General features: G+C 43.7%; 1 long non-coding RNA gene, 5 other non-coding genes and 8 pseudogenes across 6 annotated transcripts; 2 read left to right on the forward strand and 12 right to left on the reverse strand.

The window, feature by feature from the left end:
* Positions 1–3242: 3242 nt before the first annotated feature.
* Positions 3243–3370, forward strand: LOC131708167 (U2 spliceosomal RNA; annotated as a pseudogene).
* A 7250-nt stretch (positions 3371–10620) lies between these two features.
* On the reverse strand, positions 10621–10802 carry LOC117414384 (U2 spliceosomal RNA). Its single transcript, XR_004546199.3, has one exon. It is a non-coding gene; the product is annotated as a U2 spliceosomal RNA (small nuclear RNA).
* Positions 10803–22990: 12188 nt separating this feature from the next.
* Positions 22991–23395, forward strand: LOC131708072 (uncharacterized). The gene is made up of 3 exons (XR_009311243.1): positions 22991–23025; positions 23164–23253; positions 23360–23395. It is a non-coding gene; the product is annotated as an uncharacterized LOC131708072 (long non-coding RNA).
* Positions 23396–43095: 19700 nt separating this feature from the next.
* LOC131708214 (U6 spliceosomal RNA) lies at positions 43096–43202 on the reverse strand. The gene has a single exon (XR_009311295.1). It is a non-coding gene; the product is annotated as a U6 spliceosomal RNA (small nuclear RNA).
* A 5450-nt stretch (positions 43203–48652) lies between these two features.
* On the reverse strand, positions 48653–48717 carry LOC131708157 (U6 spliceosomal RNA; annotated as a pseudogene).
* A 3560-nt stretch (positions 48718–52277) lies between these two features.
* Positions 52278–52384, reverse strand: LOC131708215 (U6 spliceosomal RNA). Its single transcript, XR_009311296.1, has one exon. It is a non-coding gene; the product is annotated as a U6 spliceosomal RNA (small nuclear RNA).
* Positions 52385–53377: 993 nt separating this feature from the next.
* LOC131708158 (U6 spliceosomal RNA) lies at positions 53378–53442 on the reverse strand (annotated as a pseudogene).
* A 3559-nt stretch (positions 53443–57001) lies between these two features.
* LOC131708216 (U6 spliceosomal RNA) lies at positions 57002–57108 on the reverse strand. Its single transcript, XR_009311297.1, has one exon. It is a non-coding gene; the product is annotated as a U6 spliceosomal RNA (small nuclear RNA).
* A 5450-nt stretch (positions 57109–62558) lies between these two features.
* On the reverse strand, positions 62559–62623 carry LOC131708159 (U6 spliceosomal RNA; annotated as a pseudogene).
* Positions 62624–66180: 3557 nt separating this feature from the next.
* On the reverse strand, positions 66181–66287 carry LOC131708217 (U6 spliceosomal RNA). Its single transcript, XR_009311298.1, has one exon. It is a non-coding gene; the product is annotated as a U6 spliceosomal RNA (small nuclear RNA).
* A 967-nt stretch (positions 66288–67254) lies between these two features.
* Positions 67255–67319, reverse strand: LOC131708160 (U6 spliceosomal RNA; annotated as a pseudogene).
* Positions 67320–68308: 989 nt separating this feature from the next.
* On the reverse strand, positions 68309–68371 carry LOC131708142 (U6 spliceosomal RNA; annotated as a pseudogene).
* A 993-nt stretch (positions 68372–69364) lies between these two features.
* Positions 69365–69429, reverse strand: LOC131708161 (U6 spliceosomal RNA; annotated as a pseudogene).
* Positions 69430–70418: 989 nt separating this feature from the next.
* On the reverse strand, positions 70419–70483 carry LOC131708162 (U6 spliceosomal RNA; annotated as a pseudogene).
* Positions 70484–72089: the final 1606 nt, after the last annotated feature.

A 72089-nucleotide genomic window follows, 5' to 3' on the forward strand; every position in this document is an offset into this window, starting at 1 on the left:
GATGTGCCACATTGACTAAAATGCTGATGCCGAATTTCATGCATTTCAACCATATCTCACTCTCACGTTTAGTAAGACCCCCCCAATGAACGAAAGGTTCACGCTCACCCTCCTTGTTGAATGGATGGCCAAATGGATTTGTATTTATCTTGGCTAATATATTAGTATTTTTAAATAAGCTAACTTTATATAATTTATTTTATGGCAACTATGTACACAATACAAATAATTACCATATCATAATAAACATTGTATATTTGTACTGCCAACAAAGCTTATTTTTATTTGACATCTTTGCCGTCGGCTGTCACCCCCCCCCATCACGCGCACTAAGTTACTACATTTGCGGAACCACAACTAATTTATTTATCTTGTTTTTTTTTTATAATAAAAAGGGACATTTCGACCGTCTCTCAAGTGAAAAGCTACTGTAAAATTCTACACTGAAACGTAGATGAGAAAAAATGTTTTGCTTACCAGGTACGTGAAGCCAATGCCTGTGGAGATGCTGAGATGCGGTGGAAAAACATGGCTGACTATCGAAGTAGATCGTGTTTAATCGGAGAATTTCGACAAAAGCTGCTGCGAAGCATTGTGGTTGAAAGTGAAAATGTTACCCACGGAACGTTTTTCCCCCGAGAAAGCAGAAATGCAGAAACGTTAACCTGTTAACATTCCTCTCGTGAGACTGGGTTGATTATATACCAAACTGTAGCAGATTAGTTTAGTCTTACTATCATAACACTTATTATAAATACGTACCTCCTTTTATTTGTTGGAAAACGGTCTGGAACTGAAGTAAAGTATTTTTTTTTTAATACAGTGCTCTTTAGTATTTAAAATATGGTTCTCTTCAAAATTAAAATGCCAGCAACGGTGTGTTAATTTAAGGAAGCGCCTCACGCCGCTCGGAACTTTTGCATTTTTAAATTCTAACGGTCTCTGCTCAGCTGAGTGGAATGTTCACGAGCCGGTTGCCTAGCAGCGCCTCCCCCTCCTTCTCTGCACCGCCCTCACGCCCTCTCTCATAGCAGCTGTAAGTTCAAATGTAGCTTCGTTATATTATCACAATTCTTTACTTTTACAAAATGAGCTTATTCGAGGCTTCATGTTTTTAAGATGGTTCAGGAGCAGTCTGGGCAGACTGACTGGAGCATCATTACAGTATACCGCACTGCGCTCAGTTTTGTGTGGCAGCTGATACACAAAATAATGAACGACTAATATAGTTTCCATAAGTTTACATATAATAGAAGTCAGTCTTATTGGCCTGTAGTTACCTGGTTCAGTTTTGTCTCCCTTTTTGTGGAACGGTATTACCAGTCTGTTGGTACAACCCCTGTGTCAAGAGACTGTTGCATGATCTTGGTTAGCTGTTTGTAAATAACTTATTTCATTTCTTTGAGTACTATAGGGAGGATCTCATCTGGCCCAGGGGATTAGTTTATTTTAAGAGCTCCTAGTCACTTTAACACTTCTGCCTCTGTTATGCTAAAGTTATTTAAAGCTGAATAGGAACAGGTCGACATGTGGGGCATGTTGCCCGTATCCTCCTTTGTAAAAACTTGTGAAAAGTAATCATTTAATACATTTGCTATTTTTTTCTATTCATCTATGATTTTGCCATTTGTATCTCTTAAACATTTTAACTCCTCTTTTGAATGTTCTCTTGCTGTAGAATAATGGATTTTTTAAATTGGTTTTAGCCCCCTTAGCAATGCTCATTTTTATCTCTCTCTTGGCCTTAACTTCCTTTTTGACTTGTGTTTGCAGTTCCAAGTTCTCTTTCTGTGTACTTTGTTCTTGGTCCCTTTTAAACATTCTGTAAAGTGCCTCTTTTCTCTGAATATTTTTTTTAATTGATCTATTAAACCATTTTGAAAATGTTCTTTTAGATTTAGATTTGTCTACTTTTGGGATGTAATTGTTTTGCACCTCTAGTACTACATTTAAAAACAGCCATCCTTTTTCTGTGGATGTTTTCTCTATTTTATTCCAATCTACTTCTGTTAGTCTCTGTTTCATTCCTTCATAGTTTGCCTTCCTAAAATTGTAAACCTTAGCTTTAGTCATTACTTTTGGGGTTTTAAAAAGCACTTCAAATGAGACCATGTTGTGGTCTGAGTTTGCCAGTGGTTTTCTGACCTGTTTTAGTTATTCTGTCTTCGTCATTTGAAAAGACTAAATCAAGGCATGCCTCCCCTCTAGTCGGTGCCTTGACAAATTGTGTTAGGAAGCAGTCATTTGTCATTTCCACCATTTCAATTTCATCCGTCGTGCTCCCAACCGGGTTTTCCCATTTTATGTGGGGGAAGTTGCAATCCCCTATTAGTATGGCTTCTCCTTTGCTGCACACATTTCGAATGTCATTGTATAACAGATTATTTTGCTCGCCGTCTGAATCTGGCGGTCTATAGCATGCTCCTATTATTATGCCCTTTGAATTTTTGTCCATTATTCTGACCCATATTGATTCTGTGTTGTTTTGTTCTTCCAGATTTAACCCTTTGCGGTCCATTTATTAATTGCGCGTCAGGCACGCCAGGTCTAATTAATTTTCACACGCGCTGTTAATTTTAGACGCGCTGTTTAAAAGTATTTTTTTTCACAGTCAAACGGGTTTAAATGGCCCTGCATATCAACAAAGCACACACTAGGCATCTCCAGCCCCGCCCCAGCCTTTTGTTTGCTATAGCTTTCAGCTATGTAAGAAATAAATAATAATAATAATAATAATAATAGTCGTACATACCGATCGATCATCTCCAGATCACTCGTTTTATCACCAAACTCCTCAATAATGCGATCCAAGTCATTATTTTATTACTATAACATCTGAAAAAAGCTCTGCAAATGTCCATGATAGTCTCAGTGCGCTGACGCACTTAGCCAGCTTGTTTACTATGGACGCCCATTATCTGATACCTGATACCATGTATGACTATTCATGAAATACGCCTTTTTTTTTTTTTCCGACTTGTCTCGGCTCCTGTCGCTCCCACTCGGCAATTGAATGGTTTTCTCTGCTTTTTCCAGAGAAAAAACGACTAAACACCCGTTTATTGCGTTGCTATAATGATGTCGGACCCAGTCCGACAAAGGACCTGTGAGGAATAATTGCAATGTCGGACCCAGTCCGACAATGGACCGCAAAGGGTTAACACCTGGGTTGTAAATAAAAAGGAGATGGGTGTAAAATATGATTGTATATTTTATAGGGTATGTGGGTGTTATAAGAAATGATACTCTAACGGAGGGTTGTGATGGGTATATGTATATTTTTGGAAGCGGGAGATGGAACCGGGGCTTGCTCTGTCCACTCCACTCTTCGACCCGGTATTGCAGTACCTCCGGGATTGGTGCACAACTTTCAGAAAGGTCAAAAGAAAAGACAGACAGAGACAGATAGTGCTAAACGGTATGTTTGTGTGTCGTACGCCTCTCCTCCCTCTTTCTTGTTTTTTTTGTAAGAAAGGAAGGCAGGCCTAACTAGATGATGAGGGAGAGTCTGTTCTACACACGCAGCAGGCCAGTGTACCCAGAAGGCCTTGCACTCGTGGGAGGAGGAGGTAAAGCAGAAATGGAGCTGTTTAGTGGGGCAAGGAGCCCTCACTTTCAAGGCAGAAGCAGCAGCAAAGCGTCCCTTTGCCGGGACTGAACAGTAGTTGCGATTTTGGAAGAGTTCCCCATTTTGCCACCGGGTAGAGAAGGCCTTTGGGCTGACCTGATGGGTTCGGCCACCAGCAAAGCCACGCTCTGGCTTCTCTTCAGTTCGAATAAATCTTTCTAAGGACTAAGGCTTAGAGGGTAGTGGCATTGCCCGCTCCCTCCGAGGGTCTGTGAGAGGTTTGTTCGAGGGAAGAGGAACAGACTTTTTTTTATTTTTGACTGGCTTTTCTTCAGCTCGGCAACTTTTTGGAAGACTAATGCTCAGTCTGGTTTTGCCCAATCCAGGCCGAGGGTCTTTAAAGATTTTGTTGACTGTTGAGAGCAGTTTTTCTTTTTCAGGCGGTTCCAGTTTTTTCTTTTTCAGGCGGTTCCGGCCTTTCCAGACATTCCTGGAGTTCGAGAGAAGGAAGACCTACCATCCAGATGACCTTTGAGGACCCTTTGATGACCTAGACGACCTCATCCCCAGCCCTTGATCATGATCGAGATCCAGACCGAGAGAGCAGCCGGTGCCCAGCAGAGGGCGCCATCTGGGAGGAGCAGAGGGCGGCCCCGGACCCCGAGGAGGCGTCACAGCCACGATTCTTCCTGTGTGGTCTCGGTGCCAAGCAGTGCCCCCTATTCCGCCAGGGAAGGACACCGTTCACCTGGGGAGGGGGTCCCTCTTGTGAGGCGACCATCTCCTCAGGGACTAAAGTAATAGTTCCTTCAACTGCCTAGACTTGCTGCTTACGTTGTCTCTTTTCCGCAGAGAGAGACAACCCGGACGTCCAGAGGCTTCTCCCACCCCAATCGGAGGAGCCAGCTGAAGGATGGCGTTCCGGCCAACTCAGGAGACCAGGAGGCACAATGCGGTGCGCTTCACAAGAGATAAGCAGGATGAAACGGAACCAGGATTGACCAAACTGGAGTTCAGCCGGACCATTCTTCAGAGGGGTATGGGTTTTTCTCCTTCTGACTTGAACTGTTTGGTGAAATTACCAGGGCTTAAGGAAGTGTTTGAGGTCAGTTTTAGGAACCCCCAAAAGAAATGTGGTCCTTTTGGGGGGAGAATAAATATCTCGCTCCATACAAAGAATTGGTATTCTACAATGGGATGCCAAAACTCTGCTGGAAATGTGGGGAATTAGGACACCTGGCAGCCGCATGTACTGTAGTCAAGTGCAGGAACTGCGGTGCCCCCCATGAGACCAGCCACTGCAGAGAAGAGAGGCAGTGCAATTTGTGTGGAAAGAAGGGGCACCTGTTTAAGGACTGCACCTCTTCCTATGCCAACATGGCCAGAGCCAGTAAGGCAAATACTAACAAGCCTAGGCCTGAGCAGGAAAAGGGAGCAAGTAACAAAGATCAGTCCACCACCAACAGCATCAAAAACCCAGACTCCAGCACCACCATCATCACCAGCCCCCCTCCCCCCTGCCCCGAGACATGTCCCGTTTTACGAGGACCCCTTCCTCCAGCCCAGAGAGAGAGTACAACAGCTACTCCACTAGCTCCTCCAGTAGCTCCTCTGATACAGAACACGAGGCAGGGAGGGAGCCCGGACCCAGCAGCGGCCCCCCCTGAGTAGGGCCCTCTCAGCGCCAGCACTCCCCCTTGGCTCTCGTTATGACGCCATAAGGATTGAGTCCGTGGGGGAGGAAAGTGAAAGCGACAGTGAAAGTGAGAGTGAGAAGGAGGGGAAGGGAGTGAAGAACCAGCAGAGGGTGGGGAAAAGAAAGGGTAGAGACGAGGGGGGGAAAAGAAAGAAGATCAAGATCAAAGACAGCAAGTTGCAGGTGCCCCCCATAGATCCAAAACCAGCTAATGTCCACACAAAGTTCCCAGTCTTGCCCTCGCAGGCAGAGACGGAGGCGAGTGGGACGGCTACACTGCTGCCTAGTGGGCAGGTAGCAGCCAGCCAGGGCATCCCCAGCCAGCCTTCCCAGTCGTTGACACAAACCCTAGCACACCTCGCAGAAGAGGTGTTCACTAATGCACCGAGGGAGAGGTCGGGGTCAACACCTTCCCTGACCAGCCGGTAGCAATGACCCTCTTCAAGCGAAGGGCCTCCCTTCAAAGCATCCTTGACCCCCTCCCTTGTATGGGCAAAACCAGGGGCCCCCTAGAGGTCCTCCTAGATACAACACTGGAGGACATGGGAATACCCCTGGACGCGGTAAGCCAGAAGTCTGCTAACAGCTCCAATTCAACAGACGGTAACAGCCAAAGAAGGCTGTCTGTCATAACCCCCCCCCCCCAGGACAAAGCTGACCCACACGTTCCGAGGGGCCCTGAGCAAGTTCCACCAGACTTACCTTGTGGGGAGTTGAATAGCCCAAACAGCTCCACGTACTGTGAATACAAATTCGGGGCCTTCTTGGACGAGGCAGCAGTGAGTACCTTCTCAGGGGTGATGGGAGTTGCAAATAAGCCCAAGCCCCCTCGAAGCAAGCTTAGAGCTAGGAGTAGGAAGAATGTCCCGACCTCCCAATCATAGTCGCTATGGGGTGGACGCAGTGACTCCTTTTCTTGTTAGCCACCCTGATGGCCCTGATATGTGTGTCTGGAGACACAAAAAAGATTTTATTATTATTATTATTATTTATTTCTTAGCAGACGCCCTTATCCAGGGCGACTTACAATCGCAAGCAAATACAAATACATTCAAGTGTTACAATATAAGTCATACATTTTATGTTCTAAACCATCTAACTAACTTGAAAGCAGATATCATCTTTCTGCAGGAGTGTGGTATTTCGTCGAGCCCTGATTATAGGGACCTGAAGGAGAGTTGGACCCTGGGGGACTCCTTCTGGTCGGGCTCCAACATAGCCAGAGCCAACGGAGTAGGTATCCTGTTTAAAAACCCATTTATTACCTCCCGCAGCAGCAGGAAGGTAGAACCTGGTAGAATTCTGAGCGTGGATGTGACATACAATAACACTCCCCTCAGACTGGTCAATGTCTACACACCCACTAACCAAAACGAAAGAGTTCAATTTTTTCCACAGCTGCGTCCACTCCTGCTGGGGAACCTACCCGTCATCGTGTCAGGTGACTTCAATTGTGCTCTAAGGGACGTAGACCGGAGCAGGCCACGCAACGACCACTCTAGTAGAGTTTTGTCCTCCATAATATCTGATTTCTCCCTGTGTGATGCAGGTAAGGACCTGGTGCCTCCCTTTACCTGGGTGAGCTCATCTGGGACCTCCTTCTCCTGTATAGATCTCGTCCTGCATACCAGCTCCCTTACGAAGACGGCAGTAGACACCCAGGCCGTCTTCTTCTCTGACCATAGGCTCCTGCAGGTAACATTGCAGGTCCCTCAGACCTCCCAGATGGGGTCAGGGGTCTGGAAATTAAACACTTTCTTACTCAACGACCCCTCCATAGCTGCAGCCTATAAGAGCAGGCTTGTTGAGTGGACCACTTTGTGTGACCTATTCAACTCCCCTATAGAGTGGTGGGAGATGGTCAAAATGAGAACTAATGGTTATTTTATAGCAGCAGGCAAGAGGAAAGCAAAAGAAAGGAGGGCCAAATATAAACACCTGAATGCTGCCCTCCAGCGTCTGAGCCTGCTACAGCTTCGGGGGTTCCCTGTAAGCGACGAGATAGCCCAGACCAAGCTAGATCTTTCAGTGCTTTGTAGGGAGGAACAACGAAAGGTCATGCACAATGCAAAAGTGCAAAAAATGGAGGAAGACGAAAAGTGTACCTGCTTCTTCTTCCAGAAAACAAGGGAGAAGCGGCACTTGATGTCCTCCATGCTCGACAGCAGTGGGAGGATAGTAGAGGATAGTGAGGGAGTTAAAAAAAGTGGTAGAGAAATTCTATAGGGACCTATATAACATCAAAGCTACAGATGACACTCTGATAGAGTGGTTCCTGAGTCAGTTGGAGCCTGACTCAATGCGGGACGAGGAGGAGGAGGAGGAGAAGGACCCAGAACTCACGCTGGAGGAGCTCACCCAGGCGACTAAGACCATGAACACCGGTAAGACGCCAGGTCCAGATGGCATCCCGGGTGAGTATTACCATCTTTTTTGGGACACGCTAAAAGTCCATTTAGCGGAGGTCTACAGAGCGGTTTACAGGGAGAAGCGGTTGGGCCCTTCTATGCAGGAGAGTGTAATTACTCTCCTTCATAAGAAAGGGGAAGTTAAAGATCTACGGAATTGGCGCCCAATCAGCCTCCTTTGCGTGGACTACAAGATACTAGCCAAAGCTCTGATGATCCAGCTACAAGTACACCTCCCTTTGGTCATTGGCCCCGACCAGGCTTGTGGTGTCCCAGGGAGGTCCATCACCGATATTTTAATGTTAACAAGGGACATTCTGGCTTATTCTAGAGAACGGAACCATCCCCTCTGCCTGTTCAACCTTGACCAGGAGAAGGCGTTTGATAGGGTAAGCCATGAATATATGTACAAAGTGATGGACCAGATGAAATTCGCTCCTGGACTTAGGGAGTGGGTTAAAACTATTTATACCAACATTAGTACCCGAGTCTTGGTGAACAGACACCTGACTGGTAAAATATCTTTCCAGTCAGGGGTCAGACAGGTTGCCCACTATCCCCACTGTGGTATGTCATGTGCATTGAACCCCTCCTGCAGGCAATTCGTAGGGATACCAATATAACTGGTTTCCAGCTGCCTGGATCCAACGGGGTCCAGGTCAAAACAACAGCATATATGGACGATGTGTCACTATTTTGCACCAACACATCGTCGGTACCTCGGATTAGTAATATCCTTGAGAAGTACTGCACAGCGACCGGGGCAGTGATTAATAAGTCCAAGAGCGAAGTCTACGTGTCTAAAAATTGGCAGGTAGATAGGGAACTGTCAGACATGTACCCTGTCAAAAAGGACAAAATCAAGATTCTGGGCTTCATTTTCGAGAACAATAGCTCGGGGGCCCAGAGCTGGACGGCAGCCATTAACCAGGTCCGTAAAAAGATTGGCGGATGGAGCACAAGATCCTTAACAATGACGGGTAGAGTATTAATAACCAAGTCTATACTGTTTCCCATCCTCTCTTATGTAGAGAAAATCTTTCCCCCAGACAGGACAGGAAGGTATGTTACATGAATCGTTTCTATTTTGCCACCTGTCTCAGGGCCTTGGGCCTCTGCACTATTGATAACACCGTGCCATACTCCTGGGACCCCCCATTGTATTATAGAACCTTAAGGGACACTATATATAAATTGGGCTTAGATAAAGCAAAATTGGCCTCCTGGGAATACAAGGCTGTAACTAAATATCTTGCCGGTTCCCAGGAAATTGAAAAAGTAGCTACTTTCTCCCTCACCCAAAGCCAAAAAATCTGGGAGAATGTGTCTCACAGCTGCCTCAGTAATGTCCAGAAGGATATAGCATGGAACACCGTTCACAGTTCACTCCCCACTCGAGCGTTCATGTCCAGGAGGGGACTAGCCCAAGTAGAAACATGCCCCTATGCAAAGTGCCGCAAGAAAGAAACACCAGCCCATATCTTCTGGGAGTGTGATGTGGCTGGCAGTGTCTGGCTCTCTGTCTTCCTAAACAGGTTTGCTGACATGGCCAAGATGACCGCTGAGACTGTGCTCTATGGGCCTGCAGGAGGAATCGCTACCAGCACAGCTAAGTGCGTTTGGCGTGTCATCAATGTTGTCAAGCAGATCCTGTGGGAGGGCCGTAATGTCTGTGTCTACCACAAGCAGGAGCTAGACACTATCACCACGACCAGAAGGGCACAAACTCTTATTAAGGACTTTGTAATTCTGGACATCCGGACCCTCGGGAAGGACAAGGCCTGCGCGGAGTGGAGGATCGCCGGACATCAGGACGTGAAGATGGAATGAAGGAAAAAACTGGAACCGCTAGCTCCTAGGAGCGGGACTACGGGGCACCGCTAAGCCTTTTATTTATTTTGTCATGCCAGCATTCCACCCTTTTTAGCTGGCATGACCGTTTTTGAACAGTGCCCTGGTTTTATGTAGTCTTTTTGTTTCATTTTTATCGATTTTTATTTGATTTATTTTGAATGGTTTATTTGATTTTGTTTTGTTTATGTATCTAAAAGATTTTTAATGTTAACTATTAAAAGTTACATTTTAAGTGTTTTAAAATTTTAGAATTTTAACTCACTGTTTTATACACTGTCCCTTTTCCCCTGTCCCTGTTTTAGTTCTATAATTTTATTGTTCTGTTTTATGTTCACTTTTGAACTTTTTTAGAGAGCACTCCCCGGCCCTCACAAACACTGTTTTTTTTATAGATGGTTCTTTTTTTCCAGTCACTTTTAAAGCAGCACAGGTTTTTTCATGTTGATTTTAATCTGTGTCTGTTTTAACCATGTACAAAGCACGATTGTCTTGGTGTTTTTAAATATTTTAAATGCTTTTAAAACACAATGTATGTCTGTATGCTTGAATGTCATCTTTAAACAAAATGTAAAATGAATGAAATGAATGGGTGTAAAAATGGTACAATCTCAATAAAAGAGTATTTTACTAAAGATTTCCGTGGAGAGGAGCATTTACGAGTTCAATGCAATTTTTGGCAGTGACATGACCATAGCCGCAATTAAGTGACATGACCATTGCTGCGGTTGAGCCACATGATCATGGCCACAATTCGCCACATGACCATAGTCACGATTAAACTTTACCTTCTCCTAAGGGGACAGATTTGCTATGTGTGGCCGAGCGGGAGTTCCAGGATGTCGGAATGAAGTAGATGGCTGATACACAGGGTGGGTAGCTGCATATTACTGGGGGCATGGTATTTCGATCAAAAATAAATTTCTAAGTCTGGACGGATCTTCATTCCAAGGGCACGAGCGACCGATTGAGGCCGTGTGGGAGGCTCTGTACCCCAGGCAGGGTCCCCATTCACCCCCGGCAGCTTCAGCCTCCCTGGAAGTCTGCCTGGTGGCCCCCTCCCGTGCCTGGCGACGGTTCAAGCCGGTTTTTGACCTTTCTTGTGCACCGTTCCCGGAGGTACTGCAATACCGGGTCGATGCGTGGAGTGTACAGAGCAAGCCCAGGTTCCATCTCCTGCTTCCAAAAATCAATTTAATATAGACGGGTCCCACTATAGGGGATGTATCAGATATTAAATTGATAAGAACAGATTTTTTTTTTTTAATTGAAAATTATTTACGAAACAACAATAATACAGAAAGAAACCATAACCATTACATTAACACACTTGCAATTTACATCTAAACGTACACTCTTCATTACCTTTATAATATTTTCATTAACTCACCCCACTTATTTGAGAATCTTTCCCAACCCAAAACTTGTTTATCAATTAATATCATTTCTTGTACTTTAGCTTTAAAGAAAAAAAACGCTTGTTTTTCTGTTTGCAATTTATACACAGATTCATTTCTTTTCTCCCATAACACCCATTTCCCTACATTTACAAATACCTGCACAAACAGTAGTTTTCTTTTTTCCATTTATACCAATCCTTCCCAAACATAATACAATCAGCAGACATTATATCTACATCAGTTATAGTTTTCAAAAACTGAGACGCCAAATTCCAAAAGTTTATTTCAAAGACACATTCCCAGAACACGTGCCTTGCTGTTTCCACCCCTCCACAGTCCCTAGGACAAGCTGCTGATCTAGCACATCCATGTCTGTGTAATCGTTCCCTCACTGGGAGTCTGTAATGCACACACAAGGCAATGTCATTTACATCATTCCCCATATGCTTTGGTTGCAATCTCCCCCAATCATGTTTTACCTGTGTTTATTTTTATCCGCAAATTTCTTTTTTACTACATTATATATCTATTTATGGTTTAACAAGGTTTCCTTTCTCCCACATTCAGGATGTGCCTTTAAAAACATTTTCATATGCTCATATACCCAGGGCCCCTTTTCAACTTTTGGAGTATCATTTAAGACTGGCCACACATTTCTTACTGCAAAGGCAAACCACATCTTCACAAAGAAAGCAGCTTTATGATGTATTTCCCCAGCCACCATTCTACACATATTTTGCAACAATATACAATCTAGCTTCAAGGGTATACAAGGTACTCCCCTTCCTCCTTTATCCACAGGTTTATACATCTGTTCCCTTTGCATCCATTCATACTTCCCTCCCCATATAAAACAGAAAATAACCCGAGTGATCTGCAATTTAATCCTTATTGGTACAGGGTATACCCCTGCTAAATAGTTTAAAGCAGGTAATATATTACTCTTAATTACCAACACTTTCCCAATTACAGTTAGTTTTCTTGATTTCCAAATATCCATTTTTGTTCTAATTTTTGCCAATTTTTCTATCCAGTTCTTTTTCTCCCTATTTTCCCTGTAAAATTGCACCCCCAATATTTTAAGTCCATCTTTACATACTTCAAATCCATATGTTAGTATCTTATTATGATCCCAATTCCCCCACAACATAATAGAAGACTTATCCACATTAACCTTTGATCCTGATGCTTTCCCATATATTTCTGTTAATTCCACAGCTCTTTCTATCCCCCTTTCTGTTGTCAAGAAGAGAGTGGTGTCATCTGCATACTGTGATATTTGTAATAACTGTCCTTTACCTCCCGGAATATGTATACCTTTTATTATTGTATCTCTCCTCACCAATTCTGCCAAAGGTTCAATAAATATCACATACAGTAATGGGGATAATGGACATCCCTGTCTTACTCCTACCCTTTGCATAACTGGCTCACTCAAATGTCCATTTACATTAATGACACTATATACATTCTTATATAGAGTCTTTATCCACTTTATGAACCTTTCAACTAAATTAAACCTCTTTAACATTTCAAAACAAAACTCATGGTTTACCCGGTCAAAGGCCTTCTCCTGATCCAAACTCAGTATCCCTAGTTGAAGGCCCCTATCCGTTACCCAATAAATTACATCTCTAATAAGTTGCAGATTCATAGAGCTTGATCTACCCTTTACACCACAGGTCTGATCCCCATCAATTATTTTTGACATCACTTTACTTAGTCTATTAGTATCTTTGATACAATTTTGTAATCTACTGTTAAGAGAGTAATTGGTCTCCAATTCTTTATTGCCTCCTTATCTCCTTTCTAAAGAGATTAAACTTATCACCCCCTTCCTCATAGGCTCACTCAACATTCATTCCTTATATATTTCTTTATAAATGTTAACTTGGTCCTTTTTTTATCACTTCCCAAAAGGCCACATAAAATTCCTTAGGAAAACCATCTCCTCCCGGGGTCTTATTATCTGCTAAAGAAAACTTTTACCTCCTCCTCTGTTATTTCCCCCTCCAAACCCTCCCTTTCCTCATTACTTATTTTTGCATTTAAGTTATCTAGTACCATCTTTCTTTCTTTTACACATACACCTCTTTCAGCTGCTCTTTTCACTGCGTTTCATAAACCTCTCACATTTATCGTTATTATTTTCATCTCCATTTTGATGTCATGATTTAAAACAGTCCCTTATCACATCCCCATTATTTTCATCACTCTGTCTACCTCTTTTTTCTCCAAAAAGAACCCTGATCCTTGCGAATCAGTGTCTGACGTTGTGTCTGATTTTGAGTCCCCTTCTATGTGGCTTTCCTCCTCTTCTTTGCTGCTCTCCAACTGTTCTGTTGTTTGCTCAGTCATTTCCTTCACACTGTCCTTCTCTTCAGAAGGGAGAACAGGGACCGAGGCCAGCTCAGAGTCACTTTCCGATATTACCTCACTCTCCACTCCTCCTCCTTGCAGACATCCAAATTGATTTGAGAACTCAATCACTGCCATTTTAACTCCTGTATCTCCTTCTTCTTCCTCTGATCTTCTTTTATTTGATTTCTTCCTCTTAGCTGTTTTCCACTCTCCCTTTTTTCTCTCCTCAACAGTGTCTGGGATGACTGTTCCCTCTGGGGATGAGTCCATCTCCTCTGTGTCCTCTTGTTCAGCTACCACAGCTTCAACAACAGCCTGTGTCCCAATACTTCCTCCTCCAGCAACAGTCTCCTGGGGTTCAGCTTCCGAAGTAGCTGGCAGAGCCTCCTGAACAGGGCCCAAAGATGCACCAGCACCAGCACCAATGGCAGCATCAACACCATCACCAGCACCAGCACTAGCACTAGCATCAGCATCAGCGACAACACCAGTATCAAAGCCACCACTAGCACCAGCACCAGCGACAGCTCCAACACCAGCGACAGACACTTCCTCTGTGAGTATCTCTGCTATCACCTCTTCAATGTCCCTAAGTGCGTCTGAATATTTTTTTTGTCTTTGTGGACACTCCTTAAACATGTGCTCTCTAGACCCACATAGGTTACATGCTTTTTAAACATTGCAGTCCTTTGCCATATGTCCTGCTGTCATACAATTCCGACAAAAAATATTTTCACACCTCTCTGCCATGTGTCCTGTCTGTCCACATTTTCTGCATGTCAAAGGTTGTCCTGCATAATACAAGTACACTTTATTTGCTCCAAAAAAGAAAGTAGCTGGAGGGTGCACTATCCCACCTGTTGGACTTGGTTTTAGCCTCACCACATACTGTCTCTTCCCATTCCATAGCTCATCCTCATCTTTGCTTTTAATTCCAATCCCTATTACCTCACAGTATTGCTTTAAAAAGGAAACAATATCATACTCTTTGCAGTAAGGATTATACATGTGCACAGTAAGGATTCGTGTTTCTCTTGCAAAAAAGGTTCAATCCAAAAATCCTGAATAGGATCAGAAAAGTTGTTTTCTTTACATTTATCCCAAGCTTTGCTGCAAATGTATTCTCCAGTAAAAGTCACATCAAAAATACTTCTTCCTTGGAAATCCTGATAACAATATACTTCCTTTGCTGTTAATTCCCAAAAATCAAAAATTACCTTTTTTGCAAAGGTCCTTCTATCCATTCTGATTCTCTCTCCGTCTACTTCTTTTCCAATGAAACGCAGGGTGTTCAATAGTTGCGCCCCAGGGGCTGATGCAGAATTCCGAAATGCCATCACCTTCTCTTTCTTGATCCTCAAAAGCTGCGGGCAGGCCACATACTTAATCGAGCCAAGAGGCCGAGAAGCGATGCCCACAATGGTTTTGCCCAAACGCCCCGGCGCAGCCGCCGGCCGGAGCTGCCGGGGTACTTGCTTCTTGGACTGAGGGGAAAAATGGGAAAAAGAAAAAGAAAAAAAGGTGCCAGGCTCCAATTATAAACACGGCCGCCGCCGCCGCCACTGCTGTGCTCGTTCTTCCACTGCCCCGGGATCACTTCCCCTGTCATTTAATTAAATTCGGACTCAATTTATGTTGTCAAGTGTTTAACTCTGGTAATTTATTGATTTTCCCCCCTGAACCCAGTTCCAATAGCCCTATCCCTAGCCCTAGCCCTAGCCCCTGCCCCTAACCCTGATCTCGTCTGATGTCAGAAGCTAAGCAAGGTTGGGCTTGGTTAGTACATGGATGGGAGACTCCCTGGGAATACCAAGTGCTGCAGGCATTACATTTTTTAATTACATTTTACCATTGAAATGTGTGAACAGAGGACAAAAAAGGAACTCTCTGAGGAATCACCCCCGGCTCACCTAACATGAAAGTCATAAAAGCTGAACAGCAATTGCCTGCTGCCACACCACCTTGAATAAGCCTGATCTCCGAAGCTAATCAATGTTGGGCTTGGTTAGTACTTGGATGGGAGACTGCCTGGGAATACCAAGTGCTGCATGCATTGCATTTTACCATTGAAATGTGTGAACAGGGGACAAATAAAGGAAATCTCTGAGGAATCACCCCCGGCTCACCCAACATAAAAGCAGAACAGCAGGATGTTTTACAGAATAGAGTAAAGAAAAATAACAAACTATTCGAGAGCTGTGTTGCAGTGTTGCGGTGAGAGCTGTGGCTGGAGTGCATGTGGAACCTGGGGAGACGTGTTCCTGCCGAATCTACATCATGTTTGAGAAAATAAACTTTCGTTTATAGTTTTTCCTGATATGGACAATTGCCTTCTGATGACACAGAAGTTTTAGGTGTTAACCCTATTATCTGCAGCAGCAGTGATGCAATTTTAAAGCTTTTCACAGGTTTTCAACTTTTTTACTTAATACAAAAATGCAGTTTATGCTCAATTTGATGTAAAGCAGTACTTGTTATATGATCCTGATAGTAATCGTAATGAGGACACAGAAGTTTTAGGTGTTCACTCTATTATTTGCAGCAGTGATGCAATTTTAAAGCTTTTCACCATTTTTCAATTTTTTGTTTTACTTAATACAAAAATAAGAATTTTAGGAAAGGAAAACATTTTGTTCATTAAAAGCAATAGTAGCAGAAATGACCTGAATCAGTGCAAACACTAAGAGAAAAAAACACAAAATATTAAAAAATAGAATGTAAAATTAAAACAAAATTCATGTCTGCATGCAATCCATAAGTGTCACAGAGGTCAAAAAATATTTGTGGTCAAATTTAAATACGATCTGACTGAATAAACGAGGACATTAGCAATAGCAACATGTGTGCTGCAATTATGTGTAAGATTTCTGGAATTGTATTAATTTTTCAAAAAAGAAAAAATGTGCACATATTTGGTGGCTTAAAAAGCAATACAAAGAAATGTTCATCTTGGATTTTTTTTTCAAAAAGTCAAAATTGACCCACCCTGGCTGCAGCACTCATGTTGCAGGGCCCAGCAGCAAGTAAATTGGCGAGGGGCAACCAGGCAGACTTCCAGGGATGCAGAAGTTGCCGGGGGTGAATGGGGACCCAACCAGGGGTGCAGAGTTTCCCACATGGTCTTTATCAGTCACTTGTGCCCTTGGAAAGAAGATCCATCCCGATTTTAGAATTTTTTTTATTGTAATACCGTGCTCCCAGTAATATGCAGCTACCTCCCCCGTATATCTGCCATATATTTGCATTAAGGGAGCAACCCACTAATTCATGCCAACCTTTGGAGAAGGTAAAGTTTAATCATGACTAAGGTCATGTAGCTCAATAGTGACTATGGTCATGTAGCTGAATTGCGACTCTGGTCATGTAGTTGAATTGCGGCTATGGTCATTTAGCTGAATTGCGACTATGGTCATGTATTTGAATTACGGCTATGGTCATGTAGCTGTATTGTGGCTATGGTCATGTAGCTCTATTGTGGCTATGGTCATGTAGTTGAATTGCGGCTATGGTCATTTAGCTGAATTGCAACTATGGTCATGTAGTTGAATTGCGGCTATGGTCATTTAGCTGAATTGCGACTATGGTCATGTAGTTGAATTGCGGCTATGGTCATTGTCATGAAATCCATAGGTTCAGTTTTCTGTACGTACTCTTTTCCATTTAGCTCAGTATACACACTTATCTCAGGGGAGACGTTAGGAGGACAGAGATGTTACTACTCCTTGTGGGGTATTTTTATTACGCTCTTGACCCGCAATATATCCAGATGACTAATATAGCACCCAAGAAATTGACAGACTTATGTATTTAAAGTTTGCAGAAGATGGACCACCTTACCCTGTCTGGGATGAGTGTGGTACTCCATTGTAATTACTTAGGAGTTATATAGGTTTTTCGTCCCATTGGAATACATGGGACGCCTCAATTAAATCCAATCATTAATCTGGTGAGACAGCTCTTATCCCTTTTACGAATAATGGTTTTCAAAAGTTCCGGACTAACTTTTCAGAATGAATAGGTGTCATGTACTGAATGAATTCAAAACTTCACATTTGTCCAACTCTATGATCTCATTCCTTGTTTTCCTCCGAGCCCCTCCTTTATCTGAAAAGTTAAGTGAACCAAAGTTCCCAGGATCTTGGTTTATAATATAATATAAAAACACTACTGTTTATATGTGTTATATATGAGAGATGTTCTTAATATGTGACATCATCTTCTAATTCATTATATTTTGCTAAATTAAAGGTATGTGTTTCTTTTAACCTCACATTGTTTCATCATTTTGTTAATGAGTCAGTTTTAATTCCATATACCATTGTCTAACAGAGTATTTGACAAAAGATTGTCTCGTGCAGTATTTAAGTCAATTAGTTTCACTAAGTTTAAGTGGTAATAGTTTTCATTAGAATTATTTATCCCTTAAAAGATGCACTAACCAGGCTCTGACCTGTATCTGACTTCTGAATATGCTATTCCAAGCAGTTTTCCAGAGTCTCTTGTTTTTTCAAGGCCAAAGTCTGTGCAAACACTTTTTTTTAGATCTATGACCTATCAATGTCTGTTAAGCCATCATTTTTGCATATTATTTCAAGATATATTCTTATCTGTGCTAAACCACTAATTCCATAAACCCTAAATTCCAAATCTACAAGACTTGCAGCTTTGCTAGCATGGAATGCAATAAGACCCCCTCCTTTCTCTACAGCCTGTTCATCGGGATAAGGAGAGAGGCCCCTTTTAGCAATACAGCAGTTTCAAAGAACCACATTATAAGGACTCCATCTACCATCATTAGACAATAGTATAGTGGATTAACAACAAGGTACATTATAGTATATTATTACAAACTTAACACAAAAACATAACACAACACCCTTAAAATTCTATAATTCAATGGATATCATAATGTCTAGAGGTCTTGTTGTTCAATAGAAGGAGAAATAAACTGTACCACTTTCCCTTTTAATTAAATCGAATACTGCTTCCAGCTTTTAATCTTTTTATTAATACAGTAAAGTCATGCACAAGCAATAATACTTGTCAGTTTAAATAATATGTTTTCTTATTATAGCAAATACTTAAAACATACGATTAATCTTATTAAAACAAATAATTAGTTTTAGTTTCAAATATCATTCTGTCTAAAAAAAGGTTTTTATCATTTATTTTATTAATTTACAATACCTTTGTGTCTAATTACTAGTTTTGACCATTGTAAACTATAAACAGTGTAAATTATCACTGAACCTTTTTAACTATGAATGTGGCATTTCAAGATAAACTTAATTAATTTACTTCAGTTTAAAAGTTGCTGCTAGAATTTATAATATCACTTTATTTCTTTGGTGAATCCCTCTAAGATTTAAATCCAAATACAGGCCAGTATAACTGCATTCAACTCTTATATTTTTTATAATGACTGAACTAGGCTTGACCCTGTTCTTTGTTCATACAAAATCCAGCTGAGACACTGAGAATTTTTTCTGTTCATTTATTTGTGTTCATTTATTTGTGCTTTTTTATTCCCAGATTACTAAGTACTTAATTAAAAACATGTGTAGACTGACCTATTTCATGGAGCAAGAGAGCCACCTACTGGCGGTACACGGATACTCCCTCTTTATCCTTCCTTCAAAAAACCTCTAACACTTCATTTTTATGTCAAAGTACATTCCATATTTGAAATCGCCTAGGACATGTCCAGCATATCCATACGTTCCCAGCAGGATTCAGCTTCTGTACCAGGTTTTGCTCTAGTTGTTTCCACAAGAAGTCCCTTGATCCAATGTTTCTCCAGCACAGGTGTGGATTTCCATGGTCTGACTTCATTCCTATAAGATACTTGGACACGTTTAGCTGTACATATTACTTCTATATATTTCCTTTTGTTCACACCGGGTCATTTTGCAAGGTATGCGCTCCATCCAGAATTCTAAAGGAGGTCAAAACTCACTGTGATTCATATTTTTGGGCACTCAATTACTGTTCTTTTCCACATCATCAGTAGCAAACTTAACATAAATGAATCTGAATCAGTTGATGAACCGTGCACTGTAGCTTACTGAGATCCTCCATGCAAAGGAGTCCAATGTTTTACTACATGAAATAACTAGTTCAGCGTCACCTGCGACATTACTATACCAGAATCTAAATCATTAACGTGGATTAGGAATAGCAGCGGTCCTAATACTGATCCCTAGGGTACACCACTGGTTACCTCGCTCCATTTGAGGGTGCTCCTCTAATCAAATTAGGGTTTGGGTTTGGTTTTGGGCTTGGGTTAGGATTGGGGTTGAGGTTCAGCTTCAATGTTTCGGGTTCTACCAGGGGAGTTATTCCAAGGCAGGTACAGTACTATTCCCAACGACAAAAAAAGACCAAAATGTGGAACGCTTCACGAATTTGCGTGTCATCCTTGCACGAGGGAGCCGGAGTGCGCTGACTTTGGCGGCCAATCGGAGCGGCCCGTTCCGACTTTCGGCCAATCGGAGCGGGCCGTTCCAACATTCGGCCAATAGAAACGGCCTGTTTCAACATTTGGCCAATAGAAACAGGCTGTTCCAACATTGGGCCAATGGGAACGGTCTGTTCCAACATTGGGCGGCCAATCGAATCGCGCGGAGCCTGTTCCAACTTTGGAAGGGTGGCGTTTAAAAAAAACCCCAACTAATTCTCAGCTGCCTGCAGACAGAGAGAGTCAGTTTGAAGTCTTTTATTCATATTTAAATGCTGGTTTTCCAATTTTTTAAAACTGTCACCACGTATGTCGACCGTATAATCTTTTAATTTAGTCGTGTGGTTTTTTTCGCCGAATGACAACGCTGTATTGTTTTCGCTGGTCTGTAGACTTTTGTGCGTTTGTTTTTTGTATTTTATTCATATTTTTTCCATGACAGCTTGTATTATTATTATTATTGTTAATATTTTAAAAAATAAACAACAACAACAGCAAAACACGAGTATTCGGCTTTGTGTTTAGCTATGCGCTGTTAGCATTTCGTCGAGATCAAGCGTTTATCATTCATTAATGTATTGCTTTTGTTGTACTAGTATTACCGTGTGTATTGGGCTTTGCATATTTAGCTATGCATACTATTTCGTGGAGATCAAGTGTTTAGTATTTGTAAGTTTTTGCTTTTGATCTATTGCAACGTTTTATAATATTAACTACTTATTTGTTCTTGCCTTCACAGAGTGATTGTTAACTATTTGAAAGGTAAAGTGCTATCTCTTTATATCTCCATGTAAAATTAATTTTACTGCATGTGTTTATTATTATTATTATTTTTATTATTATTGTTATTATTAATGCTGCATACACTGAGTGTTATGAGTGTGTGTATTTGGCTTAGTGTTTTTAGTTATGCATACTATTATTGTGTCTATTAAAATGTTCATCATTCATTAATGTATAGCTTTTGTTGTGCTAGTATTAAAGTGTGTATTGGGCTATGTGTATTGTTGTATGTATCTATCCAGGTATCCCAAGTGAAACTTACACTGCTCAAGGGTATGATAATATTAACTACTGTCATTCCCTGCCACGCAGCGGCCAATGTACTTTCAAATTTAAATCTAACAGTCAACGGTAAAGATAAGTGCCTCGTCTCTAAGCCTATCGCGGTGTAAAAGGAATTGTAGCTAATGTGTGTGTGTGTGTGTGTCTGTTTACAGCCATCATTATTATTAATGATGTATACACTAAGTTGTTTTTTTATTCCCACACATTGACATTCCTAAAAGCTGAAATACTACTTCATTCATCACCCCCTTTATTTATTTTCCAAACTGTACTTGCATTGAATAAATTGTAATTTATAAAGAATGAATGCATATGTCAGAAAATATCTAGATGAGCTTAATCAACTTTGTTCTTCAGAGTAATAAGTAGTAACATGTAAGTTGTATTCCAGTTATCAACAATGGAAGCAACCCCATCCTTTCGAAGGGTGCCAGGGTCCAAGGACTGCTCCTCCAGCACACGCCCCATGCTGCCAGTGTCTCCGCTGCCAATAAGGCGGCCACTGTGCGCTTTGTGGCAAAGGCACCGGAAGAGGTCCAGAAGGATGCTGTGGCCCATGTCGTGTCGCAGGGAGGTGACCCCGGGAACAGCATGCTGGTCCTCAGCCAGAGTATCGTGCAGTTTGGTAAGTACTGGGGTCAAACCTTCCAGTGGCTCCTGGCAAACGACATGGGCTACGCTGTGTCCCTGGTGACCAGCCACCAGAGGGAGCGGGAGGGTGACAGCTCCATGTCACCCTACATGGCGAACAAGGACGCCCTGACCAGCTACGCCTGTGCTTTCCCTGATGTTGCCTCGGCTGTCAGGGACCGGAGAGCACAGGACGTAGCCCGGCTGCGCTCCTCCCAGCCCGGTCAGGAGGACCTGCGCCTTGTGGCCTTTGGGGTGCACAAGGACCTCACGTGGAGGGATCTGTATGAGGCTACGGACAAGGAGAAGATAGGGTTTGTATTGCACAAGTATTAATCTTATTTTTTGTTATGTAACCAAAAATTCAGACACAAATCTAACACTTTGTGTATGATGTCTCGCAGCTACGTCAAATGGCTCCGGCGTCAAACACCCCGAACCGGAACGCAGATGGAGGCGATGCAGAAATACATCCTGTGCGAGACCAGGAGTCCCGGTCCCCAGCGTTGTCACAGGCTGGGTCTTCGCAGGCTGTCCCCACGCAGCTTGCGCCCTCTCGGCCTGCTTCCCCTCGGCCTGGGACCTCGCAGCCGTCCCCGACCCCTGCGCGGTCGCCACTGGCGAGCAGCCTCCATTTTATTATTATTATTATTTATTTCTTAGCAGACGCCCTTATCCAGGGCGACTTACAATCGCAAGCAAATACAAATACATTCAAGTGTTACAATATAAGTCATACAACAAGAACAAGAAATACAATAATTCTCAAGTGTGACAAACCACAATTCAATAATACAGCAGATAATAGTGAAAGTTACATCAGGATATGATTAAGTAGTGATAGTTACATCAGGATATGATTAAGTACAAAATACTACAGATTAAACACTTGGGAGATTACAATATTCTGAGGTACAGGATTAAATGCAGTAAAATAGGGGGCAGATAAGAGCAAAATAAAGCATATTTAAATGAAGGGTGATAGTGTCCCAGGATACAACAGAGGAGTTCTACAGGTGCTGTTTGAAGAGGTGAGTCTTAAGGAGGCGCCGGAATGTGGTCAGGGACTGGGCAGTCCTGACATCTGTAGGAAGGTCGTTCCACCACTGCGGAGCAAGGGTGGAGAAGGAGCGGGCTCGGGAGGCAGGGGAGCGTAGCGGAGGTAGAGCCAGTCTTCTAGTGCAGGCGGAGCGGAGAGATCGAGTGGGGGTGTAGGGAGAGATGAGGGTCTGGAGGTAGCTGGGTGCAGTCTGATCAAGGCATCTGTAGGCTAGTACAAGAGTCTTGAACTGGATGCGAGCGGTGATCGGGAGCCAGTGGAGCGAGCGGAGTAGTGGAGTAGCGTGGGCGAAGCGAGGTAGAGAGAACACCAGGCGAGCAGCAGAGTTCTGGATGAGCTGGAGCGGACGGGTGGCGGACGCAGGGAGGCCAGCCAGGAGGGAGTTGCAGTAGTCTAGGCGGGAGAGTACCAGGGCCTGGACCAGGAGCTGGGTAGCATAGTTGGTGAGGAAGGGTCGGATTCTTCGGATGTAGTGATTTGCGTCCAAGGACGCCGAAGGTCGTGCCTCGTGCACCTTCAGCTCAAGGTAGGTGTTATACTTAATTTCACTATTATTTCCTCATTCATCATGTATATGGCTTATTATTATTATTATTATTATTATTATTATTATTATTATTATTATTATTATTATTATTATTATTTATTTTTTTCTACTTTCCAGGGGTGTCCAAGCGCCAGCCAGCTTCGCCTGCCTTCTGGGAGGAGGTCACAGATACGGAGCTGGTTGCCATCTGCGACGTAGCCCCTCCCAGTAAGTATAATACTCAATTTTAATGTCAGAATCACATATTGTACAGTATTGAGACTCTCATTTTTTAGATGATTTTATGACTGTTTTGTGTTGCTGTGTTTATTAGCTAACGACTGAGTTCCTTGAACGTGGTAAGGTAGGTGTTGGTGACAGACCCTGTGTCTTCACTGTACATTAAAATCGCATCACTCTCTGCCCTTTTTCACTCTCCTGGCTGACTGCCCTGCACAATGCGAATGACTCCTCTCCCACCTCGGATTGCCCCTCCATCCTTTCTCACATTACGCACTGATGGATTGCTTGCATGTTTTTAGTGGTGTTGTAGTTTGTGGCACAGTAGATTTTAATGCAAATCACTACAGCATGCTTGCTTGCTTGCTTGCTTGCTTGCTTGCTTCGATCATTTTAGAGTGTATAGTGCATGTATATCATTAGTAACATGTCAAATCTATGTGTGTGTGTGTGTGTGTGTGTGTGTGTGTGTGTGCTCTACAAGCCGGTCCTGTACATGTCCCTCATGTCCAACAGTGCTCCCAACCGACGGCTGAACCGGCAAAGCAGCCTTCGCAAACGCAACCAGCACAGAGTGCTGAGGTGAGATGTCGTTTTTTTTTTCTTCTCTTTACACAAACTAAGTGTGAAAAAGTAAACACAAACTTTGTGCCCTATATTGCATTGTAAATGTGTGCAGTTATAATGTGCATTGTGATGACGTGACCCCAAGGACTAGTAAACCACAGGTAGGAGACTCGAGTTGCCGTTCAACAACACTCTTGGTGTTCTTTATTTATTTATTTTAATTCACTCTTACCAAACAAACAAACAAAACAAAAACCTAACTCCGGCAAGGAGTGCTAACTTAACCTTTATAAGGAGGCCCTGTCTAACCACGGGACAGCTATCTGTTACCCATAACAAAAAAACAAATATTAAACTTAATTTCTTTAACAACGTGTTTTGTGATCTTTTGTTTTTCCTCTCCAGATCCACACACATGTGCCTTTCTTCCATCCACCTCTCCCAGACGGGTTGAACCTCTCCCTTTTTAAAGGGCTTATCATTAAGTCCAGCTGCCAACAATAAATCAATTAACTGGGCCATCAAGCCAAGACCTCTAGTGGTTGTACAGTGTATTCACAGGGCATAAAGCCCTTTCCATCCTCAAGCTTATATAGTGCCCTTGAATGACTTTATTACATACCCCTCCCCTCAGCTCAAACCCATGGGTTGGAGCGTAATTGTCTGAAAAACAGTGGACCCGTGACAAACCATCTGCATTACCATTACGCTTCCTACTGCGATGTTCAATTGAGAACCTATAAGGCTGTAAGGACAAAAACCACCTGGTAACTCTGGAGTTTTTCTCCTTATTTGTTTTCATCCATTTTAGGGGTGCGTGGTCGGTAACGAGGGTGAACTCTACCCAAAAGATAGTATCTAAGGGACTCTATGGCCCACTTTATCGCCAGGCACTCTTTCTCCACAATCGCGTAATTACGCTCTCTGGGAAGCAGCTTTCTACTCAGATACAAGACAGGGTGCTCTTCCCCGTCTACCTGCTGCGACAACACTGCACCAATACCAGTCTCGGAGTCATCAGTCTGAAGGATAAAGCGCTGTCAGGCACAACTAATATTGGGTCCTTGCAGAGAATCTCTGCCAAGGTCTTGAACGCCTCCTCTGTCTGATCTGTCCATCTCACCATGTTTGGACTCCTACTGCGGGTTAACTCTGTCAGAGGCGTAGCTAGCGTGGCAAAATTTGGAACAAACCTCCTATAGTACCCCACGATACCTAGAAAGGCTCGAACCTGCTTCTTATTAACCGGTCGAGGCCAGTTCTTAATGGCCTCTACTTTGTTCAGTTGGGGCTTTACGAGACCATTCCCTACCACATAACCCAAATAGTGAGCCTCTGTTAGACCCACATGACATTTCTCAGGGTTTGCAGTTAATCCGGCTGTCCTGAGACCACCCAAGACAGCTTCCACCCTTTGTAAATGCTCTTCCCAGGTTTCACTAGAAATCACTATATCGTCTAAATAGGCTGCTGCATAATTAGCATGAGGTTTCAAGATCTTATCCATGAGGCACTGGAAAGTAGCCGGTGCACCATGCAGCCCAAATGGCATTACCTTATACTGGTATAAGCCTGATGGAGTAACAAAAGCTGTCTTTTCCTTGGCACTCTCAGTTAGGGGTATTTGCCAATAATCCTTGGTGAGGTCCAAGGTAGACAGGTATTTGGCCTTTCCTAGCTTCTCAATTAATTCGTCTACCCTAGGCATAGGGTAAACGTCAAATTTTGAAACTTCATTCAACCTACGGAAATCACTGCAAAACCGCCAAGTACCATTGGGCTTTGGCACCAATACTATTGGACTAGTCCAATCACTGCTAGATTCCTCAATCACCCCTAATTGGAGCATCTTCTCTACCTCCGCTTTTATCTCTGCTCTTTTGGCCTCGGGGACTCAATAGGGTCGTAACTTTACTTTAACCCTGGGTTCAGTTACAATATTATGTTTAATTATGTTTGTTCTCCCTGGTAATGCTGAAAATATATCGAGATTTCTTTCAACCATCTCTCTGACTTCTTGGCATTGGGCTGTGTCTAGGGTTGAGCCGATGTTGACTTTAGAAGCTGTGGGCTTAACCTCCTCAGTCTCTGCCTCCTCTCCAGCAAGTACTGTCTCCCTATCTTTCCAGGGCTTTAACAGATTTATATGATAAATCTGCTCTTTCTTTTTTCGGTCCGGCTGGTTAACCTTATAATTTACGGGCCCCACTGCCTCAATTACCTCGTAAGGACCTTGCCACCGTGCAAATAATTTACACTGTGAGGAGGGAACTAAAACCACAACCCTATCCCCGGGCTCAAACACTCTGACCTGTGCTGCTTGGTTATAAGTCCGGGACTGTGCTGCTTGTGCTTTTTCTAAATGCTCTCTAACTATGGGGTGATCTTCTCGATTCGATTACCCATCTCTATCACATGTTCGACTATTGATTTTCCTGTATTGGTTTGTCCCTCCCAGATCTCTTTAGCGATATCCAGTATACCACGGGGTTGTCTCCCATACAACAATTCAAAGGGAGAAAAACCCGTGGACGACTGAGGGACCTCCCTTATGGCAAACATTAAATACGGCAACAGTAGATCCCAGTCCTTCCCGTCTTTAGCGATAACCTTCTTGAGCATACTTTTTTAATGTTTTATTAAATCTTTCTACTAAACCATCGGTTTGGGGATGATAAACAGAGGTTCTTATTGGGGTGATCTTTAAGAGGGCACACAGCTCCTTCATTAAATTGGAGACAAACGGGGTACCCTGGTCAGTTAAGATCTCTTTAGGGATACCAACACGAGAGAACACCTGCACCAACTCTTTAGCAATGGTTTTAGATGCAGTGTTCCTCAGGGGAATTGCTTCTGGAAACCTGGTGGCATAATCTAGTATTACCAGCACATGCTCATGCCCCCGGGCTGATCGTGGCAATGGTCCGACCAGGTCTGCAGCAATGCGCTCGAAGGGTACATCTATAATGGGAAGCGGCACTAGGGGAGCTCTGAATTTACTGCGGGGACTGGCCCTTTGGCAGTCGGGACAACCATTACAGTACTTTTCCACTTCCTTATACACACCTGTCCAAAAGAACCTTTTAAGAATACGCTGTGTGGTTTTTTCAATTCCCAAATGTGCTCCAAATAGATGACTATGTGCCAGGCGTAACACCACTTTCCTATAGCAGACTGGCACCAGGAGTTGTTCTACTACCTCCTCCCCAATGCACGTTACCCTGTACAACAGGTCATTCTTGACAATAAAACAATCACCATCCCCTTTGGTTTTTCCCTCTATTGGTACCCCATTTACCTCAACTACATTTTTCCAGGCATTGACCAGAGCAGGGTCATTTGTCTGTTCCCTTCCAAACTGCGAGTCTGGCACCCTCCACTCTTCTAATACAGCCTGTTCTGGTTCTCCCATGGTAATGTGTGTACTACCTGTTTCATCTATTATCTCCTGAGAGTTACACTGAGTACTCACCCCTTTTCCAACCCTTTTTGAACTCTCCCCTACTAGTACACTTTCCTGAATTGTAGCCAGAGCTCTCCATTCACGCTTGGAAGCCCTTTTCTCCTTCCGAGTTTTTCTGACTTTAACATTATCTACAAACAAGTCAGAGTCTGTAAATGGAAACAATTGCTCCAGACACTCTGTTGGCTCAATTTCACCAACTTTCCTTTGGTCAGTAGGGGGTGCCAATTTCCCCTGTACTTGAAGCAAGTTATGAAAACCTGGGTAATCTCTGCCCAATATCACCTCGTGTGGGAGCTTTGGTAAGACCCCCACTCGAACACTACTTTCAACCCCATTAAAGCTCAGATTCACCTGACAGGTAGGATAGAAATTAGTATCACCGTGGATACAAGTGATACCAGTCCTGAGACCCTGATCCAATTGGCTGCACTTCACAATTTTTTGTTCAATAAGGGTAATAGCACTGCCTGAATCTGCAAGAGCCTGGGCTGGTTTCCCATTTACACTCACAGGGAGCATGAACTGATGACCTCCTATAGCAGCACCCACAACACTGGTTACCCCACAATACTTATAATCCAACACATTGCATTCCATAGGTGTCTGTTCATTTGGGCACTGTACAGCAATATGGCCATACTCATTGCAACGATAACACTTATAATTCTGGTACTGGTTCACATTTTGACCACTATTCAAACCTTGCATCACCCCTCTTTCCCCCAGTCCCTTCACGGTTCTCAACCGCTCTTCAGCAACCCCTCCCCTCAGTTCGATCTTACCAGAGTTCTGGCCGGGGCGCTGTTTCAGAGGAGGTGTCCGCCAATTGCTCCTGGGGGACGTTGCTGATGGGGTTCGTGCCAGTTCCTCTGAGGCGATCTGTCGCTCCACCAAGGCCACAAAGTCATCAAGGGAGGATGGGTCACCTTGTCCTACCCACTTCTTGAGGGACCCGGGTAAGGCTCTTAAAAACCGGTCCATTACAAGGATTTCCACAACTCTGCTAGCTGAGTTAACCTCCGGCTGTAACCAGCGCTTGGCCAAATGTACCAAATCAAACATTTGCGAGCGGGAGGCTCGCTCCTGGCTATAGGTCCACGCATGGAACCGCTGTGCTCTGACGGCGGCTGTCACTCCTGCCCTCGCCAAAATCTCTGCCTTGAGTTGGTCGTAATCCTCACCAGCGGGGGTGCCCAAGTCAAAGTACGCTTTCTGAGCATCACCAATCAGAAATGGTGCCAGACTTCCAGCCCATTGGTTTTTTGGCCAACCTTCTCTGGCAGCGATCCTTTCAAATGCCAGAAGGTACGCTTCCACATCATCTTGCTGGGTCATTTTGGACAACAGGTGACTGGGTCTTATGGGGTTGCTCAAGGGTCGGCCACCCTCAGCTGCAGGTAGTTGTTGTGTCATGTCTTGACGCTCCTCCTGTGCTCTTACCAGCTGGGCCAACAACTGTTGCTGCTGCTGCTGTAATGCCAGGGTAGCCGCTTGCTGCACCGCCATCTGTTCCTGGTGTCTTTTTTCTTGCGCAGCTACTTGGGCAGCAATTTGTCGGTTGGTGTCCTGCTGCGCAGCGGTAACTTGCAGAAGTGCTTTTACCACGTCTTCCATAATTTTTTTTTTTTTTTTTTTTTTTTTTTTTTTTTTAACTAGTCCTCCACACCTGTAGGGGCGTTCACATCCCACTTCTGACACCAAGTTGTGATGACGTGACCCCAAGGACTAGTAAACCACAGGTAGGAGACTCGAGTTGCCGTTCAACAACACTCTTGGTGTTCTTTATTTATTTATTTTAATTCACTCTTAACTTAACCTTTATAAGGAGGCCCTGTCTAACCACGGGACAGCTATCTGTTACCCATAACAAAAAAACAAATATTAAACTTAATTTCTTTAACAACGTGTTTTGTGATCTTTTGTTTTTCCTCTCCAGATCCACACACATGTGCCCTTCTTCCATCCACCTCTCCCAGACGGGTTGAACCTCTCCCTTTTTAAAGGGCTTATCATTAAGTCCAGCTGCCAACAATAAATCAATTAACTGGGCCATCAAGCCAAGACCTCTAGTGGTTGTACAGTGTATTCACAGGGCATAAAGCCCTTTCCATCCTCAAGCTTATATAGTGCCCTTGAATGACTTTATTACAGCATATATGTTTGTTTTTATTTTTCCTGCAGGTGCTTCTTCCTGAAGCATGGAAGCAGTCGCTGCCCAAGGAGCAGCACGAGTGGATCGCCAGGGCACTGTTTATCAGGAACAGGATTGGGAAGCTGGAGCTGACCTCGGACCTGCATCTGTGGTGGTTCCCTCCCCAGCCCCGGCTGATCCACAATCAGCCTCCAGCATCGCCAGGCCCCTTCTTCTGCCGGCCTCTGTTTCTCTGGATGCCCTACCGCATGTGGGCATTCAAGCTGACGTGCACCCAGCCCCAGTGCCTCGGCCACAAGCTGACTGGCGCCGGGCTGTACAAGACCGTCTGGAGGGTCTTGAGCATTGACGGTTGGTACGACATTGCCACGGAGTACCTGGAGTGCCGTCAGTGCAAGAAGAAGGTGGCTGGCTGGTCCGGTCATGTGCTGAATCAGCTGGATCCAGCTCATCGGAGCCTCTTCCCGGCGATTCTCACGTACCGGTAAGTGTAAAGTGTTTTTTTTATTTTTTATTTTTTCATTAAAAAAAAAAGAAAACATTTAGTTACTTCTGTTAAATGATGCACATTTAATAACCGCGTCTTGCAGGCTGTCTTGCGACATGAGGGTGCTGAGGCTGATGCGGGAGCGCACTCTGGGAAACAGTGCCACCCAGCTGTACAATACGCTGTGCGAACAGCACAGCGAGGCCTGGATGCAGCGGTCCCTGCAGTACCTCGCCGAGTTCGAGCCCTTCCTGGCCCAGGGCATTGTGCAGCCCAACATCATCGCACCCCCTCCCATGCTGCCGGTGCCCAGACCTCGATGGCTGCTGAGAGTGTACAGCTACGACGTCCTCTCGCGGCTTGAAGAGGTCAAGGCCAGGGTCACCTCCATGTTCGGGTCCATCCTGAAAATTGACTCGACCAAGAAGGTAAAAATGATTTGTTAACCCCAGCATATTTATATAGAACATTTGCACACCAAATTATTGTTTAAAAAAAAAAAAAAAAAAAAAAACACTAAATTCTGTTGATTTTGTATGTGTTTTCAGGTGACAAAGAAGCTCGTGGGTGCTGCTGCCGGCACGGCTGCCTGGTCTACCAACATAGGGAACGAGTTTGGGCAGGTCCTCATGTCCGTGCTGACCTCGCACGAGGGTGAGGGCCTGCTTCCCATGGCTAGCGGGCTGATGCAGCGGTACCAGAAAGCCGGCGAGGCTCCCCCTAAGCTCCTCCACGTGGACCGCGACTGCTGCTCCCTCGGCGGGGTGTCGAAGGCTGCTGCCATGTTCCCGGAGTGGGACCAGCTGGTCGTCCGGCTTGACATGTGGCACCTGATGTGCCGGTTCGCAGCAGGCTGCACCACGGAGAGCCACCAGCTGTACGGCACCTTCATGGGGCGGCTGTCTGCCTCCATCTTTAAGTGGGCCGAGGAGGACGTTGCCCTGCTGATGGAGGCCAAGCGGTCGGAGCTTGAGGGGAAGCGGCGGGTGTTCGGCCTGACGGACGCCGAGGTCTCGCGCCGCATCTCCAAGAAGGAGCTGGCTCTCCACTGTCTCCGCCGGACTCGGGGAGCGGAGGAGACGGCACAGCTCTTGGAGGAGCTGATTGAGACCTTCGACGGCGAGAAGGGTCTGGACACGATGGGCATCCCACTGCTGGACCACGACCGCATCCAGGCCATCTGGCTGGTGCAGAGACGTCACCTCCACTGCATCCAGGACCCCCCAGGTGTACAGCTGTACACCAAGATCGGGCAGCTCAAGAAGGGAGGCGTGACACTGCTGGTCTACCGCTGCGCGCGCGGGTCGACTTCCTTGGAGTCTTTCCATCTCCACCTCAACCGCTTCATCCCAGGTAAATAACCAATATTGACGCGTACTGTATGTTTTGGGAAGCTGTGTCCTGCTGGAGGGGCTGGTGAGGTGGAATGAGGACCACGCCGCAGCTGCAGTGGAGGGACCAAGACAGATCCTGCACAGCTACAGTGGCTCCCTGCAGCACGCCCTCAACAGATTGAGCCAGAAACTTCTTGGCTGCAGTCTGGTTGAGGATTTCACGAAGCCTGGCGAGTATACAGGTATGTACCAGCGTTTACTTGTCAACTGCTTGTAACTGTGACTATGAAAACAATAAAGCTGCTTACACTTTTTTTTTTTTTTTCTTTCCAGGCGAGCTCATCGGAGTTGAGTACCTGTACTCGCAGACAGGCAGCGTGCTGCAGGCCATCGACTTGGATCCGGACGAGGCTGCAGATGAGGATCTGGACGTTGAGGATGAGGGGTTTGAGGATGACGTGGACGACGAGGTCGAGGACCCCACCATCACTGGCCTCGTTCACCCGCTGGCAGTGCCATCTGCGCCCCAAGTCTCAGTCGCTATACAGTTTGAGGTTAAAGGCTGAAAGAAAAACGCACATAATCTACATAACTACCACAAACAAGTGACTGTGTTTTTGTTGAAACGTTAAACTGTATGTCATGCATTTGCTGTGTTTTAGGCACAACAAACGGCAGAAGGGGCAGGAGCACGCTGTCCTTCAACAGGGGGTGGTACCCCCTTGCGCCAGCGCAGTGGACCCAGAGCCTCAACCGCAGCCGTGCCCGCTGCTACAGGAGGGCATGACATACGGACACCAGCCGTATGTATTTCCATGCCCCCAAAACACTGCGGGTCAGGCAAAGCAGCGGAAACACCCTGGGGCCACGGTGCAGACCGCAGTCCTGGGCCCCTCGGCCACCCCTGCACCACATCCCACTTCATCTCCTTCCACCTCTTCAGCTGCTGCTGCTGCTGCTGCTGCTGCTCCCGTGCCCAGGACCACCAGCTGGCGACACAAGAAGAGGGCAGAGGAGGAGGAGAGGGGCTCCAACACCGGGAAGAGAAAGTATGAGCGGAAGAGAGCAGAGAACTTGTGTTCTCTCTGCGGACAGCCAAAGCAGAAGGAGTTCGGCCACAGCCGCTTTGGCAACATTGCCTTCTGCTCTGCTTCCTCGGGCAAAACTGTGGAGCAGTGGTTGGCTGAAATGCGTGCCAAGAAGAAATAAGTCCTTCTCTCCCCCCCCCTTTTTTATTTTCTCACAGTTTTTACAGTTTCTAATTATTGTAAATTATTCATAATTATTTTAAGAATTATTTTTTTGTCTCACAACTGCAACTTGCCTTGGCTCGGGAGAGATGAAGGCAAGCACTCCCTTTTTTTAAAATTATTTTTTATGGTGGTTCATTGTTTCTTTTTTCTGTTTTGTGTTCTAATGTACCCCATCAAACCTATATAGCATTTCATTCAGCACAAGTTGGACTTTCCTCTGGTCAAAGCCCCTACGTGTAAAGCTGATTGCAATATTGAACCACAAGTTAATGTAAACACTACAATGCATATATTATAATCTGTTTTGTTCCAGTTTAACCTGTTTTGTTTGCTATGTTGAAAGCTGTATTGTTGAATTTGTCTTTCAATGTAATTAAATATTTCTAGTATGGTATTCATATTTCACTGTTTAAAAAGTATCGGTATCTCTGGACAATGCTTTTCTCATAAACACCTGCACTGAACATTGAAATAAAAGTTGTATACCTATTGCACGAGATATGCCTTTAATTTCCATTCATGCAATGTAACAGAACAATGTCCTGTAGTAAATTGTATGTAATTGCCTGGTGTGGATTTAATGCATTTTTCATCTGTGGTTTGATCTTTTTTTTTTGTACACATGTTAATATTTATAAATAAAATACATTCTTATTTTTAAGTGCATTGTATTGCTTCATTTCATGCTCTTTTAAAATGCCTGTAATAGAAAGGAATTAGCAATACATAGTATTTGATTTAAAAAAAAATCTTCTCTGGGGGGTTTCCTTACTGTTGACATCATTAATATATCATCATCATTATTATTAGTTCTATTTAAGGCCTAGTAGGCCGGACTACACCGACTGCCCAGTGGCAGCCGGTGCAATGGCTGCACAACGGCGGCCGGAGAAAAAATTCAATTTAGCACCCCTAAAATAGGGGTGCCAACAAAAACTAGGCCTTAACTAATGAAAGAAAGAACCGGTAAAAATGTCTGTAAATTAAATTTGTAAAACGAAAGGGGAGGTGGTACAGAGCACGCCCCCTAGAGCCCACTGGTCGACAAAAGTGGCCATGTCGCCAGCAGACTCCGCGTGGGCGTGTTCTAACTGAATCCGGGATCGGGTAAGTGCCCTGAACATGGCCCCACAGTCAAAGAGACCCTCCCCGATCATCTTACGCTTCCTGGTCTTGTAGATGGCGAGTCTAGCAAGAGCTAGGAGCAGATTCACGAGGAGGTCTCTTTTTTTAGTGGAGCCACGGACAGGGTGCCCGAAAATAAGGAGGGTGGGTGAAAAGTGCAGCCAGAACTGCAGCAACAGATTCCTCAGCAGCAGGAAAAACGGCTGCAGCCTGGCGCAAAGAAAATAAATGTGACTTACCGACTCGGACTGACCGCAGAAAGGGCATGTGGCGTCCGAGTCGGTAAAGTGACGCAAGATCTCTCCTGATGCGAGCGCTCCGTGCAGGACCCTCCATCCCAAGTCCCCAGCTCCCCTGGAGACCAGCGGGGAGTACAGGGCCTCCCACTGGGGACCGACGCCCTCCGGGGGTCGGAGGGTCTCCCACCAAGCGGTGTCTCGGCGGGAGACGAGGGCGAGGAAGTGGAGGGTGTGGAGCGTCATCGCGTACAGGGTCGTCATCGCGTACAGGGTCCTCCTCGACGCCGATCGGGGCCCGCGCCTTGGGTTAGATCAGCAGGACCGGAGAGCCGGGGGTAGCGGGGGGATGGAAGATGGCTCCCCGGTCCTGATAACTCCCTCGAGATACCTGACAGAGTCTGGGTGCAACGCTGCTTTGCACTCCCGGATCACGCGGCCGGCGGTCCTGATGGTCGCCCGAGCTGCCCTGGCGACGAGCGACTCGGGGGTCAGCCACTCCGACCGCTCGCAATCCAGGAGATCCCAGACTCTGGTCACCTTGGCCGAGATCAGTGCGCGCCGCACAGAGGGGGACTCCAGTGCCTGCGCACCCAGGTGGGGGTTGTGCAGCAGGGGCTCCAGCAGGAGTACCTCGCCCTCGGTCGGAACGGCGTCTCGGCCGACGTTAAACATGCTCCGGGTCCTGAGCAGGTCCTGGTAAAAGACCGGCAGCTCGGGGAGACGGATTCCCGGAGGTCGATCCAAAAGAGCTGCCGGTCGTAGCCCAGGTCGTGCAGCTGGCGCAACAGGAGGGACGCCAGCGTGCACCACTGCGGGGCCGGGTCTGCGTACAGGAATCTCTGCAGGGTCTGAAGGCGGAAGGTGTGCACCTGGCTCTTTATGCACACCAACCCTTGCCCTCCCTCGGCCAGAGGGAGGCTCAGAACCGCCGCAGAGACCCAGTGCTTTCCGGCCCAGAAGAAGTCTGGACCCTGGACACAAACTCAGGGGGCGGGCTCAGGACGGTGAGTCGATGCCAAAGCATCGACGCCACCAATTGGTTAATCACTAAAGCCCGTCCCCTGAAGGAAAGCAGTTTCAGCAGACCCGACCATGACCTCAGCCTAGCAGCCACTTTGTCCTCCAACTCCACCCAGTTGGCTGCGACCGAGGTCTCCGCGGGGCTCAGGTGGACTCCCAGATATTTAAAACTGTCCGCGCTCCACTTGAACTGCTGGAGCGCGACAGGGAGGGAGTCCACCTGCCAGGGACCTACCAGTATCCCGGAGCACTTGTTCCAGTTGATACTGGCAGAGGAAACGGCAGAGTAGACGCTCTGGCAGCTCCGCATCCTCTCCAGGTCAACCGGGTCGGAGGCCACCAGGAGCACGTCGTCGGCGTAGGCCGACAGGACCACCCTCGTGTCCGACGTGCAGAGCGCCAACCCCGTGAGCCTCCTGCGAAGGAGGCAGAGGAAGGGCTCGATGCACAGCGCGTACAGTTGACCAGACAGAGGGCAGCCCTGACGCACTCCTCTCCCAAACGCGAGGGGCGCAGTCAGGGACCAGTTGACCTTCACGAGGCACTCGGCAGAGGCGTACAGCATCCGGAACAGGCCGACGAAGCGCGGCCCGAATCCGAATGCTCGCAGGGTTCCGAAGAGATACTCGTGATCCACCCGGTCGAACGCCTTCTCCTGATCCAGCGACAGGAAGGCGACCGACCGACCGGTCCTCCTGCAGTAGTGCAGGAGGTCCCGAACCAGAAAGATGTTATCGAAAATCGTCCGGTTCGGGACCGTGTAGGACTGGTCGGGGTGGATCACGTCTGCCAGCACGGACTTGAGCCTCAGGGAGGCGGCATTGGCCACAATTTTATAGTCCGTGCATAGCAGCGAGACTGGGCGCCAGTTCTTTAGGCAGCGGAGATCCCCTTTCTTGGGCAGGAGCGTGATCACCGCCCGCCTCATCGAAAGGGGCATCTCCCCGGTCTCGTAGGCTTCCGCCAGGACCCGCGCAAAGGCGGGCCCCAGCAAGGACGGAGCGTACACGTTCACCAGGTGAATGGTAGCATCCCCGTCCCGGATCCGGTGGTGCAACATACGGCCTGGCACGACGTTGACCACATTGAGCACCGTGGGAACAAAGGACCCGGAGAAGAGCGTCGCCACCCCACAAGATGACTCGGTGAGGTGGCTGAACGACACTCTCCCCCCCCACTCCAGCAGCCAGTTGGCCTCGGCCTGCGGGGTGGAGTGGGTTTCCTGCAGGAAGCACACAGAGTAACCCCCCTTTTTCAGAAAGGAGATTACCTGGGCCCTGCGGAAATGGTCCTTGCATCCGTTGACGTTCACGGTCCCGATGCGATACATGTTCCTCTGTCAGGTGTAGTTGGCGATGCTCACGGGAGATCCTGAGATCTCCCGAAGTTCACCAACTAGTCGTGAAATTTTCGGGCACGAATGTGCACGCTCGTGCCCGAAGTCTTGCTGGCGTGGCTGGCCCTGAGGAAGGATCTCACAGAGTTTGACTTTGCGGAGCCCTGGACCGCCTCGGGGGGTGGTTCCTTCTCCCCCTCCGTGGCAGCACAAGGGCCGGAGCTATCATCGCCGGCAGAGGGGGGACGCCCTGCCTGCCCTTCCCCCACTCTGCACACAGCAGAGATGGGGGATTTTTTCAAAACAAAACAATTTTTGCTCCAGGGTCACAAACCCACCAAGTGTGCCTTGGACCCCCTCCCCACTCACCTCTTTCAAGCTGCTGCTCCTGCTCTACTCCCCTTCATCTCCTCCCTCCTCAACACCTCTCTACTTTCTGGTATCTTCCCCTCTGCCTTCAAAAAAGCCTATATCACTCCCCTCCTCAAAAAACCTACCCTCGACCCCACCTCCCTCCAGAGCTACCATCCTGTCTCCCTCCTACCTTTCCTCTCCAAAACCCTCGAGCGGACTGTACACCGCCAGCTCTCTGCTTTCCTGTCCAACCACTCTCTGCTTGACCCTCTCCAATCTGGCTTCCGCTCTGCTCACTCCACTGAAACCGCCCTCCTGTCTGTCACCAACTCACTTAAATGTGCCCGAGCTGCCTCTCTCTCCTCTGTCCTAATTCTCCTCGACCTCTCTGCTGCCTTTGACACTGTTGATCACTCTATTCTACTATCATCTCTTGCTGACCTGGGGATCTCTGGCACTGCTCTGGCCTGGTTCTCCTCCTACCTCTCCAACCGCACTTACCAGGTAACCTGGCGTGGAGCAACCTCCACACCTCACCCTCTCTTAACTGGAGTCCCCCAAGGGTCAGTCTTGGGTCCTCTCCTGTTCTCTCTCTACACCCGCTCCCTGGGCCCCCTCATCGCATCCTATGGTTTCTCATACCATTTCTATGCTGATGATGCTCAGATTTTCCTCTCCTTCCCCACCTCTGACTCCACCATCTCCTCCCGTATCTCTACATGTCTGTCTGCTATTTCCTCCTGGATGCACTCGCATCACCTCAAACTCAACCTCTCTAAATCTGACCTCCTTTTCTTTCCCTCCTCCTCCCCCTCCTCTGATCTCTCTATCTCTGTTCCTCTGGAATCTACCACACTCTCTCCCTCTTCCTCCGCTAAGAACCTTGGAGTCACCCTGGACCCCTGCCTCTCTTATTCCCAGCACATCTCCACTCTGGCACGCACTTGCCGATTCTTCCTGAGCAACATCCGAAGAATCCGACCCTTCCTCACCAACTATGCTACCCAGCTCCTGGTCCAGGCCCTGGTACTCTCCCGCCTAGACTACTGCAACTCCCTCCTGGCTGGCCTCCCTGTGTCCGCCACCCGTCCGCTCCAGAACTCTGCTACCCGCCTGGTGTTCTCTCTGCCTCGCTTCGCCCACGCTACTCCACTACTCCGCTCGCTCCACTGGCTCCCGATCTCCGCTCGCATCCAGTTCAAGACTCTTGTACTAGCCTACAGATGCCTTGACCAGACTGCACCCAGCTACCTCCAGACCCTCATCTCTCCCTACACCCCGACTCGACCTCTCCGCTCCGCCTGCACTAGAAGACTAGCTCTACCACCGCTACGCTCCCCTGCCTCCAAAGCCCGCTCCTTCTCCACCCTTGCTCCGCAGTGGTGGAATGACCTTCCTACAGATGTCAGGAATGCCCAGTCCCTGACCACATTCCGGTGCCTCCTTAAGACTCACCTCTTCAAAGAGCACCTATAGAACTCCTCTGTTTGTATCCTGGGACACTCTCACCCTTCATGTAAATGTGCTTTATTTTGCTCTTATCAGCCCACTATTTTACTGCATTTAATCCTGTACTTCAGAATACTGTAATCTGCCAAGTTTTTAACCTGTAGTACTTTGTATTTAATCACATCCTGATGTAACTATCACTATTTAATCATATCCTGATGTAAATAAAAGTTATTGTATTTCTTGCTCTTATTGTATTACTTGTATTGTAACGCTTGAAATGTTTTGCTTACGATTGTAATTCACCCTGGATAAGGGCGTCTGCTAAGAAATACATAATAATAATAATAATAATAATAATATTAATAATAATAATAATAATAATAAAAACTAAAAACAGCTATTTACATAAAAATAATTTTCCTAAAAAGACAAAAATAAAAGCTTTAAGGTAAAATTAATGAATTAATAAAAGAGTGTTTTAAAAAAGAAAGAAAATTCAAAGAAAGAAAAATCTCTCCTGCACTTGCTTATGCAGGCAAGTGCAGGGAGAGAAAGGAATAACTAAAAAGTGTTTTTTAATAAAAAATAAAAACACTTAACCAGAATGTTTTTAACTAAAAAGGTGCACTACTACTTTAGAAAAATGAATTTATAAAAAAAAGTTGAAATAACTGTTTTTAATGCGTGCCGGTTTGCGGGGCCGCGCAAGGCGTTGGCCCGCGACTCGAAGATTGTGACAGGTCTTTTTTCTTACTATAATGCTAATCTTCTCTGTATCGTACCACTTTTAGTATATGTGCTGCCGTAGCGAACACACGGTGCTTACCTGATACGCGCCTCTATGTACAGCGAGTGGCTAAAGAGCGATTGGTCTTGTGGTGTGTCAAGCATAGTCCAATTGTTTCCAATTGCTCTGCGTATATGCATGGTTGTCCACAATCAACACGCAGAGGGTTACAAACTCTGAGGATATCACATTTGCAGAAAGCGGCTGCACCTTCAAACCGGCTGGGAAAGATATGCAAATACTGACATGTTACCTATGATGTTGACCCCTCCGGATTGGCCAGCATACCAAAAGACTTGCAGGTTGACCAGGGTCGCGTTTCGTATCACAGCGCGGAATGCAACTGACACCTCAGAGCAGGGGGCTTAATACTCAGGGCTAGGGTCAGAGTTAGGGTTTAATAATGACACTCAATGATTATTAGGAATACAGAACTACACAGTTCTTGCAATTATACCTTTAGACACGATGTAGTGGTCATCTAGTTTAAAAACAGTTACAAGAAATAACTGATGAAACTACCTCAGCTGGAGGCCATTCTTCCAGGAACAGGAGTGAATGATGCCAGGTTATACGGTCAGAGGTAATAATATTAATAATAATAATAATAACAGTTTAAACTCACGTTTAATAAAGAAGTGAGCACAGCTATACATCAGAGAGACAGCTGGGAGATATGCAAATACTGACCCGTTACGTAGAAGGTTGACCAGGGTCCCACCCCCTCTGTTGGCGCAGAATGCTACTGCACCTCAGAAGGCGATGGGCTTAATATCCGGGGTTAGTGTTAAGAACATAAGAACGTAAGAAAGTTTACAAACGAGAGGAGGCCATTCAGCCCATCGCATAGTCTTCTTTGTTCAAGACTGAATAGATTCAATTCTTTTAGCCTGTTTGCATACGACATGCCTTTTAAAACCGGGATAGTTCTGGTTGCTCTTCTTTGCACTCTTTCTAGAGCAGCAATATCCTTTTTGTAACGAGGGTGACCAGAACTGAACACAATATTCTAGGTGAGGTCTTACTAATACATTGTAAAGTTTTAACATTACTTCCCTTGATCTAAATCCAACACTTCTCACAATATATCCGAGCATCTTGTTGGCCTTTATTTCTAACTTCCCCACATTGTCTAGATGAAGACATTTCTGAGTCAATATAAACTCCTTTTTCATAGATTCCTTCTTCAATTTCAGTATCTCCCATGTGATATTTATAATGCACATTCTTATTGCCTGCGTGCAGTACTTTACACTTTTCTCTATTAAATGTCATTTGCCATGTGTCTGCCCAGTTCTGAATGCTGTCTAGATCATTTTGAATGACCTTTGCTGCTGCAACAGTGTTTGCCACTCCTATTTTTGTGTCGCCTGCAAATTTAACAAGTTTGCTTACTGTCACAAAATCCGTAGGTTCAGTTTTCTGTACGTATTCTTTTCCATTTAGCTCAGTATACACTCTTATCTCAGGGGAGACGTTAGGAGGACAGAGATGTTACTACTCCTTGTGGGGTATTTTTATTACGCTCTTGACCCGCAATATATCCAGATGACTAATATAGCACCCAAGAAATTGACAGACTTATGTATTTAAAGTTTGCAGAAGATGGACCACCTTACCCTGTATGGGATGAGTGTGGTACTCCATTGTAATTACTTAGGAGTTATATAGGTTTTTCGTCCCATTGGAATACATGGGACGCCTCAATTAAATCCAATCATTAATCTGGTGAGACAGCTCTTATCCCTTTTACGAATAATGGTTTTCAAAAGATCCGGACTAACTTTTCAGAATGAATAGGTGTCATGTACTGAATGAATTCAAAACTTCACATTTGTCCAACTCTATGATCTCATTCCTTGTTTTCCTCCGAGCCCCTCCTTTATCTGAAAAGTTAAGTGAACCAAAGTTCCCAGGATCTTGGTTTATAATATAATATAAAAACACTACTGTTTATATGTGCATGCAAAACACTATTTTTATATGTGTTATATATGAGAGATGTTCTTAATATGTGACATCATCTTCTAATTCATTATATTTTGCTAAATTAAAGGCATGTGTTTCTTTTAACCTCATATTGTTTCATCATTTTGTTAATGAGTCAGTTTTAATTCCATATACCATTGTCTAACAGAGGATTTGACAAAAGATTGTCTCGTGCAGTATTTAAGTCAATTAGTTTCACTAAGTTTAAGTGGTAATAGTTTTCATTAGAATTATTTATCCCTTAAAAGATGCACTAACCAGGCTCTGACCTGTATCTGACTTCTAAATATGCTATTCCAAGCAGTTTTCCAGAGTCTTGTTTTTTCAAGGCCAAAGTCTGTGCAAACACTTTTTTAGATCTATGACCTATCAATGTCTGTTAAGCCATCATTTTTGCATATTATTTCAAGATATATTCTTATCTGTGCTAAACCACTAATTCCATAAACCCTAAATTGCAAATCTACAAGACTTGCAGCTTTGCTAGCGTAGAATGCAATAAGACCCCCTCCTTTCTCTACAGCCTGTTCATCGGGATAAGGAGAGAGGCCCCTTTTAGCAATAGAGCAGTTTCAAAGAACCACATTATAAGGACTCCATCTACCATCATTAGACAATAGTATAGTGGATTAACAACAAGGTACATTATAGTATATTATTACAAACTTAACACAAAAACATAACACAACACCCTTAAAATTCTATAATTCAATGGATATCATAATGTCTAGAGGTCTTGTTGTTCAATAGAAGGAGAAATAAACTGTACCACTTTCCCTTTTAATTAAATCGAATACTGCTTCCAGCTTTTAATCTTCTTATTAATACAGTAAAGTCATGAACAAGCAATAATACTTGTCAGTTTAAATAATATGTTTTCTTATTATAGCAAATACTTAAAACATACTATTAATCTTATGAAATCAAATAATTAGTTTTAGTTTCAAATACCATGCTGTCTAAAAAAAGGTTTTAATCATTTATTTTATTAATTTACAATACCTTTGTGTCTAATTACTAGTCTTTGACCATTATAAACTATAAACAGTGTAAATTATCACTGAACCTTTTTAACTATGAATGTGGCATTTCAAGAAAAACTTAATTATTTTACTTCAGTTTAACAGTTGCTGCTAGAATTTATAATATCACTTTATTTCTTTGGTGAATCCCTCTAAGATTTAAATCCAAATACAGGCCAGTATAACTGCATTCAACTCTTATATTTTTTATAATGACTGAACTAGGCTTGACCCTGTTCTTTGTTCATACAAAATCCAGCTGAGACAGGTTTTTTCTTAAGACCTTGGCTGTTCAGTTTTAATGTTCATTTATTTGTGGTAAAGAATCTCTTTCTTATCTTGTTTGTAGGTGTGATTAACGTTCACTTTTAGCCGGAATGGTGCTTTTTTATTCCGAGATTACTAAGTACTTAATTAAAAACATGTGTAGACTGACCTATTTCATGGAGCAAGAGAGCCACCTGCTGGCGGTACATGGATACTCCCTCTTTATCCTTCCTTCAAAAAACCTCTAACACTTCATTTTTATGTCAAAGTACATTCCATATTTGAAATCGCCTAGGACATGTCCAGCATATCCATGTGTTCCCAGCAGGATTCAGCTTCTGTACCAGGTTTCGCTCTAGTTGTTTCCACAAGAAGTCCCTTGATCCAATGTTTCTCCAGCACAGGTGTGGATTTCCATGGTCTGACTTCATTCCTATAAGATACTTGGACACGTTTAGCTGTACATATTACTTCTATATATTTCCTTTTGTTCACACCGGGTCATTTTGCAAGGTATGCGCTCCATCCAGAATTCTAAAGGAGGTCAAAACTCACTGTGATTCATATTTTTGGGCACTCAATTACTGTTCTTTTCCACATCATCAGTAGCAAACTTAACATAAATGAATCTGAATCAGTTGATGAACCGTGCACTGTAGCTTACTGAGATCCTCCATGCAAAGGAGTCCAATGTTTTACTACATGGAATAACTAGTTCACTGTCACCTGTGACATTACTATACCAGAATCTAAACCATTAACGTGGATTAGGAATAGCAGAGGTCCTAATACTGATCCCTGTGGTACACCACTGGTTACCTCGCTCCATTTTGAGGGTGCTCCTCTAATCAAATTAGGGTTTGGGTTTGGTTTTGGGCTTGGGTTAGGATTGGGGTTCAGGTTCAGCTTCAATGTTTCGGGTTCTACCAGGGTAGTTATTCCAAGGCAGGTACAGTACTATTCCCAACGACAAAAAAGACCAAAATGTGGAACGCTTCACGAATTTGCGTGTCATCCTTGCGCAGGGGCCATGCTAATCTTCTCTGTATCGTTCCAATTTTAGTATATGTGCTGCCGTAGCGAACACACGGTGCTTACCTGATACGCGCCTCTATGTACAGCGAGTGGCTAAAGAGCGATTGGTGTTGTGGTGTGTCAAGCATAGTCCAATTGTTTCCAATTGCTCTGCGTATATGCATGGTTGTCCACAATCAACACGCAGATGGTTACAAACTCTGAGGATATCACGTTTGCAGAAAGCGGCTGAATAAAGAAGTCTGCACATCTGCACCTTCAAACCGGCTGGGAAAGATATGCAAATACTGCACGATATGCACTTTGGTTGATCCCCGGAGCCAGCATCGCAGCCGTTGTGTGTGCTGATGCGCCAGGGAGGCAAAATAAGCTGATCCCTGGAGCCAGCATTACACTTCAGCCATTAACACCAGACAGAAGGATATCTACATCATCATATGGAAGGAAACGTAATTGGATGGAGACACATATGGATCACATTAGTTTACTGCAAAGCTACGTCTTAGTTGGTGCTTATCTTGGCGAGAGCCGAGTTCAAATCAGCATGAAGTTTTAACATCTACTCTCGTGTAATGGAAATCATGAAGATCTGGATACGTCCAGTGACTGCTGTGAATAGTGCAGCTGGCAACAAGGGAAAGACCTTGTGACAGCCTGGAGAGACAGCTGACAGGAGGAAAGAGACCCCATTGGGGCTGGTAAGGGTTAGCTACCCTTGTCGGCAGTATCCAGCTCTGTGTTTACAGGATGCTGGAGACACCCGCCCAAGGCTTCTAAGAAATTAAAGAGAAAAATACCCCTAGAGTCTGCGAGAGCGGGGGCGGAAGATGACTCAACGTTGGACAACACGGTTAACGACTTAGGAACGGAAACGGATATGAGTATGGAGAGTACTTCACAAAAGACTAGTTCAAGATCTGCAGTTATCAAAGACATGGAACTCCAGGTTTGTGTCTGCGGCTGGAGCAAGGCGACAACGGTCAGGGGTTTGAAGATTCATCAAGGGAGAATGAAATGCTTGAGGGAGAAGGGACAAGGGCCTCGCATTGATCAGTACTTCTTACGAAGTCAGTCAAGTCAGTCGAATGAAATCCAGCGACAGGAAGCAAACCACAGTTCGCAGGATATCAGCACCCCTGTCATAGATGTGAGGAGGACTTGCATGGACACAGTTAGTGATGAACCTAATGATCCTTGTGAACCCGGTCAGACAAACCAGCATAAGAGAGAAAAGAACCTCAACGGGCACAAGCCTGGAGTTAAATGGCCAAGAGCTTGTGAGAAAACTGCATGGGACACAGTAAACACAGATCTCTGCGTTGCATTGGAAAGATTAAGTGGAACAGTTGAAAAGAAGCTGGATAAATTTGGGGACATCATCTACGCATATGGAAGTGAGAGGTTTGGAGTTGAAAAAAGGAAGGAAAAAGTACAAACTATTCCTGGAAAGTCTAGACGGCAGCAGGAGATTGAACGCTTTGTTAGAGAAAGGAGACAGCTGAGGAACCAATGGAGAAGAGCAGAACAAAGTCAGAAGGAGGGACTCAATCTCTTACAAAAGGTCATAAAAGATAAGCTTGCAACATTGCGCAGAGCTGAGCGCCTACGGAAACGCTACAAAAAGAAGGAGCGTGCGAGAGCTAACTTTTATAAAGACCCATTCAAATTTGTAAAGAAGTTATTCACCAGTGAGAAGAATGGCACACTAAAAGCATCTAAGGTTGAGCTGGAGAGATATTTGGAGGAAACACATACAGATTCAAAAAGGCAGGAGCCTATGTCAGTTCCGTCAGACATCCCACCTATCAATCCACCAGAATACCAAATGGAGGACTGTGCACCTAAGTGGAAAGAAATAGAGCAAGCTGTGAAAAAAGCAAGGGCTTCATCATCTCCAGGGCCTAATGGAGTTCCATACAGAGTGTACAAGAGTGCTTCAGGAGTTCTACGAATTCTGTGGAAATTGATGAAAGTGGCATGGGAAAAACAGGTTGTACCAAGAGCATGGCGCCGAGCAGGTGGAGTCTTTATACCTAAAGAAAAAGATTCTACAAGCATCAGTCAGTTTCGTCCCATTTCCCTATTAAACGTAGAAGGCAAGATTTTCTTCAGCATTATTGCTCAGAGATTGTCAGCTTACCTATTAAAGAACTGCTTCATTGACACTTCAATACAAAAAGCGGGCATTCCAGGTTTCCCAGGTTGCTTAGAACACATCAATGTGATCTGGCAACAAATTCAATCAGCTAAAAAGGAGAGGAAGGAGCTCCATGTGACATTCCTGGATTTGGCTAATGCATATAGTTCAGTGCCACATGAACTACTTTGGGCAGCATTTGATTTTTTCAGTGTACCGATGACAATAACAAATTTAGTGAAAGCCTATTTTGGAGATTTGCAATTCAGTTTTTCAACTTCAGAATTCAGCACTACATGGCAATGCCTAGAGGTTGGAATAATGGCAGGATGCACCATTTCTCCACTGGCTTTTACCATGGCAATGGAAGTAATCATTAGGGCATCAAAATGGGTAGTAGGAGGAGAGCGCTTGGCTACTGGAATGCGACTACCACCAATTCGAGCATATATGGATGACATGACAACCATGACTACAACAGTAGCCTGCACTAATCGATTATTGGGCAAATTAACCAATAACATTGAATGGGCACGAATGCAATTCAAGCCCACTAAATCAAGGAGCATCTCTATAATTAAAGGCAAAGTAGTAGATAAAACATTCTTCATTAATGGTGAGGCAATACCAACAGTGTCTGAGAAGCCAGTGAAGAGTCTTGGGAGATGGTACGACGGGGATCTAAAGGACACAGTTCGTGTGGGAGAAGTTAGACAACAAGCAGTGGAAGGGTTGAAGAGCATAGACAGCTGCGCTCTACCAGGTAAACTAAAACTCTGGTGCTTTCAGTTTGGTCTACTGCCGAGGTTGCTGTGGCCACTGACTGTGTACGAGGTTTCTTTGACAACAGTAGAGAAGCTGGAAGCTTTAATCAGTTCATACATCAGGAAATGGTTGGGAGTTCCACGCTGCCTCAGCAGAGTGGGACTTTATGGTAAAGGAATACTGCAGCTACCAGTCTCTGCTCTAACCGAGGAGTTTAAGTGCGCCAAGGTCAGACTGGAAATGACATTAGTAGAGTCACGCGATAAATGCGTAAGGGAGGCAGCACCTGTGTTGAAAACTGGAAGAAAGTGGGCGGCAAAGAAAGCTGTGGAAGATGCAAAGGCTGCCCTTCGAATTGGTGATATCATGGGGCAAGTTCAGCATGGAAGAGGGGGTCTTGGTTTCAGTTCAACTCCTCCTACATGGCACAAGGCGGCCCCAGCTCAAAGGAGGAAGCTGGTAGTCAACGAGGTGCAAAAGCAGGAGGAGAGGATGAGGTGTATAAAGGCCATTTCCCAGGCCAAACAGGGAGAATGGATGAGATGGGAGAGTGTGGAACAACGCAAGATTGGCTGGCAAGACCTATGGTCAATGGAACAGAGCAGGATTAGTTTCCTCATCAGGTCAACATATGATGTTCTCCCATCACCACAGAACCTAAACCTCTGGGTAGGAGAGGATCCCTCATGTCCTTTGTGTTCATCACCTGCAACATTAAGGCACATTTTGACAGGATGTAAGGTGGCTCTTAGCCAAGGACGGTTTACTTGGCGCCATGACCAGGTGCTGCGATGTTTGGCCTTAGCATTGGAAGACAAGCGTAACAAGACCAATAAGTTGCCACCTGTTCCATCAAAACATTACACACAAAAGACAACATTCCTCCGCCCAGGAGAGCAACCACCAAGAAAAGGTGTTAAAACCAATCCTCGCCCAGGACAACTGGAAGCTGCTAGAGACTGGAATATGCTGGCAGATGTTGGTCAACGGCTTATTTTTCCACCTGAGATTGCCACCACTAACCTTCGACCAGATATTGTCTTGTGGTCTGGATCAGCACGCCTTGTTCACCTGGTAGAGTTAACAGTGCCATGGGAGGATGCTGTAGATGAGGCGTATGAGAGGAAGAAACTGCGGTATGCTCAACTAGCCACTGAAGCGGAACAGCGAGGATGGAGAGTTCGGGTTTACCCAGTGGAAGTGGGTTGTCGAGGATTTGTGGCACACTCTACAACCCGGTTTCTCAGAGACGTCGGATTCAGTGGCCAAGAGTTGCGTCGCACAGTGAAGAACTTATCTGAAGCAGCAGAGAGGAGCAGCAACTGGCTGTGGTTGAGACGGAAAGATTCTGGCTGGGGACAGGTAAGTAAGCTGGGCTGAGTTGAGTGGGGGACGGAGGGGGGTGATGCTGGGACGCCAGAATCACCGTCGAGCCCTCTTGAGGTGTCGTGGGCTAGTCGACGAAACACTGAGGATGGAAGGTGCCCACTTGAAAACCCCAGAGATGTACCCTACTTAGCTCAATCCAGACGGTTGTCATGCTGATGCGCTGGGGAGGCCGCACTTTGGTTGATCCCCGGAGCCAGCATCGCAGCCGTTGTGTGTGCTGATGCGCCAGGGAGGCAAAATAAGCTGATCCCTGGAGCCAGCATTACACTTCAGCCATTAACACCAGACAGAAGGATATCTACATCATCATATGGAAGGAAACGTAATTGGATGGAGACACATATGGATCACATTAGTTTACTGCAAAGCTACGTCTTAGTTGGTGCTTATCTTGGCGAGAGCCGAGTTCAAATCAGCATGAAGTTTTAACATCTACTCTCGTGTAATGGAAATCTGACATGTTACCTATGATGTTGAGCCCTCCGGATTGGCCAGCATACCAAAAGACTTGCAGGTTGACCAGGGTCCCGTTTCGTATCACAGCGCGGAATGCAACTGACACCTCAGAGGAGGGGGCTTAATACTCGGGGCTAGGGTCAGAGTTAGGGTTTAAGAATTGCACTCAATGATTATTAGGAATACAGAACTACACAGTTCTTGCAATTATACCTTTAGACACGATGTAGTGGTCATCTAGTTTAAAAACAGTTACAAGAAATAACTGATGAAACTACCTCAGCTGGAGGCCATTCTTGCAGGAACAGGAGTGAAGGATGCCAGGTTATACGGTCAGAGGTAATAATATTATTAATAATAAGAATAACAGTTTAAACTCACGTTTAATAAAGAAGTGAGCACAGCTATACATCAGAGAGACAGCTGGGAGATATGCAAATACTGACCCGTTACGTAGAAGGTTGACCAGGGTCCCACCCCCTCTGTTGGTGCAGAATGTTACTGCACCTCAGAAGGAGATAGGCTTAATAGCCGGGGTTAGTGTTAAGAACATAAGAACATAAGAAAGTTTACAAACGAGAGGAGGCCATTCAGCCCATCTTGCTCGATAGGTTGTTAGTAGCTTATTGACCCCAGAATCTCATCATGCAGCTTCTTGAAGGATCCCCGGGTGTCAGCTTCAAAAACATTACTGGGAAGCTGGTCCAGACCCTCCTATTTTCTGTTCTGAATACCCCTTTATCTAATCTCCATTTGGGGCCATGCTAATCTTCTCTGTATCGTTCCAATTTTAGTATATGTGCTGCCCTAACGAACGCACGGTGCTTAGCTGATGCGCCTCTATGTGCAGCGAGTGGCTAAAGAGCGATTGGTCTTGTGGTGTGTCAAGCATAGTCCAATTGTTTCCATTTGCTCTGCGTATATGCATGGTTGTCCACAATCAACACGCAGAGGGTTACAAACTCTGAGGATATCACGTTTGCAGAAAGCGGCTGAATAAAGAAGTCTGCACATCTGCACCTTCAAACCGGCTGGGAAAGATATGCAAATACTGACATGTTACCTATGATGTTGAGCCCTCCGGATTGGCCAGCATACCAAAAGACTTGCAGGTTGACCAGGGTCCCGTTTCGTATCACAGCGCGGAATGCAACTGACACCTCAGAGGAGGGGGCTTAATACTCGGGGCTAGGGTCAGAGTTAGGGTTTAAGAATTGCACTCAATGATTATTAGGAATACAGAACTACACAGTTCTTGCAATTATACCTTTAGACACGATGTAGTGGTCATCTAGTTTAAAAACAGTTACAAGAAATTACTGATGAAACTACCTCAGCTGGAGGCCATTCTTCCAGGAACAGGAGTGAATGATGCCAGGTTATACGGTCAGAGGTAATAATATTAATAATAATAATAATAATAATAACAGTTTAAACTCACGTTTAATAAAGAAGTGAGCACAGCTATACATCAGAGAGACAGCTGGGAGATATGCAAATTTAACAAGTTTGCTTACTGTCACAAAATCCGTAGGTTCAGATTTCTGTACGTACTCTGTTCCATTTAGCTCAGTATACACTCTTATCTCAGGGGAGACGTTAGGAGGACAGAGATGTTACTACTCCTTGTGGGGTATTTTTATTACGCTCTTGACCCGCAATATATCCAGATGACTAATATAGCACCCAAGAAATTGACAGACTTATGTATTTAAAGTTTGCAGAAGATGGACCACCTTACCCTGTCTGGGATGAGTGTGGTACTCCATTGTAATTACTTAGGAGTTATATAGGTTTTTCGTCCCATTGGAATACATGGGACGCCTCAATTAAATCCAATCATTAATCTGGTGAGACAGCTCTTATCCCTTTTATGAATAATGGTTTTCAAAAGTTCCGGACTAACTTTTCAGAATGAATAGGTGTCATGTACTGAATGAATTCAAAACTTCACATTTGTCCAACTCTATGATCTCATTCCTTGTTTTCCTCCGAGCCCCTCCTTTATCTGAAAAGTTAAGTGAACCAAAGTTCCCAGGATCTTGGTTTATAATATAATATAAAAACACTACTGTTTATATGTGCATGCAAAACACTATTTTTATATGTGTTATATATGAGAGATGTTCTTAATATGTGACATCATCTTCTAATTCATTATATTTTGCTAAATTAAAGGCATGTGTTTCTTTTAACCTCATATTGTTTCATCATTTTGTTAATGAGTCAGTTTTAATTCCATATACCATTGTCTAACAGAGGATTTGACAAAAGATTGTCTCGTGCAGTATTTAAGTCAATTAGTTTCACTAAGTTTAAGTGGTAATAGTTTTCATTAGAATTATTTATCCCTTAAAAGATGCACTAACCAGGCTCTGACCTGTATCTGACTTCTAAATATGCTATTCCAAGCAGTTTTCCAGAGTCTTGTTTTTTCAAGGCCAAAGTCTGTGCAAACACTTTTTTAGATCTATGACCTATCAATGTCTGTTAAGCCATCATTTTTGCATATTATTTCAAGATATATTCTTATCTGTGCTAAACCACTAATTCCATAAACCCTAAATTGCAAATCTACAAGACTTGCAGCTTTGCTAGCGTAGAATGCAATAAGACCCCCTCCTTTCTCTACAGCCTGTTCATCGGGATAAGGAGAGAGGCCCCTTTTAGCAATAGAGCAGTTTCAAAGAACCACATTATAAGGACTCCATCTACCATCATTAGACAATAGTATAGTGGATTAACAACAAGGTACATTATAGTATATTATTACAAACTTAACACAAAAACATAACACAACACCCTTAAAATTCTATAATTCAATGGATATCATAATGTCTAGAGGTCTTGTTGTTCAATAGAAGGAGAAATAAACTGTACCACTTTCCCTTTTAATTAAATCGAATACTGCTTCCAGCTTTTAATCTTCTTATTAATACAGTAAAGTCATGAACAAGCAATAATACTTGTCAGTTTAAATAATATGTTTTCTTATTATAGCAAATACTTAAAACATACTATTAATCTTATGAAATCAAATAATTAGTTTTAGTTTCAAATACCATGCTGTCTAAAAAAAGGTTTTAATCATTTATTTTATTAATTTACAATACCTTTGTGTCTAATTACTAGTCTTTGACCATTATAAACTATAAACAGTGTAAATTATCACTGAACCTTTTTAACTATGAATGTGGCATTTCAAGAAAAACTTAATTATTTTACTTCAGTTTAACAGTTGCTGCTAGAATTTATAATATCACTTTATTTCTTTGGTGAATCCCTCTAAGATTTAAATCCAAATACAGGCCAGTATAACTGCATTCAACTCTTATATTTTTTATAATGACTGAACTAGGCTTGACCCTGTTCTTTGTTCATACAAAATCCAGCTGAGACAGGTTTTTTCTTAAGACCTTGGCTGTTCAGTTTTAATGTTCATTTATTTGTGGTAAAGAATCTCTTTCTTATCTTGTTTGTAGGTGTGATTAACGTTCACTTTTAGCCGGAATGGTGCTTTTTTATTCTGAGATTACTAAGTACTTAATTAAAAACATGTGTAGACTGACCTATTTCATGGAGCAAGAGAGCCACCTGCTGGCGGTACATGGATACTCCCTCTTTATCCTTCCTTCAAAAAACCTCTAACACTTCATTTTTATGTCAAAGTACATTCCATATTTGAAATCGCCTAGGACATGTCCAGCATATCCATGTGTTCCCAGCAGGATTCAGCTTCTGTACCAGGTTTCGCTCAAATTGTTTCCACAAGAAGTCCCTTGATCCAATGTTTCTCCAGCACAGGTGTGGATTTCCATGGTCTGACTTCATTCCTATAAGATACTTGGACATGTTTAGCTGTACATATTACTTCTATATATTTCCTTTTGTTCACACCGGGTCATTTTGCAAGGTATGCGCTCCATCCAGAATTCTAAAGGAGGTCAAAACTCACTGTGATTCATATTTTTGGGCACTCAATTACTGTTCTTTTCCACATCATCAGTAGCAAACTTAACATAAATGAATCTGAATCAGTTGATGAACCGTGCACTGTAGCTTACTGAGATCCTCCATGCAAAGGAGTCCAATGTTTTACTACATGGAATAACTAGTTCACTGTCACCTGTGACATTACTATACCAGAATCTAAATCATTAACGTGGATTAGGAATAGCAGAGGTCCTAATACTGATCCCTGTGGTACACCACTGGTTACCTCGCTCCATTTTGAGGGTGCTCCTCTAATCAAATTAGGGTTTGGGTTTGGTTTTGGGCTTGGATAAGGATTGGGGTTCAGGTTCAGCTTCAATGTTTCGGGTTCTACCAGGGTAGTTATTCCAAGGCAGGTACAGTACTATTCCCAACGACAAAAAAGACCAAAATGTGGAACGCTTCACGAATTTGCGTGTCATCCTTGCGCAGGGGCCATGCTAATCTTCTCTGTATCGTTCCAATTTTAGTATATGTGCTGCCGTAGCGAACACACGGTGCTTACCTGATACGCGCCTCTATGTACAGCGAGTGGCTAAAGAGCGATTGGTGTTGTGGTGTGTCAAGCATAGTCCAATTGTTTCCAATTGCTCTGCGTATATGCATGGTTGTCCACAATCAACACGCAGAGGGTTACAAACTCTAAGGATATCACGTTTGCAGAAAGCGGCTGAATAAAGAAGTCTGCACATCTGCACCTTCAAACCGGCTGGGAAAGATATGCAAATACTGACATGTTACCTATGATGTTGAGCCCTCCGGATTGGCCAGCATACCAAAAGACTTGCAGGTTGACCAGGGTCCCGTTTCGTATCACAGCGCGGAATGCAACTGACACCTCAGAGGAGGGGGCTTAATACTCGGGGCTAGGGTCAGAGTTAGGGTTTAAGAATTGCACTCAATGATTATTAGGAATACAGAACTACACAGTTCTTGCAATTATACCTTTAGACACGATGTAGTGGTCATCTAGTTTAAAAACAGTTACAAGAAATAACTGATGAAACTACCTCAGCTGGAGGCCATTCTTCCAGGAACAGGAGTGAAGGATGCCAGGTTATACGGTCAGAGGTAATAATATTATTAATAATAAGAATAACAGTTTAAACTCACGTTTAATAAAGAAGTGAGCACAGCTATACATCAGAGAGACAGCTGGGAGATATGCAAATACTGACCCTTTACGTAGAAGGTTGACCAGGGTCCCACCCCCTCTGTTGGTGCAGAATGTTACTGCACCTCAGAAGGAGATAGGCTTAATAGCCGGGGTTAGTGTTAAGAACATAAGAACATAAGAAAGTTTACAAACGAGAGGAGGCCATTCAGCCCATCTTGCTCGATAGGTTGTTAGTAGCTTATTGACCCCAGAATCTCATCATGCAGCTTCTTGAAGGATCCCCGGGTGTCAGCTTCAAAAACATTACTGGGAAGCTGGTCCAGACCCTCCTATTTTCTGTTCTGAATACCCCTTTATCTAATCTCCATTTGGGGCCATGCTAATCTTCTCTGTATCGTTCCAATTTTAGTATATGTGCTGCCCTAACGAACGCACGGTGCTTAGCTGATGCGCCTCTATGTGCAGCGAGTGGCTAAAGAGCGATTGGTCTTGTGGTGTGTCAAGCATAGTCCAATTGTTTCCATTTGCTCTGCGTATATGCATGGTTGTCCACAATCAACACGCAGAGGGTTACAAACTCTGAGGATATCACGTTTGCAGAAAGTGGCTGAATAAAGAAGTCTGCACATCTGCACCTTCAAACCGGCTGGGAAAGATATGCAAATACTGACATGTTACCTATGATGTTGAGCCCTCCGGATTGGCCAGCATACCAAAAGACTTGCAGGTTGACCAGGGTCCCGTTTCGTATCACAGCGCGGAATGCAACTGACACCTCAGAGGAGGGGGCTTAATACTCGGGGCTAGGGTCAGAGTTAGGGTTTAAGAATTGCACTCAATGATTATTAGGAATACAGAACTACACAGTTCTTGCAATTATACCTTTAGACACGATGTAGTGGTCATCTAGTTTAAAAACAGTTACAAGAAATTACTGATGAAACTACCTCAGCTGGAGGCCATTCTTCCAGGAACAGGAGTGAATGATGCCAGGTTATACGGTCAGAGGTAATAATATTAATAATAATAATAATAATAACAGTTTAAACTCACGTTTAATAAAGAAGTGAGCACAGCTATACATCAGAGAGACAGCTGGGAGATATGCAAATTTAACAAGTTTGCTTACTGTCACAAAATCCGTAGGTTCAGATTTCTGTACGTACTCTGTTCCATTTAGCTCAGTATACACTCTTATCTCAGGGGAGACGTTAGGAGGACAGAGATGTTACTACTCCTTGTGGGGTATTTTTATTACGCTCTTGACCCGCAATATATCCAGATGACTAATATAGCACCCAAGAAATTGACAGACTTATGTATTTAAAGTTTGCAGAAGATGGACCACCTTACCCTGTCTGGGATGAGTGTGGTACTCCATTGTAATTACTTAGGAGTTATATAGGTTTTTCGTCCCATTGGAATACATGGGACGCCTCAATTAAATCCAATCATTAATCTGGTGAGACAGCTCTTATCCCTTTTACGAATAATGGTTTTCAAAAGTTCCGGACTAACTTTTCAGAATGAATAGGTGTCATGTACTGAATGAATTCAAAACTTCACATGTGTCCAACTCTATGATCTCATTCCTTGTTTTCCTCCGAGCCCCTCCTTTATCTGAAAAGTTAAGTGAACCAAAGTTCCCAGGATCTTGGTTTATAATATAATATAAAAACACTACTGTTTATATGTGCATGCAAAACACTATTTTTATATGTGTTATATATGAGAGATGTTCTTAATATGTGACATCATCTTCTAATTCATTATATTTTGCTAAATTAAAGGCATGTGTTTCTTTTAACCTCATATTGTTTCATCATTTTGTTAATGAGTCAGTTTTAATTCCATATACCATTGTCTAACAGAGGATTTGACAAAAGATTGTCTCGTGCAGTATTTAAGTCAATTAGTTTCACTAAGTTTAAGTGGTAATAGTTTTCATTAGAATTATTTATCCCTTAAAAGATGCACTAACCAGGCTCTGACCTGTATCTGACTTCTAAATATGCTATTCCAAGCAGTTTTCCAGAGTCTCTTGTTTTTTCAAGGCCAAAGTCTGTGCAAACACTTTTTTAGATCTATGACCTATCAATGTCTGTTAAGCCATCATTTTTGCATATTATTTCAAGATATATTCTTATCTGTGCTAAACCACTAATTCCATAAACCCTAAATTGCAAATCTACAAGACTTGCAGCTTTGCTAGCGTAGAATGCAATAAGACCCCCTCCTTTCTCTACAGCCTGTTCATCGGGATAAGGAGAGAGGCCCCTTTTAGCAATAGAGCAGTTTCAAAGAACCACATTATAAGGACTCCATCTACCATCATTAGACAATAGTATAGTGGATTAACAACAAGGTACATTATAGTATATTATTACAAACTTAACACAAAAACATAACACAACACCCTTAAAATTCTATAATTCAATGGATATCATAATGTCTAGAGGTCTTGTTGTTCAATAGAAGGAGAAATAAACTGTACCACTTTCCCTTTTAATTAAATCGAATACTGCTTCCAGCTTTTAATCTTCTTATTAATACAGTAAAGTCATGAACAAGCAATAATACTTGTCAGTTTAAATAATATGTTTTCTTATTATAGCAAATACTTAAAACATACTATTAATCTTATGAAATCAAATAATTAGTTTTAGTTTCAAATACCATGCTGTCTAATAAAAGGTTTTAATCATTTATTTTATTAATTTACAATACCTTTGTGTCTAATTACTAGTCTTTGACCATTATAAACTATAAACAGTGTAAATTATCACTGAACCTTTTTAACTATGAATGTGGCATTTCAAGAAAAACTTAATTATTTTACTTCAGTTTAACAGTTGCTGCTAGAATTTATAATATCACTTTATTTCTTTGGTGAATCCCTCTAAGATTTAAATCCAAATACAGGCCAGTATAACTGCATTCAACTCTTATATTTTTTATAATGACTGAACTAGGCTTGACCCTGTTCTTTGTTCATACAAAATCCAGCTGAGACAGGTTTTTTCTTAAGACCTTGGCTGTTCAGTTTTAATGTTCATTTATTTGTGGTAAAGAATCTCTTTCTTATCTTGTTTGTAGGTGTGATTAACGTTCACTTTTAGCCGGAATGGTGCTTTTTTATTCCGAGATTACTAAGTACTTAATTAAAAACATGTGTAGACTGACCTATTTCATGGAGCAAGAGAGCCACCTGCTGGCGGTACATGGATACTCCCTCTTTATCCTTCCTTCAAAAAACCTCTAACACTTCATTTTTATGTCAAAGTACATTCCATATTTGAAATCGCCTAGGACATGTCCAGCATATCCATGTGTTCCCAGCAGGATTCAGCTTCTGTACCAGGTTTCGCTCTAGTTGTTTCCACAAGAAGTCCCTTGATCCAATGTTTCTCCAGCACAGGTGTGGATTTCCATGGTCTGACTTCATTCCTATAAGATACTTGGACACGTTTAGCTGTACATATTACTTCTATATATTTCCTTTTGTTCACACCGGGTCATTTTGCAAGGTATGCGCTCCATCCAGAATTCTAAAGGAGGTCAAAACTCACTGTGATTCATATTTTTGGGCACTCAATTACTGTTCTTTTCCACATCATCAGTAGCAAACTTAACATAAATGAATCTGAATCAGTTGATGAACCGTGCACTGTAGCTTACTGAGATCCTCCATGCAAAGGAGTCCAATGTTTTACTACATGGAATAACTAGTTCACTGTCACCTGTGACATTACTATACCAGAATCTAAATCATTAACGTGGATTAGGAATAGCAGAGGTCCTAATACTGATCCCTGTGGTACACCACTGGTTACCTCGCTCCATTTTGAGGGTGCTCCTCTAATCAAATTAGGGTTTGGGTTTGGTTTTGGGCTTGGGTTAGGATTGGGGTTCAGGTTCAGCTTCAATGTTTCGGGTTCTACCAGGGTAGTTATTCCAAGGCAGGTACAGTACTATTCCCAACGACAAAAAAGACCAAAATGTGGAACGCTTCACGAATTTGCGTGTCATCCTTGCGCAGGGGCCATGCTAATCTTCTCTGTATCGTTCCAATTTTAGTATATGTGCTGCCGTAGCGAACACACGGTGCTTACCTGATACGCGCCTCTATGTACAGCGAGTGGCTAAAGAGCGATTGGTGTTGTGGTGTGTCAAGCATAATCCAATTGTTTCCAATTGCTCTGCGTATATGCATGGTTGTCCACAATCAACACGCAGAGGGTTACAAACTCTGAGGATATCACGTTTGCAGAAAGCGGCTGAATAAAGAAGTCTGCACATCTGCACCTTCAAACCGGCTGGGAAAGATATGCAAATACTGCACGATATGCACTTTGGTTGATCCCCGGAGCCAGCATCGCAGCCGTTGTGTGTGCTGATGCGCCAGGGAGGCAAAATAAGCTGATCCCTGGAGCCAGCATTACACTTCAGCCATTAACACCAGACAGAAGGATATCTACATCATCATATGGAAGGAAACGTAATTGGATGGAGACACATATGGATCACATTAGTTTACTGCAAAGCTACGTCTTAGTTGGTGCTTATCTTGGCGAGAGCCGAGTTCAAATCAGCATGAAGTTTTAACATCTACTCTCGTGTAATGGAAATCATGAAGATCTGGATACGTCCAGTGACTGCTGTGAATAGTGCAGCTGGCAACAAGGGAAAGACCTTGTGACAGCCTGGAGAGACAGCTGACAGGAGGAAAGAGACCCCATTGGGGCTGGTAAGGGTTAGCTACCCTTGTCGGCAGTATCCAGCTCTGTGTTTACAGGATGCTGGAGACACCCGCCCAAGGCTTCTAAGAAATTAAAGAGAAAAATACCCCTAGAGTCTGCGAGAGCGGGGGCGGAAGATGACTCAACGTTGGACAACACGGTTAACGACTTAGGAACGGAAACGGATATGAGTATGGAGAGTACTTCACAAAAGACTAGTTCAAGATCTGCAGTTATCAAAGACATGGAACTCCAGGTTTGTGTCTGCGGCTGGAGCAAGGCGACAACGGTCAGGGGTTTGAAGATTCATCAAGGGAGAATGAAATGCTTGAGGGAGAAGGGACAAGGGCCTCGCATTGATCAGTACTTCTTACGAAGTCAGTCAAGTCAGTCGAATGAAATCCTGCGACAGGAAGCAAACCACAGTTCGCAGGATATCAGCACCCCTGTCATAGATGTGAGGAGGACTTGCATGGACACAGTTAGTGATGAACCTAATGATCCTTGTGAACCCGGTCAGACAAACCAGCATAAGAGAGAAAAGAACCTCAACGGGCACAAGCCTGGAGTTAAATGGCCAAGAGCTTGTGAGAAAACTGCATGGGACACAGTAAACACAGATCTCTGCGTTGCATTGGAAAGATTAAGTGGAACAGTTGAAAAGAAGCTGGATAAATTTGGGGACATCATCTACGCATATGGAAGTGAGAGGTTTGGAGTTGAAAAAAGGAAGGAAAAAGTACAAACTATTCCTGGAAAGTCTAGACGGCAGCAGGAGATTGAACGCTTAGTTAGAGAAAGGAGACAGCTGAGGAACCAATGGAGAAGAGCAGAACAAAGTCAGAAGGAGGGACTCAATCTCTTACAAAAGGTCATAAAAGATAAGCTTGCAACATTGCGCAGAGCTGAGCGCCTACGGAAACGCTACAAAAAGAAGGAGCGTGCGAGAGCTAACTTTTATAAAGACCCATTCAAATTTGTAAAGAAGTTATTCACCAGTGAGAAGAATGGCACACTAAAAGCATCTAAGGTTGAGCTGGAGAGATATTTGGAGGAAACACATACAGATTCAAAAAGGCAGGAGCCTATGTCAGTTCCGTCAGACATCCCACCTATCAATCCACCAGAATACCAAATGGAGGACTGTGCACCTAAGTGGAAAGAAATAGAGCAAGCTGTGAAAAAAGCAAGGGCTTCATCATCTCCAGGGCCTAATGGAGTTCCATACAGAGTGTACAAGAGTGCTTCAGGAGTTCTACGAATTCTGTGGAAATTGATGAAAGTGGCATGGGAAAAACAGGTTGTACCAAGAGCATGGCGCCGAGCAGGTGGAGTCTTTATACCTAAAGAAAAAGATTCTACAAGCATCAGTCAGTTTCGTCCCATTTCCCTATTAAACGTAGAAGGCAAGATTTTCTTCAGCATTATTGCTCAGAGATTGTCAGCTTACCTATTAAAGAACTGCTTCATTGACACTTCAATACAAAAAGCGGGCATTCCAGGTTTCCCAGGTTGCTTAGAACACATCAATGTGATCTGGCAACAAATTCAATCAGCTAAAAAGGAGAGGAAGGAGCTCCATGTGACATTCCTGGATTTGGCTAATGCATATGGTTCAGTGCCACATGAACTACTTTGGGCAGCATTTGATTTTTTCAGTGTACCGATGACAATAACAAATTTAGTGAAAGCCTATTTTGGAGATTTGCAATTCAGTTTTTCAACTTCAGAATTCAGCACTACATGGCAATGCCTAGAGGTTGGAATAATGGCAGGATGCACCATTTCTCCACTGGCTTTTACCATGGCAATGGAAGTAATCATTAGGGCATCAAAATGGGTAGTAGGAGGAGAGCGCTTGGCTACTGGAATGCGACTACCACCAATTCGAGCATATATGGATGACATGACAACCATGACTACAACAGTAGCCTGCACTAATCGATTATTGGGCAAATTAACCAATAACATTGAATGGGCACGAATGCAATTCAAGCCCACTAAATCAAGGAGCATCTCTATAATTAAAGGCAAAGTAGTAGATAAAACATTCTTCATTAATGGTGAGGCAATACCAACAGTGTCTGAGAAGCCAGTGAAGAGTCTTGGGAGATGGTACGACGGGGATCTAAAGGACACAGTTCGTGTGGGAGAAGTTAGACAACAAGCAGTGGAAGGGTTGAAGAGCATAGACAGCTGCGCTCTACCAGGTAAACTAAAACTCTGGTGCTTTCAGTTTGGTCTACTGCCGAGGTTGCTGTGGCCACTGACTGTGTACGAGGTTTCTTTGACAACAGTAGAGAAGCTGGAAGCTTTAATCAGTTCATACATCAGGAAATGGTTGGGAGTTCCACGCTGCCTCAGCAGAGTGGGACTTTATGGTAAAGGAATACTGCAGCTACCAGTCTCTGCTCTAACCGAGGAGTTTAAGTGCGCCAAGGTCAGACTGGAAATGACATTAGTAGAGTCACGCGATAAATGCGTAAGGGAGGCAGCACCTGTGTTGAAAACTGGAAGAAAGTGGGCGGCAAAGAAAGCTGTGGAAGATGCAAAGGCTGCCCTTCGAATTGGTGATATCATGGGGCAAGTTCAGCATGGAAGAGGGGGTCTTGGTTTCAGTTCAACTCCTCCTACATGGCACAAGGCGGCCCCAGCTCAAAGGAGGAAGCTGGTAGTCAACGAGGTGCAAAAGCAGGAGGAGAGGATGAGGTGTATAAAGGCCATTTCCCAGGCCAAACAGGGAGAATGGATGAGATGGGAGAGTGTGGAACAACGCAAGATTGGCTGGCAAGACCTATGGTCAATGGAACAGAGCAGGATTAGTTTCCTCATCAGGTCAACATATGATGTTCTCCCATCACCACAGAACCTAAACCTCTGGGTAGGAGAGGATCCCTCATGTCCTTTGTGTTCATCACCTGCAACATTAAGGCACATTTTGACAGGATGTAAGGTGGCTCTTAGCCAAGGACGGTTTACTTGGCGCCATGACCAGGTGCTGCGATGTTTGGCCTTAGCATTGGAAGACAAGCGTAACAAGACCAATAAGTTGCCACCTGTTCCATCAAAACATTACACACAAAAGACAACATTCCTCCGCCCAGGAGAGCAACCACCAAGAAAAGGTGTTAAAACCAATCCTCGCCCAGGACAACTGGAAGCTGCTAGAGACTGGAATATGCTGGCAGATGTTGGTCAACGGCTTATTTTTCCACCTGAGATTGCCACCACTAACCTTCGACCAGATATTGTCTTGTGGTCTGGATCAGCACGCCTTGTTCACCTGGTAGAGTTAACAGTGCCATGGGAGGATGCTGTAGATGAGGCGTATGAGAGGAAGAAACTGCGGTATGCTCAACTAGCCACTGAAGCGGAACAGCGAGGATGGAGAGTTCGGGTTTACCCAGTGGAAGTGGGTTGTCGAGGATTTGTGGCACACTCTACAACCCGGTTTCTCAGAGACGTCGGATTCAGTGGCCAAGAGTTGCGTCGCACAGTGAAGAACTTATCTGAAGCAGCAGAGAGGAGCAGCAACTGGCTGTGGTTGAGACGGAAAGATTCTGGCTGGGGACAGGTAAGTAAGCTGGGCTGAGTTGAGTGGGGGACGGAGGGGGGTGATGCTGGGACGCCAGAATCACCGTCGAGCCCTCTTGAGGTGTCGTGGGCTAGTCGACGAAACACTGAGGATGGAAGGTGCCCACTTGAAAACCCCAGAGATGTACCCTACTTAGCTCAATCCAGACGGTTGTCATGCTGATGCGCTGGGGAGGCCGCACTTTGGTTGATCCCCGGAGCCAGCATCGCAGCCGTTGTGTGTGCTGATGCGCCAGGGAGGCAAAATAAGCTGATCCCTGGAGCCAGCATTACACTTCAGCCATTAACACCAGACAGAAGGATATCTACATCATCATATGGAAGGAAACGTAATTGGATGGAGACACATATGGATCACATTAGTTTACTGCAAAGCTACGTCTTAGTTGGTGCTTATCTTGGCGAGAGCCGAGTTCAAATCAGCATGAAGTTTTAACATCTACTCTCGTGTAATGGAAATCTGACATGTTACCTATGATGTTGAGCCCTCCGGATTGGCCAGCATACCAAAAGACTTGCAGGTTGACCAGGGTCCCGTTTCGTATCACAGCGCGGAATGCAACTGACACCTCAGAGGAGGGGGCTTAATACTCGGGGCTAGGGTCAGAGTTAGGGTTTAAGAATTGCACTCAATGATTATTAGGAATACAGAACTACACAGTTCTTGCAATTATACCTTTAGACACGATGTAGTGGTCATCTAGTTTAAAAACAGTTACAAGAAATAACTGATGAAACTACCTCAGCTGGAGGCCATTCTTGCAGGAACAGGAGTGAAGGATGCCAGGTTATACGGTCAGAGGTAATAATATTATTAATAATAAGAATAACAGTTTAAACTCACGTTTAATAAAGAAGTGAGCACAGCTATACATCAGAGAGACAGCTGGGAGATATGCAAATACTGACCCGTTACGTAGAAGGTTGACCAGGGTCCCACCCCCTCTGTTGGTGCAGAATGTTACTGCACCTCAGAAGGAGATAGGCTTAATAGCCGGGGTTAGTGTTAAGAACATAAGAACATAAGAAAGTTTACAAACGAGAGGAGGCCATTCAGCCCATCTTGCTCGATAGGTTGTTAGTAGCTTATTGACCCCAGAATCTCATCATGCAGCTTCTTGAAGGATCCCCGGGTGTCAGCTTCAAAAACATTACTGGGAAGCTGGTCCAGACCCTCCTATTTTCTGTTCTGAATACCCCTTTATCTAATCTCCATTTGGGGCCATGCTAATCTTCTCTGTATCGTTCCAATTTTAGTATATGTGCTGCCCTAACGAACGCACGGTGCTTAGCTGATGCGCCTCTATGTGCAGCGAGTGGCTAAAGAGCGATTGGTCTTGTGGTGTGGCAAGCATAGTCCAATTGTTTCCATTTGCTCTGCGTATATGCATGGTTGTCCACAATCAACACGCAGAGGGTTACAAACTCTGAGGATATCACGTTTGCAGAAAGCGGCTGAATAAAGAAGTCTGCACATCTGCACCTTCAAACCGGCTGGGAAAGATATGCAAATACTGACATGTTACCTATGATGTTGAGCCCTCCGGATTGGCCAGCATACCAAAAGACTTGCAGGTTGACCAGGGTCCCGTTTCGTATCACAGCGCGGAATGCAACTGACACCTCAGAGGAGGGGGCTTAATACTCGGGGCTAGGGTCAGAGTTAGGGTTTAAGAATTGCACTCAATGATTATTAGGAATACAGAACTACACAGTTCTTGCAATTATACCTTTAGACACGATGTAGTGGTCATCTAGTTTAAAAACAGTTACAAGAAATTACTGATGAAACTACCTCAGCTGGAGGCCATTCTTCCAGGAACAGGAGTGAATGATGCCAGGTTATACGGTCAGAGGTAATAATATTAATAATAATAATAATAATAACAGTTTAAACTCACGTTTAATAAAGAAGTGAGCACAGCTATACATCAGAGAGACAGCTGGGAGATATGCAAATTTAACAAGTTTGCTTACTGTCACAAAATCCGTAGGTTCAGATTTCTGTACGTACTCTGTTCCATTTAGCTCAGTATACACTCTTATCTCAGGGGAGACGTTAGGAGGACAGAGATGTTACTACTCCTTGTGGGGTATTTTTATTACGCTCTTGACCCGCAATATATCCAGATGACTAATATAGCACCCAAGAAATTGACAGACTTATGTATTTAAAGTTTGCAGAAGATGGACCACCTTACCCTGTCTGGGATGAGTGTGGTACTCCATTGTAATTACTTAGGAGTTATATAGGTTTTTCGTCCCATTGGAATACATGGGACGCCTCAATTAAATCCAATCATTAATCTGGTGAGACAGCTCTTATCCCTTTTATGAATAATGGTTTTCAAAAGTTCCGGACTAACTTTTCAGAATGAATAGGTGTCATGTACTGAATGAATTCAAAACTTCACATTTGTCCAACTCTATGATCTCATTCCTTGTTTTCCTCCGAGCCCCTCCTTTATCTGAAAAGTTAAGTGAACCAAAGTTCCCAGGATCTTGGTTTATAATATAATATAAAAACACTACTGTTTATATGTGCATGCAAAACACTATTTTTATATGTGTTATATATGAGAGATGTTCTTAATATGTGACATCATCTTCTAATTCATTATATTTTGCTAAATTAAAGGCATGTGTTTCTTTTAACCTCATATTGTTTCATCATTTTGTTAATGAGTCAGTTTTAATTCCATATACCATTGTCTAACAGAGGATTTGACAAAAGATTGTCTCGTGCAGTATTTAAGTCAATTAGTTTCACTAAGTTTAAGTGGTAATAGTTTTCATTAGAATTATTTATCCCTTAAAAGATGCACTAACCAGGCTCTGACCTGTATCTGACTTCTAAATATGCTATTCCAAGCAGTTTTCCAGAGTCTTGTTTTTTCAAGGCCAAAGTCTGTGCAAACACTTTTTTAGATCTATGACCTATCAATGTCTGTTAAGCCATCATTTTTGCATATTATTTCAAGATATATTCTTATCTGTGCTAAACCACTAATTCCATAAACCCTAAATTGCAAATCTACAAGACTTGCAGCTTTGCTAGCGTAGAATGCAATAAGACCCCCTCCTTTCTCTACAGCCTGTTCATCGGGATAAGGAGAGAGGCCCCTTTTAGCAATAGAGCAGTTTCAAAGAACCACATTATAAGGACTCCATCTACCATCATTAGACAATAGTATAGTGGATTAACAACAAGGTACATTATAGTATATTATTACAAACTTAACACAAAAACATAACACAACACCCTTAAAATTCTATAATTCAATGGATATCATAATGTCTAGAGGTCTTGTTGTTCAATAGAAGGAGAAATAAACTGTACCACTTTCCCTTTTAATTAAATCGAATACTGCTTCCAGCTTTTAATCTTCTTATTAATACAGTAAAGTCATGAACAAGCAATAATACTTGTCAGTTTAAATAATATGTTTTCTTATTATAGCAAATACTTAAAACATACTATTAATCTTATGAAATCAAATAATTAGTTTTAGTTTCAAATACCATGCTGTCTAAAAAAAGGTTTTAATCATTTATTTTATTAATTTACAATACCTTTGTGTCTAATTACTAGTCTTTGACCATTATAAACTATAAACAGTGTAAATTATCACTGAACCTTTTTAACTATGAATGTGGCATTTCAAGAAAAACTTAATTATTTTACTTCAGTTTAACAGTTGCTGCTAGAATTTATAATATCACTTTATTTCTTTGGTGAATCCCTCTAAGATTTAAATCCAAATACAGGCCAGTATAACTGCATTCAACTCTTATATTTTTTATAATGACTGAACTAGGCTTGACCCTGTTCTTTGTTCATACAAAATCCAGCTGAGACAGGTTTTTTCTTAAGACCTTGGCTGTTCAGTTTTAATGTTCATTTATTTGTGGTAAAGAATCTCTTTCTTATCTTGTTTGTAGGTGTGATTAACGTTCACTTTTAGCCGGAATGGTGCTTTTTTATTCTGAGATTACTAAGTACTTAATTAAAAACATGTGTAGACTGACCTATTTCATGGAGCAAGAGAGCCACCTGCTGGCGGTACATGGATACTCCCTCTTTATCCTTCCTTCAAAAAACCTCTAACACTTCATTTTTATGTCAAAGTACATTCCATATTTGAAATCGCCTAGGACATGTCCAGCATATCCATGTGTTCCCAGCAGGATTCAGCTTCTGTACCAGGTTTCGCTCAAATTGTTTCCACAAGAAGTCCCTTGATCCAATGTTTCTCCAGCACAGGTGTGGATTTCCATGGTCTGACTTCATTCCTATAAGATACTTGGACATGTTTAGCTGTACATATTACTTCTATATATTTCCTTTTGTTCACACCGGGTCATTTTGCAAGGTATGCGCTCCATCCAGAATTCTAAAGGAGGTCAAAACTCACTGTGATTCATATTTTTGGGCACTCAATTACTGTTCTTTTCCACATCATCAGTAGCAAACTTAACATAAATGAATCTGAATCAGTTGATGAACCGTGCACTGTAGCTTACTGAGATCCTCCATGCAAAGGAGTCCAATGTTTTACTACATGGAATAACTAGTTCACTGTCACCTGTGACATTACTATACCAGAATCTAAATCATTAACGTGGATTAGGAATAGCAGAGGTCCTAATACTGATCCCTGTGGTACACCACTGGTTACCTCGCTCCATTTTGAGGGTGCTCCTCTAATCAAATTAGGGTTTGGGTTTGGTTTTGGGCTTGGATAAGGATTGGGGTTCAGGTTCAGCTTCAATGTTTCGGGTTCTACCAGGGTAGTTATTCCAAGGCAGGTACAGTACTATTCCCAACGACAAAAAAGACCAAAATGTGGAACGCTTCACGAATTTGCGTGTCATCCTTGCGCAGGGGCCATGCTAATCTTCTCTGTATCGTTCCAATTTTAGTATATGTGCTGCCGTAGCGAACACACGGTGCTTACCTGATACGCGCCTCTATGTACAGCGAGTGGCTAAAGAGCGATTGGTGTTGTGGTGTGTCAAGCATAGTCCAATTGTTTCCAATTGCTCTGCGTATATGCATGGTTGTCCACAATCAACACGCAGAGGGTTACAAACTCTAAGGATATCACGTTTGCAGAAAGCGGCTGAATAAAGAAGTCTGCACATCTGCACCTTCAAACCGGCTGGGAAAGATATGCAAATACTGACATGTTACCTATGATGTTGAGCCCTCCGGATTGGCCAGCATACCAAAAGACTTGCAGGTTGACCAGGGTCCCGTTTCGTATCACAGCGCGGAATGCAACTGACACCTCAGAGGAGGGGGCTTAATACTCGGGGCTAGGGTCAGAGTTAGGGTTTAATAATTGCACTCAATGATTATTAGGAATACAGAACTACACAGTTCTTGCAATTATACCTTTAGACACGATGTAGTGGTCATCTAGTTTAAAAACAGTTACAAGAAATAACTGATGAAACTACCTCAGCTGGAGGCCATTCTTCCAGGAACAGGAGTGAAGGATGCCAGGTTATACGGTCAGAGGTAATAATATTATTAATAATAAGAATAACAGTTTAAACTCACGTTTAATAAAGAAGTGAGCACAGCTATACATCAGAGAGACAGCTGGGAGATATGCAAATACTGACCCGTTACGTAGAAGGTTGACCAGGGTCCCACCCCCTCTGTTGGTGCAGAATGTTACTGCACCTCAGAAGGAGATAGGCTTAATAGCCGGGGTTAGTGTTAAGAACATAAGAGCATAAGAAAGTTTACAAACGAGAGGAGGCCATTCAGCCCATCTTGCTCAATAGGTTGTTAGTAGCTTATTGACCCCAGAATCTCATCATGCAGCTTCAAAAACATTACTGGGAAGCTGGTCCAGACCCTCCTGTTTTTTGTTCTGAATACCCCTTTATCTAATCTCCATTTGGGGCCATGCTAATCTTCTCTGTATCGTTCCAATTTTAGTATATGTGCTGCCCTAACGAACGCACAGTGCTTAGCTGATGCGCCTCTATGTGCAGCGAGTGGCTAAAGAGCGATTGGTCTTGTGGTGTGTCAAGCATAGTCCAATTGTTTCCATTTGCTCTGCGTATATGCATGGTTGTCCACAATCAACACGCAGAGGGTTACAAACTCTGAGGATATCACGTTTGCAGAAAGTGGCGGAATAAAGAAGTCTGCACATCTGCACCTTCAAACCGGCTGGGAAAGATATGCAAATACTGACATGTTACCTATGATGTTGAGCCCTCCGGATTGGCCAGCATACCAAAAGACTTGCAGGTTGACCAGGGTCCCGTTTCGTATCACAGCGCGGAATGCAACTGACACCTCAGAGGAGAGGGCTTAATACTCGGGGCTAGGGTCAGAGTTAGGGTTTAATAATTGCACTCAATGATTATTAGGAATACAGAACTACACAGTTCTTGCAATTATACCTTTAGACACGATGTAGTGGTCATCTAGTTTAAAAACAGTTACAAGAAATAACTGATGAAACTACCTCAGCTGGAGGCCATTCTTCCAGGAACAGGAGTGAAGGATGCCAGGTTATACGGTCAGAGGTAATAATATTATTAATAATAAGAATAACAGTTTAAACTCACGTTTAATAAAGAAGTGAGCACAGCTATACATCAGAGAGACAGCTGGGAGATATGCAAATACTGACCCGTTACGTAGAAGGTTGACCAGGGTCCCACCCCCTCTGTTGGTGCAGAATGTTACTGCACCTCAGAAGGAGATAGGCTTAATAGCCGGGGTTAGTGTTAAGAACATAAGAGCATAAGAAAGTTTACAAACGAGAGGAGGCCATTCAGCCCATATTGCTCAATAGGTTGTTAGTAGCTTATTGACCCCAGAATCTCATCATGCAGCTTCTTGAAGGATCCCCGGGTGTCAGCTTCAAAAACATTACTGGGAAGCTGGTCCAGACCCTCCTATTTTCTGTTCTGAATACCCCTTTATCTAATCTCCATTTGGGGCCATGCTAATCTTCTCTGTATCGTTCCAATTTTAGTATATGTGCTGCCGTAGCGAACACACGGTGCTTACCTGATACGCGCCTCTATGTACAGCGAGTGGCTAAAGAGCGATTGGTGTTGTGGTGTGTCAAGCATAGTCCAATTGTTTCCAATTGCTCTGCGTATATGCATGGTTGTCCACAATCAACACGCAGAGGGTTACAAACTCTGAGGATATCACGTTTGCAGAAAGCGGCTGAATAAAGAAGTCTGCACATCTGCACCTTCAAACCGGCTGGGAAAGATATGCAAATACTGACATGTTACCTATGATGTTGAGCCCTCCGGATTGGCCAGCATACCAAAAGACTTGCAGGTTGACCAGGGTCCCGTTTCGTATCACAGCGCGGAATGCAACTGACACCTCAGAGGAGGGGGCTTAATACTCGGGGCTAGGGTCAGAGTTAGGGTTTAATAATTGCACTCAATGATTATTAGGAATACAGAACTACACAGTTCTTGCAATTATACCTTTAGACACGATGTAGTGGTCATCTAGTTTAAAAACAGTTACAAGAAATAACTGATGAAACTACCTCAGCTGGAGGCCATTCTTCCAGGAACAGGAGTGAAGGATGCCAGGTTATACGGTCAGAGGTAATAATATTATTAATAATAAGAATAACAGTTTAAACTCACGTTTAATAAAGAAGTGAGCACAGCTATACATCAGAGAGACAGCTGGGAGATATGCAAATACTGACCCGTTATGTAGAAGGTTGACCAGGTTCCCACCCCCTCTGTTGGTGCAGAATGTTACTGCACCTCAGAAGGAGATAGGCTTAATAGCCGGGGTTAGTGTTAAGAACATAAGAGCATAAGAAAGTTTACAAACGAGAGGAGGCCATTCAGCCCATCTTGCTCAATAGGTTGTTAGTAGCTTATTGACCCCAGAATCTCATCATGCAGCTTCTTGAAGGATCCCCGGGTGTCAGCTTCAAAAACATTACTGGGAAGCTGGTCCAGACCCTCCTATTTTCTGTTCTGAATACCCCTTTATCTAATCTCCATTTGGGGCCATGCTAATCTTCTCTGTATCGTTCCAATTTTAGTATATGTGCTGCCCTAACGAACGCACGGTGCTTAGCTGATGCGCCTCTATGTGCAGCGAGTGGCTAAAGAGCGATTGGTCTTGTGGTGTGTCAAGCATAGTCCAATTGTTTCCATTTGCTCTGCGTATATGCATGGTTGTCCACAATCAACACGCAGAGGGTTACAAACTCTGAGGATATCACGTTTGCAGAAAGCGGCTGAATAAAGAAGTCTGCACATCTGCACCTTCAAACCGGCTGGGAAAGATATGCAAATACTGACATGTTACCTATGATGTTGAGCCCTCCGGATTGGCCAGCATACCAAAAGACTTGCAGGTTGACCAGGGTCCCGTTTCGTATCACAGCGCGGAATGCAACTGACACCTCAGAGGAGGGGGCTTAATACTCGGGGCTAGGGTCAGAGTTAGGGTTTAATAATTGCACTCAATGATTATTAGGAATACAGAACTACACAGTTCTTGCAATTATACCTTTAGACACGATGTAGTGGTCATCTAGTTTAAAAACAGTTACAAGAAATAACTGATGAAACTACCTCAGCTGGAGGCCATTCTTCCAGGAACAGGAGTGAAGGATGCCAGGTTATACGGTCAGAGGTAATAATATTATTAATAATAAGAATAACAGTTTAAACTCACGTTTAATAAAGAAGTGAGCACAGCTATACATCAGAGAGACAGCTGGGAGATATGCAAATACTGACCCGTTACGTAGAAGGTTGACCAGGGTCCCACCCCCTCTGTTGGTGCAGAATGTTACTGCACCTCAGAAGGAGATAGGCTTAATAGCCGGGGTTAGTGTTAAGAACATAAGAACATAAGAAAGTTTACAAACGAGAGGAGGCCATTCAGCCCATCTTGCTCGATAGGTTGTTAGTAGCTTATTGACCCCAGAATCTCATCATGCAGCTTCTTGAAGGATCCCCGGGTGTCAGCTTCAAAAACATTACTGGGAAGCTGGTCCAGACCCTCCTATTTTCTGTTCTGAATACCCCTTTATCTAATCTCCATTTGGGGCCATGCTAATCTTCTCTGTATCGTTCCAATTTTAGTATATGTGCTGCCCTAACGAACGCACGGTGCTTAGCTGATGCGCCTCTATGTGCAGCGAGTGGCTAAAGAGCGATTGGTCTTGTGGTGTGGCAAGCATAGTCCAATTGTTTCCATTTGCTCTGCGTATATGCATGGTTGTCCACAATCAACACGCAGAGGGTTACAAACTCTGAGGATATCACGTTTGCAGAAAGCGGCTGAATAAAGAAGTCTGCACATCTGCACCTTCAAACCGGCTGGGAAAGATATGCAAATACTGACATGTTACCTATGATGTTGAGCCCTCCGGATTGGCCAGCATACCAAAAGACTTGCAGGTTGACCAGGGTCCCGTTTCGTATCACAGCGCGGAATGCAACTGACACCTCAGAGGAGGGGGCTTAATACTCGGGGCTAGGGTCAGAGTTAGGGTTTAAGAATTGCACTCAATGATTATTAGGAATACAGAACTACACAGTTCTTGCAATTATACCTTTAGACACGATGTAGTGGTCATCTAGTTTAAAAACAGTTACAAGAAATTACTGATGAAACTACCTCAGCTGGAGGCCATTCTTCCAGGAACAGGAGTGAATGATGCCAGGTTATACGGTCAGAGGTAATAATATTAATAATAATAATAATAATAACAGTTTAAACTCACGTTTAATAAAGAAGTGAGCACAGCTATACATCAGAGAGACAGCTGGGAGATATGCAAATTTAACAAGTTTGCTTACTGTCACAAAATCCGTAGGTTCAGATTTCTGTACGTACTCTGTTCCATTTAGCTCAGTATACACTCTTATCTCAGGGGAGACGTTAGGAGGACAGAGATGTTACTACTCCTTGTGGGGTATTTTTATTACGCTCTTGACCCGCAATATATCCAGATGACTAATATAGCACCCAAGAAATTGACAGACTTATGTATTTAAAGTTTGCAGAAGATGGACCACCTTACCCTGTCTGGGATGAGTGTGGTACTCCATTGTAATTACTTAGGAGTTATATAGGTTTTTCGTCCCATTGGAATACATGGGACGCCTCAATTAAATCCAATCATTAATCTGGTGAGACAGCTCTTATCCCTTTTACGAATAATGGTTTTCAAAAGTTCCGGACTAACTTTTCAGAATGAATAGGTGTCATGTACTGAATGAATTCAAAACTTCACATTTGTCCAACTCTATGATCTCATTCCTTGTTTTCCTCCGAGCCCCTCCTTTATCTGAAAAGTTAAGTGAACCAAAGTTCCCAGGATCTTGGTTTATAATATAATATAAAAACACTACTGTTTATATGTGCATGCAAAACACTATTTTTATATGTGTTATATATGAGAGATGTTCTTAATATGTGACATCATCTTCTAATTCATTATATTTTGCTAAATTAAAGGCATGTGTTTCTTTTAACCTCATATTGTTTCATCATTTTGTTAATGAGTCAGTTTTAATTCCATATACCATTGTCTAACAGAGGATTTGACAAAAGATTGTCTCGTGCAGTATTTAAGTCAATTAGTTTCACTAAGTTTAAGTGGTAATAGTTTTCATTAGAATTATTTATCCCTTAAAAGATGCACTAACCAGGCTCTGACCTGTATCTGACTTCTAAATATGCTATTCCAAGCAGTTTTCCAGAGTCTT

This window comes from Acipenser ruthenus, chromosome 40 (genome assembly GCF_902713425.1).
Source record: "Acipenser ruthenus chromosome 40, fAciRut3.2 maternal haplotype, whole genome shotgun sequence".
NCBI classification, from domain to species: Eukaryota; Metazoa; Chordata; class Actinopteri; order Acipenseriformes; family Acipenseridae; genus Acipenser; species Acipenser ruthenus.